General features: G+C 44.8%; 1 protein-coding gene and 1 pseudogene across 1 annotated transcript; both read left to right on the forward strand.

Moving 5' to 3' along the window:
- The first annotated feature begins 1,500 nt into the window (after nucleotides 1-1,500).
- On the forward strand, nucleotides 1,501-43,333 carry LOC143933646 (cell adhesion molecule CEACAM1-like). Its single transcript, XM_077456598.1, has 6 exons — nucleotides 1,501-1,610; nucleotides 6,577-6,867; nucleotides 15,541-15,783; nucleotides 23,067-23,372; nucleotides 37,512-37,631; nucleotides 42,489-43,333. Exons 1-5 carry the CDS (start codon nucleotides 1,559-1,561, stop codon nucleotides 37,628-37,630), a joined length of 1,011 nt encoding a protein of 336 aa, XP_077312724.1. The 5' UTR covers nucleotides 1,501-1,558; the 3' UTR covers nucleotide 37,631; nucleotides 42,489-43,333.
- Nucleotides 43,334-53,348: 10,015 nt separating this feature from the next.
- Nucleotides 53,349-53,834, forward strand: LOC143933121 (ATP synthase F(0) complex subunit g, mitochondrial pseudogene; annotated as a pseudogene).
- Nucleotides 53,835-60,220: the final 6,386 nt, after the last annotated feature.

A 60,220-nucleotide genomic window follows, 5' to 3' on the forward strand; every position in this document is an offset into this window, starting at 1 on the left:
GCTTCTAATATGCGTATCTTGAATGTATTTCATGTCTCCTTATTAAAACCTTTGGTGTGCAACCACTTTACCACCTTGGTGGCATGTCCTCACTCTGTACAGGTTGAGAACCATGAGGAGTATGACGTACAGTCCATTGTTGACTCCCGTAGGTTTCGTGGCCGCATACTGTACCTGGTGCATTGGAAAGGGTGCGGTCCGGAGGAACGCTCTTGGGTCTCATCCTCTGCCCCTCTCCTCCTCTGTGATTTGCCCTGAGGGGGAGGGGTCATTGAGGAGGGGGTACTGTCAGGGCTGGGCTCAGCCTTTCCTTTTCTGAGCTGGCCGCTCAGTTGTCGGCTAATTGCCAGCTCCTATCTCTCCATAGTGACTCACCTGTTATCCCTTCCTACTTAAGCCGTCCAGCCCAGATGATCTCTGCCTTCGCCTTGGTCAACATCACAGAGACTATCTCCTGCGTTCCTGTTTAAGACTTGCTTGGCTGACATTCCTTCTGGCTCCAGATCCTGTTTGCTGTTCCAATACGCTGATCTCTGGCTTCCTGACTTTCTGGCTTGTCTGAATATCCGTTCTGGTTACCGAACTTTGGCTATGTTTTGACTAAGTTTGTTCTATTTACTTTTATTATTAAAGAAGTGTGATTTAACTGTAATTCTGTTTCTGCCTGATTCATGTTTTCTGACAGAAATTTTTTATCAGTTAGCATTGTACCCAGCTATCTTTATGGACTACATAACACATACTAATTATGTTTTGAAGCTAAGAAGAGCACAAGATGTCCTGTAGTCCTAACATACTTCCAAGGGTGGCAACACTGCTTCTCCATAGACACACTACAGTGAGTGAACATTGTCACCCTAGGACAGACTGGTTATTTTGCCAAAAATATCTTATTTCCTCAAAAATGTGGAAACATCAGCAAGGAACAAGTTTTTATATCACTATGCAGGTTAAAGAGGAAGTAAACCCTGATGGGTTTACTTCCTCTTTCATTCCCTGCAAAGGCAAAGCATAATGGACTACTATGCATCGCATAGTAGCCCATTATGTGTCACTTACCTGACACAGGAGCCAGCGAAGTCGCCGCTGTCCCCTGTAGTCCGCCGCATCCATCTTGCTGGTGGCGTCTCGCAGCTCCCCCGCTGTCATTCGGCGAAGCCGCGATGACGTCACTCCCGCGCACGCGCACGGGAGTTGACACGCGCGGCAGCTCCATTCTTGGAAAAGCCGCGCTCAGTGCGCCTGCGCGCCGCTGTCTACGGCGCATGTGCCGTAGACAGCGGTGCCCGTTTTCGGGCTAATATCTCCTAAACCATATAGGTTTAGGAGATATTGCTTGGACCTAAAGGTAAGCCTTAATCTAGGCTTACCTGTAGGTCAAAGTGGTTTGTAAGGGTTTACAACCACTTTAAGTATACATCTTACATAAGAACAAATTTTTCAGAGATAAAAATTTACTTCATTGAGCAGGTTAATAAGTAAACAACAGAGATAACACAGCTATAATTAGTCAAAGTCTCAGGGTATCAGCACATAGAGAAGATCAAGAAAACTTGACATGGAACTCAACCCATTCTTCTGCATCTGCCTCCTTTTAATTGTGACATTAGGTGAGTAAATAAATACATACATCCATAAATCGAATTTGAAGACACAATGAAGGAGCAAGTGTAGCCATCTAATGATGGGAAGTTTGTTATTTGCAGGATTGCCAGGTAAAAATTTAATGAAAAAGCCTTTTTTTAAAAAGATTGTACAAACAACAAATCATGTGGCCACTTTAGCATGATTTAAGTTCTCTTGCCACTGGACTAATTTGGGCTTGTTAAAGTAAATTTATCGCACAGATTAATGACCCCATATAGGGTTAATTGCCGCATAATTTTTCAAAACATGAACATTCCTTTACTTTAATATACCCCCTGCCTCCTCTGAAGAAGAGCCACACAGCACACAATACATTAAGGATGTGGCTTTTAAATGTTCCTTCTTTCATTTGCCCCCTTCTTTTCTCTCTGGGACATTTCCATGGTTCATAGTCACTTTGTTGTCCCTGGGCTTTCAAACTCTTGTCTTTCCCTTTAGTGTTAGTATTGCTATTTAACTAGTGTAGAGTAGGGTGACCAGACATCCCCAGTTTTCAGGGACAGTCCCCGGATTGAGAACACTGTCCCCAAACCAAGTCTGTCCCCGGTTCTGTCCCCGGATTGAGAACACTGTCCCCGAACCAAGTCTGTCCCCGGTTCTGTCCCCGGATTGAGAACACTGTCCCCGAACCAAGTCTGTCCCCGGTTCTGTCCCCGGATTGAGAACACTGTCCCCGAACCAAGTCTGTCCCCGGTCCTGCCCCCGGATTGAGAACACTGTCCCCGAACCAAGTCTATCCCCGGTTCTGTCCCCGGATTGAGAACACTGTCCCCGAACCAAGTCTGTCCCCGGTTTTGTCCCCGGATTGCATTTGAACAGGGGCTCGGACAATTTCAAGGACAGTTAGTGCAGAATAATAAAAAAAAATCTGAATTACACCCCCCAACTCTGCCGCTCCTACTAGCTTGTGCCCCTTTCTGATGATCATGTGCTGGTCAGAGCGGAGAGAATATTTCTTCAGTTTCGGGTGCATCCCCGTTCCACTCCTGCTTGCATGTTCTTCTGCCTTGGCTCAAGTCCTGCCCAGCCACCTGCCCATCTCCTTGCCTTCCCTGGCCAAGTGATCTTCCTCCGCTCCCCACCCAGTAGTAGCCGGGGGCCCGGAGAGTAAGACTTGACAAGCTGTGTGACGGGCCAAGAGTCGCTAATTGCCGCCATTACTAGTAAAAATAAATATGTCCCTGGATTTCATTTAAAAAAATTGGTCACCTTACTGTAGAGATTATGATCATTTCTGCTATTTTGCTCTATATTCAGCACTTTATGGTGCACCAAGATAAATTGTGTATGAGCTATTTACCAACTATGAACTATTTTCTACTATGCTTTTTTCTGTGCACTCACTGGACACTTCATTAGATGCACCTATTCAATTGCTTGGTGACATAAATTGCTAATCAGCCAATCACATGGCAGCAACTCAATGCATTTAGGTATCTAGACATGGTGAAGATGATTTTCTGAAGTTCATACTGAGCATCAGAATGGGGGAGAAAGGGGATTTAGGTGACTTTGAACATGATATGCATGTTGGTGCCAAACGGGCTGGTCTGAGTATTAAAAAAACTGCTGATCCACTGGGATTGTTACGCACAACCATCTCTAGGGTCTACAGAGCATGGTTCCAAAAAACAGAAAATATCCAGGTAGAGGCAGTTGTGTGGATGAAAATGCCTTGTTGATGTCAGAGGTCAGAGTAGAATGGGCAGACTGGTTTGAGATGATAGAAAAGCAACAGTAACTCAAATAAACACTTGTTACAACCAAGGTATGCAGAATGCCATCTCAGAACGAACTACAATTCGCAAAGCGTCACCAAAATGTGTCAATAGGAGATTGAAAAAACCCGGCCTGGTTGGATGAGTCTCAATTTCAACTGCACCATTCAGATGGTAGGGTCAGAATTTGGCACAAACAATATGAAAGCATGGATCCATCTTGCCTTGCATCAATGGTTCAGGCTGGTGATGGTGTAATGGCGTCGGGGGGGATTTGTTCTTAGCACATTGGGCCCCTTAGTACCAATTGAGCATAATTTAAACGCCACGACCTACCTGAGTATTGTCCCTAACCATGTCTATCCCTTTATGACTACAGTGTACCCATCTTCTGATGGCTCCTTCCAGCAGGATAATGCACCATGTCACAAAGCTCCAATCATCTCACCACTGGTTCACGGTACTCCAATGGCCTCCACAGTCACCAGATCTCCCAGTGGCTCTCACTGCCTTCCCCTGCATCAGATAACCCCCTGGGAGAAGCGCTCCCCTGGGGGGTTACCTTGCGGGCACACTCCTGACTCCAGCATTCTGCATCCATAGAGGCCGAATGCAGGACTTGGCCCTGCCCCCCCCAGCATCTGCATCATTGTATTTGATTGACAGCAGCAGGAGCCAATGGCTGCGCTGCTATCAATCTATCCAATCAAGAGCCGAGAACCCCAGGCAGCGCGTGGGTCAAGTTCCAGGGCTCAGGTAAGTAAAACGGGGGGGGGGGGGGTGTCACTGCCAGGTGTTTTTTCACCTTAATGCATAGGCATACCTCCCAAAATTTTGAGATGGGAATGAGGGACACCTACTAACAAACATATGTAGGCATAGGACACGCCCCCTGCCACGCTCCTTAAAGGAGAATTAACAAAAGAAAAAGGTTAATTAAACCCACAAGGACTTTTTTTACCTCTACTATTCCTTTATATTGGCTTTTAAAATGTACAAATGCAGCAATTTAGAAATCAAATGAAAGGTTTAGCACTGGGAAACACTTTTTGAAAGATAAAAAGTGCATTTTATATACAACTATATGGATCAGAGCAAAATGAGGGACAAATGAGGAGGAAAGAGGGACAGAGAGACTTTGCTCCAAATCAGGGACAGTCCCTCGAAATCAGGGACAGTTGGGAGCTATGCATAGGATGCATTAAGGTGAGGAAACAAGAGGGTTTAAAACCCCTTAAGTGTGCTCCGGGGGGGAGTGAATGCACTAGAGGAAATGAGAGATCTGTGGTCCTGATTAGCAGGAACTTACGATCTCTGTCTTCATGTATGACAGAACAATGATCTGCCTTGTTTACATGTCTACGAACGATCGCGAGTTGCTGCCGGCCATCGCGGCTGCCGGGCCCGCTGATTGGCTCCTGCTGTGTCCAATCAGCTTCAGCAGCACACTTGTGCCCCAGAGCCAACAACAGGACAGTACAGGTACGTGATTTTGCACTTAAGGGCTGCCCTGCCACAGTAAATGTACATGGGGTGGTCCTTAAGTGGTTAAGAATTATTATTTAAATTGAGTTGGTTTAATTCAAGCCTTTTTACTAGTGATTTAAATCATGATTTTAATCAACTTGATTTAAATCAAATCCACCCTTGTCTGTGGCACCATTTTGCTAAATATATATGCCCCCAGCCGCAAGACACCCCATTGGGGACATTACCAGTTACCCTCAGACTCCATACAGGTCTAGTAGAAAGCAAAGCCAAGCCAATCCAGGCGAGAGCAATCCCAGACTTCAACATCATAATCCCAACTTTTTTATGGCATTCGTCCCCAGCCGTCAACTTGCCTCAGGGACTTACCAATTGACCACAGACCCCCAACTTATTAGCCCGTCAGTCTGGCCAGCTGCCAGACCACCCGGGAGGACTCCATACCTATGATGGGTCCTAACTTTTCCAAAACCTCATCTTGAACAGTATAAATTGTATAACAGCCGTCAAGGACCCTATCGCCACCTGCACTCATGTTCAACTAATAATTATCCCAAACCCTCCCTATTAAGGGCGGGCGGGCGGGAACGTTCCTCCTGACCTGCAACTCCAGACTGCTGACCTTCCTACACTCACGTGCCTTCACATCAACTCTACTCCACCCCCTCTTACTCCATCCTCCAATCAGGTAAGCCTTGTAACTTTCTTAACCCCTCGTACCATTCCCCTGCGTAAGCCTTGCACCCTGTCATGTATGTCCTATGCTTACGTTGCACTACAGCTACGTACATGTCTTATTCTACTTTCCCCAATACAAACAACTTATAGAAGGCACTAAAACTAGACGATACAATTAATTAAATAAATAAACAGCTCTGCACAACTGCTGCTATCACCTTTCTGCTGGATTTCGTGTTTAATTTATATTATAAAGAATGTAAAGTAAGCAGCTGGAACACACAAAGGTGCTCAAGGACACGAAAACTCCATGGCAGGCAGAAGCAGAACTTTATTATTTATGAATTATGACAGGGAACTACATAACTACAGTAACTGTTGGATACATATAAGAACCCATGGACTGACTTAGCCTACTATGCTGTAGTTTTACCATAATATCACTTTTAGGTGTGTTGACCCATTCAGGGCAGACTGACAACTCATGGGGCCCCCGGGCAATAGGAGATTATGGGGCCCCCCAGGCAATCAGAGATTATGGGGCCACACAGTATACACAAACATACACACACACAGTATACAATCACACAGTATACACAGACATGTTTCTATTGGCTGAGAAGGTACTGGAGAGGTGGGGCAGCTATAATTTTGGGATTTTTAGACCAAAACTATGTCGGTAAGGGACATTTCATAGACAGATGTAAAAAAAACACCGATTTTTACATACTGTCCCTGGTTTTACTGAGGTTGGCAACCCTGATGGGGCCCCCTAGTGGCTCGGGGCCCTCAAGCAATGCCCCAGCAGTCGAATGGTCAGTCCGCCCCTGAACCCATTCATTCACATTACTCTTTGGTCACTTTGGCCCTTATGTGGATCATTAGAATGGGCAGATCCAGCTGGTGCCCCTGTGTTGCAACTCCCGGTCTCTAAAACTAAAGGTAAAACCTTCTTGCAGACTTTGCTATATCACTGGGGACTATTCAGGGACTTGCTTTAAACATTATATTATTAACCTACTGAAACCTGTTTTTTGATTTGTAGCTCCGGCCTCTGCAACAGAACTGACCAGTAATGCAACAGGATGGATCTGGGAAGGTGAAGCGGTGTCTCTGTACTGTTCAGCCCAACTTACTGATGCCAGATTTATCTGGCGCGTGGATGGAGATTTATTACCCGGAGGTGATGAATACCATATTTTTGAAGACCCCTTGGGACCAAATACTACTCTGACCATCAGCCCTGTCTCCAGAAATCACATGGGATCCTATACCTGTTTTGCCTATAATTCAACGTTGAACGAGACCAGTAATGCCCTGAACTTGAGTGTGGCCAGTAAGTGATATCATGTTTATACTTCAATTGAATGGAACTACACTGCATCTGAGCACCACAAACCAAAAAAAACTATTGTTTCATTTTTAAAATTCAAAGCAAAATCACTAGAATGGGCGAACTTTCGTTGTTTGGGCATTCGGCCCCCCCGAACCGACTACAATGCATTGCGGTGCTGAACAGTGCATTGCAAGCCCTGATTGGCTGAAGCAGTGAAAGCTTCACCAATGAGGGCACAGAGGACTGTCAGAGTCATGATTGGACACTGTCATCATGACTTTATCCAATCATTTTTCATTTCCGCCCCACAGCATAAAAGTATTCTTTCAATGGCAGCCATTTTCAGCGTGATTTCAGTGTGAAGAGAGATAGAACAGGGCTTTTTTCAGTGCTATTAGTTAGTGTGCTATACTGTGTTATTTTGCTTCAATTGTCAGTGTAGAGCAGGCATGTCCAAAGTCTGGCTGGCCCACGGGCCAATCGCGGCCCACGGCCCAATCGCGGCCCACGGCCCGGTTTTGAACGGCCTGTCTGGTTATCTAAACATATATATCTTTTGTGGCCCCCGACGATCTCCCAGCACCTGGGCTACAAAAAATATATAATCTGGCTGCCTCGGAGGGAGGAGGTGGGACAAACGCCAGGCACACAGGAGGAGTATTTCCTGTTTACATGGCAGCCTCTGTAAGAGGAAGTCCCGTCTCTGGCTCTGCCATTGAACGACTGGTCTGTCCATCAAAGGAGGCGGGACTTTCACTTAAAGAGGCTGCTGTGTAAACAGAAGATTCTCCTGTAGGATATCTTTGGTGCTCGTCCTGCCCCCTCCATGTCCCCTCCAGGGCTACACTGATGGCAAATGGTGAGTGCATTTCTGGCAATGGTGGGGCTGTATTTCTTGCAATGGGGAGTGCATTCCTGGTTAATGGTGGGGCTGTATTTCTTGCAATGGTGAGTGCATTCTTGGCAATGGTCGGTGCTGCATTCCTGGCAATGGTGGGTTCTGCATTCCTGGCAATGATGTGTGCTGCATTGCTGGCGATGGTGAGTGCATTCCTGGCAATGGTGGGTGCTGCATTCCTAGAAATGGTGGGTTCTGCATTCCTGGCATTGGTGGTGCTGCATTCATGGCAATTGGGGGTCTGCAGATGGGCACTGACCCTTATTTTGCTTCACAGTTCTTTATTTAAAATTTGCATACCGTATATACTCGAGTATAGGTCGATCCAAATATAAGCCGAGGCCCCTAATTTACCACAAAAAAAATGGGAAAACTTATTGACTCGTGTATAAGCCGAGGGTGAGACATGCAGCAGCTACTGTTACAGCTTAAAAGAGTGGAAAAGAGGGTCAACAATGCCCATCTGCAGCTGCATACCTCCCTGTGTACCTCACTGTGTCCATCACTGTGTCCATCCCTGTGTCCATCCCTGTGTCCATCCCTGTGTCCATTGCAGCCTACCTGTGCCAATCTGCAGCCTCTTTGTCCTTCTGCAGCCTCTGTGTGCCATTTTGCACCGATCTGCATGTATAAAAAACATACGGCGGCCATGCCAGGTTTCAAAAGCCGCACCTCTCCTCCTCGTCTGTGACAGACGGCGGCAATTCCACTGTTCAAACGCCGCGCCTCTCTGTCTGTGATAGGCGGAACACTCAATTTCCCAGCAGTCAGTGTTCCGCCTATCACGGACATCCTCTCATCCTCGTCCATAGTATGAGGATGAGCGGATGTCCGTGATAGGCGGAACACTGACTGCTGGGAAATTGAGTGTTCCGCCTATCACAGACAGGGAGGAGTGGCTTTTGAATAGTGGAATGGCCGCCGTCTGTCTGCACGACATGCAGATCAGGTAGGCAGACGGCGGTGACTCGAGTATAAGCCGAGGGGGGCACTTTTAGCCCAAAAAAAGGGGCTGAAAATCTCGGCTTATACTCGAGTATATACGGTATATTTTTTTCCTGAAACGTCCCTCTTAAAGTGAAGGTGCATGTTATACGCCAATAAATATGGTATATTCAAATAATACGCCGAGCTCATCTCTTTACTCACACACAGCTCACAAAAGCAAGAGATTTCTTGTTGGGCAGTGTATTAGTGCTCGAACAAACAAACTTAGACCGAATTTTAATGGTTCAAAGAATGTCAGGCCCTCGCACATGTTCACTTCATCAGATCTGGCCCTCTTTGAAAAAAGTTTGGACACCCCTGCTGTAGAGCTTCCAAACTGCCAGACTTACATTATGTTGGTGCCCCCTGTGCCTGCTGGGAACTATGGAGTCCTACAAGGATCTCCTATAAATTCGTGTTAGTCTAGGGATAGTGTGAGTATAGTGAGGAGGACCATCATTCAGGATTGTATAGTGTGCAGCTAGAGTAGGGACAGCTCAGATAGTTTCACTGTAGTGTAGTGAGACCGTGTCAGTAATCTTGACATTAGTGTATAGTAGGGATGAGCTTCGTGTTCGAGTCGAACATACGCTCGACTCGAACATCGGCTGTTCGCCCGTTCGGCGAATTCCGAACGTTAAGGGCCGTTCGCGCCAAATTCGTGTGGCGCTCACGGCCCACAATGCACTGCGATGGCGCAGTGCATTGCTGGCTCATGATTGGCCAAGCATGCACTGTGACCCCGCATGCTTGGCCAATCACAACGCTGGTAGCGAGGAGAGCCATGATCCTGCCTGTGGCCAATCATAGCTCAGGCTGTGTAGTACACGCCCCACACTATATAAGGCCGCCAGCACGGCGGCCTTGTGTAGTGTGTTGGCGTCTGTAGCAGTTAGTGGGTGTTCTGTGTACCTTCAACACAGTATACACCGATCGTTATCGGACGATTTTTCATTCTTGCTCTTCTGTAATGGTTGTTGTCTGCGGGCCCTGACCGAAGTATACACCGCTATATTCACCTATATAGCTAGCGATATATCTATCTTTTATAATAGAGCTTTCAGTCAGCGTTAGGAGATTGTGTGTGCTGTCTGCGTGCTCTGAACCCAGTATACACCGCTATATCCACCTATATAGCTAACTATCTTGCTCGTTTTAAATAGAGCTTGCAGTCAGCGGTAGGAGATTGTGTGTGCTGTCTGCGTGCTCTGAATTACAAACAGATTCTACTTAACACAACAAACCTACACAGTCCCTGTCTTGTTTGCACCGCCTGTATACTGCTGTTCTGAGTATATAGGGCCTGGGGGCCACACGCATTTCCTTTTTTTAATATGGGTACGGGGTTCCCCTTAATATGTGTACAAGACCCAAATAGGCTGGTAATGGGCAGGGAGGGCTACCCATGCCATTTTTCTCAATGATTTTCAACCATATTGCAGGAACCAGATATAACATTAAAACCGCAAGCAGTTTTAAATGGTGTTATTTCCGTTAAATGTCATTTTGTGCAGGGACTGTTCTAAACACGGGAAACACGTGGCACTTCACAGGCATACTACAGACACCCCCCAGGCACCATATTTAAAGGAATATTTCACTTTTTTTTCACTTTAATAGTCATTAAAATCAGTGCTCCCGTCAAAACGGCCATTTTTAAAAACATTTTAGGCATTGACCCATGTCCCCTGGGGCAGGAGCCAGGTCCCCAAACCCTTTTTAGGACAGCATCTTGCATATTAGCCGTTAAAATTAGCACTTTTAATTTCGAACGTTTGAGTCCCATAGACTTCAATGGGGTTCTAACGTTCGTACGAATTTGGGGTCCGTTCGAAAGTTCTGATGCGAACCGAACCGGGGGGTGTTCGGCTCATCCCTAGTGTATAGCTAGAGTAGGGACAGTTCAGATAGCGTCAGTGTAGTGATGGTTGAACACCATCTATTTGATTGCGTTACTGCGAGTTTAACACCATTTACTTCTGTGTGCGTTACTACCAGTTTAACGCCATATGGTTTTGTGCTCATTATTGCAAGGTTAACGCCGTATAGTTTTGCGTGCGTTACTGCCAGTTTAATGACATATAAAGACAGGTAGACTAAGGGGACCCCCCAGGAACTATATTGGTCCCATTGACTTTAATGGGGTTAGTTATTCAGGTCCGAACTTTCGTGGTGTTCGAAATTTCTTGTGCGAAACAAACGGAGGTCCGTTCGGCCCATGCCTAAAACTCACCCATCCATGTCACCACTTATTTTGCTGAGAAATACCTTTGAATAACACCCCCTAGCATTTCTAGCTGCAGCCATCTTGCGTAAAGGCAGATGATTCATGCAGCATTTACTTCATGGGATCCATCTGCCCTTACCTCAGGCATGTAGGCTAGAGGGTGTGCTTAGTTGAAAAAACTCCTCCTCCTCTCTAGAAAACTTCTGGGATGTATGACATTGTTTGCCTAGGTGAAAAAACAGCAAGCAGCTGAAGAAATAAAAAAATTAAGTTTAAAATATTAAATATGATATACTTCCCTATCTATTTACTAATGCTAGCAGCATAGGAATTTAAAATACTCAATGTTAATTGAGAGAGTGAAGTTCTGCATTAAAAACAAAGAAATAATAGTTTTTTGCTTTTTTTTTAATAATAATAATAAAAAATATGTATATAGATAAATATGGACTGATTTAATAGTTCCATTTTGGACACCAACCTACTTTGCTGTTTGTCCACAGAACTCAATAGCTTAAGCCATTTTTGTAAATGATATGCCAATAGTAGAACGTACATGCATTTGCTATTTTTTTTTTTTTTCCTCCTCTGAGCTTCCATCTCAAACTCTACCCCAGCCAAACTGCCAGCCTTCCGTTATGTTGGTGCCCCCTGTGCCTGCTGGGAACTATGGAGTACTGCAAGGATCATCTATAATTCATGCTCCCATTTGGAACTGCAATGTTGCCTGAAGCCATTCCCAGCGCCAAAAACACCCAGGTAGTGTGAGAGGGACACAGAGCCAAAGCCACGTCTCTTTTCTACAGAGCTGATTGACAGTGGCTCCCAAGCGGAAGAGGAGGAGAGGAGAGGCGAGGTGTGGCTTTGACTTTTATATTGGCTGTCCTTCCTGGTCCCTGTACCATCTGTACCACATCTGTGATACCCTGGAACACCCAAAGGGGGCATGAACATCCAAAAGTCGCAAGTGGGCAGAAACAAAGTTGAAAAGTATTGCAAGGAGATCCCACTGATGAAGTATTCAAAACATACACTATAATATCAAAAGTATTGGGACACCTGCATTTACACGCACATGAACTTTAATGGAATCCCAGTCTTCATCCGTAGGGTTCAATATTGAGTTGGCCCACCCTTTCCGGCTATAACATCTTCAACTCTTCTGGGAAGGCCGTCCACAAGGTTTAGGAGTGTGTCTACGGAATGTTTGACCATTCTTCCAGAAGTAAAACTGATGTTTATCCCAAAGATGTTCTGTCGAGTTTAGGTCAGGACTCTGTGCAGGTCAGTCAAGTTCCTCCACCCCACACTCGCTCATCAATGTCTTTATGCACCTTCCTTTGTGCACTGGTGCGCAATCATGTTGGAACAGGAAGGGGCCGTCCCCAAACTTTTCCTACAAAGATGGGAGCATGAAATTGTCCAAAATGTCTTGGTATGCTGACGCCTTAAGTGTTCCCTTTACTGAAACTAAGAGACCAAGTCCAACCCCTGAAAAACAACCCCCCACCATTATCCCCCTCCACCAAATGATTTTGACCAGTGCACAAAAAAGGTCCATAAAGACATTGATGAGCGAGTTTGGGGTGGAGGAACTTGACTGGCCTGACCATAACCCAATAGAACACCTGTGCGATGAATTAGAGCGGAGACTGTGAGCCAGGCCTTCTCGTCCACACCAGTGCCTGACCTCACAAATGCGCTTCTGGAAGAATGATCAAACATTCCCATAGACACCCTCCTAAACCTTGTGGACGGCCTTCCCAGAAGAGTTGAAGCTGTTATAGCTGCAAAGGGTGGGCCAACTCATATATTGAACCCTACGCAAACATGGGAGTTCACCGCTCCAAAGTGATCACCTCTCCTAAGAACAGCTGTCTCCGCAATCAGGCAGGGCGCTGGCTCTGTTTGCAACAGAGATAATGGAAAAATAGAACGTTGGATAGCTGCAGTTCAAAAAAGTTCACCTTTATTAAAAAATGAATATTTTTTTTTCTTCTAACACGCTAGAGAATAAAATGGCGATCGTTGCAATACTTTTTGTCACACCGTATTTGCGCTGCGGTCTTACAAGCGCACTTTTTTTAAAAAAAATAAAATTTTGAAATAAAAAATAAGACAACAGTAAAGTTAGTAAAGTTAGTTTTTTTTTAATAATGTGAAAGTTGACGTCACGCTGAGTAAATTCATACGCAACATGTCATGCTTCCGCTCGTGGAATAGTGACAAACTTTTACCCTTAAAAAATCTCCATATGCAGCGTTTAAAAAAATTCTACAGGTTGCATGTTTTGAGTTATAGAGGCTAGAATTATTGCTCTCCCTCTACTGATCGTGACGATGCCTCACATGTTTGAACACCGTTTTCATATGCGGCCGCTACTCACGTGTGCGTTTGCTTCTGCGCGCGAGTTCGGTGGGACGGGGCGTGTTTTAAAAAAATGTTTTGATTTATTTTACCTTTTATTTTTTATTTTTACACTGTTCTTTAAAAAAAAATAATTGTGCCAGTTTTATTCCTATTACAAGGAATGTAAACACCCCTTGTAATAGAAAAAAAGCATGACAGGGCCTCTTACATATGAGATCTGGGGTCAAAAAGACCTCAGATCTCATATTTACACTAAAATGCAATAAAAAAAATGTCATTTGAAAAAAAACAAAAAAATTATTTTTAAGAGCTATGGGCGGAAGTGATGTTTTGATGTCGCCGTTTATTTTGGAGTATACACAAGAAGATTTGTATATATATGATTATTATGGACATTTTTGATGGTTTATTTTATTGTGCACTTTATTAATTAGATACACATTGTATATCATTAATTTGATATTTGATTTTTGTATTGTTTCCTTTGAGCCCTTCATATATATATTTTTGCATTGTTATTAGTCTTCTACTAATTTTAGGTGCAGCATTGGTATATAATCAACATATTGTTTTTTTGTATTGTTGTTCCGAGACCCAACACTTTCCCCCTCACATCTACAAACTATGGTCTACATACTGGAATTTTTTTTTAATATACTAGCAATGACGGCAATCAGCAACTTATAGTGGGACTGCGATATTGTGGAAGACAATCGGACACATAACTGACACTTTGTGGGAACCAGTGACACTAATACAGTGATCAGTGCTAACAATATGATCTGTCACCATACTAATGACACTGGCTGGGAAGGGGTTAACATCAGGGGTGATCAAAGGGTTAACTGTGTGCCTAGCCAGTGTTTTTGTGGTGCTTTCACTAAGGGAAGTAATGGATTTTATTCTCTGCTTTGCAGGGACACAAAATCCATCCCTTTCCCCCTTGTCATAAGTTATCGGAGCTCTACCTTGTTTATATGGGCAGAGCTCTGTTCTGTGTCTCTGCCCAACTATTGGTGGGTGCCAGCAGATATCCAGTGTCTGCCACCCATAGATTGGCTTCTGCTGTGAGTAGAAACCAACAGTAATCACAGCAGAAGCGGCCCCGCCGGGGGGAACGTGCGCACACGCCTGCTTGGCAAGAGTGTAGAATCACATTTATAATATATATTTATCAAAGAATAGAATTTATATATATACATGATTCTGCACAGGAGGGATGCCCTGTAGCAGTATATCTGCCATGGGGTGGTCCTTAACTGGTTAAAGTGATTATAAACCCTCACTTATACCCAGTAAAGTGACTGGCCTCAGGTGCTACACAGAGATAAAACAAATCCTCTTGCATATGTTGTACCTGTTTATCTGCGGCAATATTTCCCCTACATCCAATCAAAGTGCATCATTTACACAGGATCTCTCAGCTCTGAAAATCAGGGGGTGGAGAACTGACGTTATATCAGTGAGGAGAGCTCTGAGAGCTGATTGGAGGGGAGGGGCACACCCCCTTCACACAGCACACAGGAACAGAGCTGAGGCTGTCACTCACAGGTTGTGCGCTCCCCTTTCTCCCTTTTTCTTTTGTTGTCTGGAAAACTTGTCAAAAGTGACGCTTATAGCAGAGGACAAAGCAGCGGACTAAAATCACACTGAGTGCTCTGGATTGAGACAAGTATACACTATAGAGGGATGTGCTTTGCTCATATTTCATGTCTGAGGTTTACAATCACTTTAAGCCCCCGTACACACGGTCGGACATTCTGATCACCAAATCCATCTGATATTTTCCTACGGATTTTGTCCGAAACTGGTGTTGCATACACACGGTTGGACAAAGTTGTCGGAAAATCCGATTGTTCGGAACGTCATGACATTCGTTCATTAAGACGGGACTACGTTGAGGCTAGTAGCCAATAGCTTTAATCTCGTAATTTGATCTGAGCATGCGTGGCACTTTGTCCGATCGGAATTCTCTACAAGCGGTCGGAAAAAGTCCGATCGGATCCTGCTCTCAAATTTTTTCCATCGGATTTTCCGACAATATAATCCAATCGGACCTTTTCCTTTGGAATTTCCGACCGTGTGCACAGGGCATTAGACTGCGGCCTGTTTGTACAGCTTGAAAAGGCATGGTATAAGTCAGGATTCTTCTTTCTCTTTTCTAATCATTTTTTTTTCTTTTTTTTTACAGAACCCCCCAGTAATCCAAGTATTTATTGTAAGTCGGAAGCTTACACGGAGCAGATGTTATTAGGCTGCTCCTGGGTAGGAGGACAACCTTCAGCTGATGTTAAACTGTCATTTAATGGAACAGTCAAAGAGGGACAGGATGAAGTAAACTGGACTGTGTCTCTGGGTTATGAGGTCCAACAACCAGAGCTCATCTGTCAAGGAGATCAAGTGGGGAAGAAATCCGAGTGCAAGATAGTTTATGGTGAGATCATGGAATCAGCTTGGTGTATTTTCTCTATTTATTAGTCTAATCTTCATTCCTCCACTGAACGTGCCTTTTGCACTGTGTGTATATATATATATATATATATATATATATATATATATATATATATATATATATATATATATATATACATATACAGTGCCTTGCAAAAGTATTTGGCCCCCTTGAACTTTTCAACCTTTTGCCACATTTCAGGCTTCAAACATAAAGATATAACATTTTTATTTTTTGTGAAGAATCACCAACAAGTGGGACACAATTGTGAAGTGGAACGAAATCTATTGGATATTTTAAACTTTTTTAGCAAATAAAAAACTGAAAAGTGGTGCGTGCAAAATTATTCGGCCCCTTTACTTTCAGTGCAGCAAACTCACTCCAGAAGTTCAGCGAGAATCTCTGAATGATCCAATGTTGTCCTAAATGACTGATGGTGATAAATAGAATCCACCTGTGTGTAATCAAGTCTCTGTATAAATGCACCTGCTCTGTGATAGTCTCAGGGTCCTGTTGAAAGTGCAGAGAGCATCATGAAGACCAAGGAACACACCAGGCAAGTCCGTAATACTGTCGTGGAGAAGTTTAAAGCCGGATTTGGATACAAAAAGATTTCCCAAGCTTTAAACATCCCAAGGAGCACTGTGCAAGTGATCATTTTGAAATGGAAGGAGTATCAGACCACTGCAAATCTACCAAGACCTGGCCGTCCCTCTAAACTTTCAGCTCAGACAAGGAGAAGACTGATCAGAGATGCAGCCAAGAGGCCCATGATCACTCTGGATGAACTGCAGAGAACTACAGCTGAGGTGGGAGAGTCTGTCCATAGGACAACAATCAGTCGTACACTGCACAAATCTGGCCTTTATGGAAGAGTGGCAAGAAGAAAGCCATTTCTCAAAGATATCCATAAAAAGTCTCGTCTAAAGTTTGCCACAAGCCACCTGGGAGACACACCAAACATGTGGAAGAAGGTGCTCTGGTCAGATGAAACTAAAATCCAACTTTTTGCCCACAATGCAAAACTATATGTTTGGCGTAAAAGCAACACAGCTCATCACCCTCAACACACCATCCCCACTGTCAAACATGGTGGTGGCAGCATCATGGTTTGGGCCTGCTTTTCTTCAGCAGGGACAGGGAAGATGGTTAAAATTGAGGGGAAGATGGATGCAGCCAAATACAGGACCATACTGGATGAAAACCTGTTGGAGTCTGCAAAAGACCTGAAACTGGGACGGAGATCTATCTTCCAACAAGACAATGATCCCAAACATACAGCAAAATCTACAAAGGAATGGTTCACAAATAAACGTATCCAGGTGTTAGAATGGCCAAGTCAAAGTCCAGACCTAAATCCAATCGAGAATCTGTGGAAAGAGCTGAAAACTGCTGTTCACAAACGCTCTCCATCCAACCTCACTGAGCTCGAGCTCAGAATGGGCAAGAATTTCAGTCTCTCGATGTGCAAAACTGATAGAGACATACCCCAAGCAACTTGCAGCTGTAACCGCAGCAAAAGGTGGCTCTACAAAGGGGGCCGAATAATTTTGCACGCCCCACTTTTCATTTTTTTATTAGTTAAAAAAAGTTTCAAAAATCCAATAGATTTCGTTCCACTTCGCAATTGTGTCCCACTTGTTGGTGATTCTTCACAAAAAATAAAAATGTTATATCTTTATGTTTGAAGCCTGAAATGTGGCAAAAGGTTGAAAAGTTCAAGGGGGCCGAATACTTTCGCAAGGCACTGTATATATATATATATGTACATTCCCTCACTATGGATCCATACCAAACTACTAGCAGGCAAGGCAACAGTTTTTCATGTTGTTCAGGTCTTTGCCCAATCGGTGTTTGTACACCTAGAACCGAACTGTCTCTCTTTCATAGTTGACACCCTCAGCTGTGGAGTATCTTGTGTGGGTATGGTGATACTAAAGCTTGCCCGTCAACTAGAGTAGAAGCCATAACACAGTTGGCTACTGATAGGTGGGTTGGGCCAACCATCTTGTATGGTGTCTTGCCAGTTTAACAGGGGGCCAAGGGGCAGAGAGGGGCTTTTTACGTCAGGACAGCACAGATAAGTCTCTCTCCAGTAAAAAAAATAAAACTTCCTCTGGCCCCATTTGTTCAGTAGGGGGCTTAGGACAGATACAAGAGTATTTCATGATTTTCAAGTGCAGGCAAAGAAATTCTTTTTCCATGGTTCCCGACAATTAAATTAAAGGTCCACATTAGAAGGCAGTATAGCAGAGGCTGATGTTGTTCAGGGAGTCATACTGATGCCTTCTGACTCTTTTTTGGTTTTTTTTTTTTCCTCTCTTTTTCTAATTGTCCATTGGCAATTTTACACTGTGGGATCACATCACAACTGCAAGAATAAAGAATAAAGAAAGAACAATAAAGAAATATACTGTTTAAAACAAACAATTGGTGTATAGGGCAACTTCCTATAAACCCTATACTGGGGCAATAACTACAGAGAATCACGCCACTCTAAGCCCTTGTACACACGGTCGGACATTCCGACAACAAAATCCGTCGGATTTTGTCTGACGGATTTTGGCCGAAACTTGTGTTGCATACGCACGGTCGGACAAAGTTGTCGGAAAATCTGATCGTTCAGAACATGACAACGTTATTTCGTTACGACAGGGCTACGTTCAGGCTAGTAGCCAATAGCTTTGGTCTAGGAACTTGATCTGAGAATGCGTGGCACTTTGTCCAATCGGAATTCTCTACACACAATCGGACAAAGTCCGATTGGATCATGTTGTCAGAAATTTTTATAGCTTTTTTAAAACTTTGTCCGTCGGATATTCCGACGGAAACAGTCCAATGGAGCCCACACACAGTCGGATTATCCGACAACACGGTCCGATCGGACATTTTCCATTGGAATGTCTGACCGTGTGTACAAGGGCTAACAGACAGTGCCAACTGCAAAATGGCACCTAAGCCTACTATGATGGACACATTGGGTCCGCAAAATAAATTGCCATTCTCTATCTATCCTGGGCCTGCTAACTGAAATCAGTGTTTGAATACTCTACCACAAGGATGTGCTGCACTACGTCTTTGAAGGCCTTCTTAGAACCATCCACATTGAGGATGTGTACCACCAGTGGTTCAGATAGTGAGGACTCCTTCTACAGCAACGTCCACCCATCAAACATGGGAAGAGGATTTTCAGAAGGATATGCTGGAGTATCGTTCCCTGCATCTTGAGGGCTAAAGGGACCAGGACATGGAGCAAGAGTAAAGGCGTAGAAAGTCAGTGGGTAATGGATCCATATACAAGTGTTAATCCAGTGTGAAAACAGGTGAAAGACTATACAACAAAAATCCAATGTGTTTCTGGAGCCAAGCATTGTCCATTCATTAGGACCTAAAAGGAATGGAACAGTGTACGTAGACTTGTTAGTGAATGAATAGTGTATTATAGAGAGACACACATATATCTACAGTATCTCACAAAAGTGAGTACACCCCTCCCATTTTTGTAAATATTTTATTATATTTTTTCATGTGACAACACTGAAGAAATGACACTTTGCTACAATGTAAAGTAGTGAGTGTACAGCTTGTATAACAGTGTAAATTTGCTGTCCCCTCAAAATAACTCAACACACAGCCATTAATGTCTAAACCACTGGCAACAAAAGTGGGTACACCCCTAAGTGAAAATGTCAAAATTAGGCCCAGTTAGCCATTTTCCCTCCCCAGTGTCATGTGACTTGTTAGTGTTACAAGGTCTCAGGTGTGAATGGGAAGCAGATGTGTTAAATTTGGTGTTATCGCTCTCACTCTCTCATACTGGTCAATCCAGGTTCAACATGGCACCTCATGACAAAGAACTCTCTGAGGATCTGAAAAAAAGAATTGTTGCCCGACATAAAGATGGCCTAGGCTATAAGAAGATTGCCAAGACCCTGAAACTGAGCCGCAGCACGGTGGCCAACACCATACACAGTGGTTTAACAGGACAGGTTCTACTCAGAACAGGCCTCCCCATGATCGACCAAAGAAGTTGAGTGCACATGCTCAGTGTCATATACAACGATTGTCTTTGGGAAATAGATGTATAAGTGCTGCCAGCATTGCTGCAGAGGTTGAAGGGGTGGGGGTCAGCCTGTTAGTGCTCAGACTATACGCCCCACACTGCATCAAATTGGTCTACATGGCTGTGGTCCCAGAAAGAAGCCTCTTCTAAAGATGATGCACAAGAAAGCCCGAAAACTGTTTGCTGAAGAAAAGCAGACTAAGCACATGGATTACTGGAACCATGTCCTGTGTTCTGATGAGACCAATGCCGCGTACACACGGGCGGACTGTATGGCGTACTTAGTCCGTCGAAACACATTTCAGCGGACAATCCGCTCGTGTGTGGGCTTCAGCGGACTTTTTCAGCGTGCAGTCTGGCGTACTAAGTATTTCGGATTTTTCGAAATTCTGTCGGTCGTACTTTGGTTTCAGCGGACAATCCGCTCGTCAGTAGGCTAGTTCGACGGACTAAGAATGGCGCATGCTCAGAAAGGATTTACACGGCGGAAGGTTGCATTGCTGTGTATTCGACTTCCTATTTCTAGTCACGTCGTACGTGCTGTACACGTCATCGCGCAAGCTTTCGACGGACTGTTTGTGCATCCGTGTGTGGTCAAGTCCGTTCAGTCGAAAGTATGACGGACTGTCCGTCGGATTGTATGACGGACTAAGTAGGCCATACAGTCCGCCCGTGTGTACGCGGCACAAGATAAACTTATTTGATTCAGATGGTGTCAAGTGTGTGTGGCGGCAACCAGGTGAGGAGTACAAAGAGAAGTGTGTCTTGCCTACAGTCAAGCATGGTGGTGGGAGTGTCATGGTCTGGGGCTGCATGAGTTCTGCCAGGCCTCGGGAGCTACAGTTCACTGAAGGAAACATGAATACCAACATGTACTGTGACATACTGAAGCAGAGCATGAACCCCTCCCCTCGAAAACTGGGTCGCAGGGCAGTATTCCAACATAATAACGACCCCAAACATACGTCCAAGACAACCATTGCCTTTCTAAAGAAGCTGAGGATAAAGGTGATGGACTGGCCAAGCATGTCTCCAGACCTAAACCCTGTTGAGCATCTGTGGAGCATCCTCAAACGGAGGGTGGAGGAGCACAAGGTCTCTAACATCCACCAGCTCTGTGATGTTATCACGGAGGACTGGAAGAGGACTCCAGTGGCATCCTGTGAACTCCATGCCCAAGATGGTTAAGGCAGTGCTGGAAAATAATGGTGGCCAAACAAAATATTGACAATTTGGGTCCAATCTGGGCATTTTCACTTTGGGGTGTACTCACTTTTATTGCCAGCGGTTTAGACATTAATGGCTGTGTGTTGAGTTATTTTTAGGGGACGGCAAATTTACACTGTTATACAAGCTGTACACTCACTACTTTACATTGTAGCAAAGTGTCATTTCTTCAGTGTTGTCACATGAAAAGATAGAATAAAATATTTACAAAATGTGACGGGTGTACTTACTGACTTCTTCCGAGGGCGTGGTCAGTTTGTGACGAAACGTCAGGGACGTGGCCTACCGGATGTGACGCTTGCGCCTCAAGACGATCCTTTCAACTTGCTGGACATCCAGGAAATCATCCACCATTATACACAGCGGATGTCTCGGGTCCTTCCGGCGGTCGGAAAGTCTAAAAGGCCCAGTGCATTTATATTCTTGCTCTTAAAGTTATAAGTTTTGGTACGCAGAACTGGATGTGTGGGGGGTTTTATTGATATTAATAAAGTAAACGGGATTACATTATGTGGATGCCCCTTTGTGTTTTGTATATATCGTGAACCCATCCCATGCTTTGCTGACATCTGGTGGAGAAAATTGGAAACAACAGGGAGAAAGTGGAAAAAACGAAGATCTTTATTTGCGTGTATTTTAATTGGCTCTGGTGAGTGTATTCCCATTGGGGGGAGCTTCGTTGGTGATTTTTGGTGGAAGCTTCAGACAAAAACAGCAAGGATCTTTTCACTTAAAATTACTTTTTCATTTTTCCTCTGTATTCTGAGACTTTATGGGACTCTATTTTTATATGTTTGAAATATGACATTGGAAGGTACATAATGTTTTGATGGACAAAATTAAGCGCTGCTGCAATATTTTACAGTCATTTATTTTATATATGATCTCTTATTTATTGCCTTTTATTTAATGTCTTTTAAAAAAAATATAGTAGCTGCTTACAGATCTCCATAACTTTTTGCACTTTAGGAAAATTTTCATCCATAAGGCGCAGAGTGGTGTTGTCTTGGAGGGCGCAGTACATACACCAAATTTTTGATATATGGGATGTAATGTATGTCATGCTTTTTACCAGGTATGTCAATCAGACCCCTTTCACACTGGGGCGTTTTTCAGGTGTTTTTCCGGCGCTTTAGCATTAAAAAAAAGCGCCTGTAAAGCGCTTGAAAGAAGCCTCATCTGCAGTCCCAATGTGAAAGCCTAAGTGCTTTAAGAGCCCTTTCACAATGTCAGCGCCCGAAAAACGCTCGTAAAGCGCCGCTTAAACTAGCAGCGCTTTACGAGCGTTTTTCGAGCGTTATTGGGGCGTTTTTAACCCCTGCTAGTGGCAAAATAAAGGGGTTAAAAGCGCCCACAAAACGCTGCTGCCAATAGCGTTTTTCAGGCATTTTACAGGCGCTTCCCATTGATTTCAATGGGAAGGGGCGCTTTAGGAGCGTTGTATTCACCGCTCCAAAGGCGCTGCAAAGAAGCTGCTTGCAGGACTTTTTTTGACGCCCTGCCAGCGCAGCGCCTCGGTGTGAAAGCACTCGGGCTTTTACATTGGGATTGCAGTTGCAGCTTCTTTCAGGCACTTTTTTTAACGCTAAAGCACCTGAAAAACGCCCCAGTGTGAAAGGAATCTCGGTGTGAAAGCACTCGGGCTTTTACATTGGGATTGCAGATGCTTTTTTTAACGCTAAAGAGCATGAAAAACGCCTGAAAAATGCCCCAGTGTGAAAGGGGTCTCAGTGAATGGATGCTTGCTGCTCTCCCTCCCCTCTACAAATGTAACCTGGGAAACAAGGGGCAGAGGGGCCACTATTAGGGAGGCATGGAAGCGATCCAGCATCTTTACAGCTTTCTCTGACATTACATTAGCTGAATATTATGTGCAGCCTTTTGGCGATGTTGGGGGGGCCACACTTGAGACTCCTATATCAAGTATGTTGACCACCACTGAATTGAAGCATCTCTTCCAATGTCTTCCCATTAGAACGTCCACTGTCTTCAAGTCACGACAACAATGCAGTAACTTCAGTGACGGAAGGAGAAAATGCAACACTGATCGTGACCTTAAATACTCCAAACTCCCTCCAGCCTACATTCAGCTGGTTCCATCTTAATCCAGACCCAGTTGCTATCACAAGTGGTGGAAAATTTAAAGTAGAATCCGATAACTCTCAGTCCTCACTTCTCATCTCCAATGTGGCTCAGAGTGAGAAAGGGACGTACGAATGCCGAGCCAGGAATATCATTGGAAGCACAACCTTCAAGCTTAATCTCGAAGTCAAATCACAAGGTAAGAAAATATATACATAGCTGTAGGATTCGGTAGAGATTTTTGCAAAAGAAAAAGCATACATAGATGGACAGCTCTGTCACTAAAGCTGGCCAAACATGTTACAAACTAGCTGTACTTTCTCAGTTTGATCTACCAACAACTATGTAGGGCCAGGTACTTTTGAACAAAATACAACCTGGATTGGAAGAACTTAGCCCTTGTACACACGATCGGAGAATCCGTCGGAATGTGTCCTATCGGACCATGTTGTCGGATAATCCGACTGTGTGTGGTATGCATCGGACTGATTCCGTCGGAATATCTGTCGGACCCAATTTTCCAACATGTTGGAAATATTTTCCGACCAACTGTTTCAATCGGACATACTCCGATCATGTGTAGAGAATTTTGATCGGACCAAGTGCCACGCAATGCTCAGATCAAATTCCTACATCAAAGCTATTGGCTACTAGTCCCATCGTAACGAAATTACGCCATCACGTTCTGAATGATCGGATTTTTCGACAACTTAGTCCGACCATGTGTATGCAACAGTTTCGGACAAGATCCGACAGGCAAAATCCGACGGACAAAATCCGACGGATTTGGTTGGCAGAATGTCCGACCGTGTGTACAGGGGCTAAGAGTGGCTGTACTATCAGATTGTAATATATACGGCCAGTTTAAGAGGGGATGATGTTAGATATTCTCTGACTTGTAAACTGTTGGAGCTAGTCATTACTTGGGTCACTGGCTGCAGGTTTAGATAAGATACACGTAGTAAATGGACTATTCTTCTTTTTATGAAGAAGGAAGGAAATAATTGGTAGCCAATGAAAAAGATTTTCCAGAACATTTTGTTTGCATATCCAAAGGTCTAGCTCAGGGGTCTCCAAACTTTCAAAACATAGGGCCAGTTTACTGTTCTTCAGACTTTAGAGGGGCCAGACTGTGGCCATTGGGTAGAAAATGTCCCAGCATCAGTTGGAGTAAGCAATGCAGCTTCTTGGGTGTCAGTGAGAGGAATGTTGCCCCATCGTTTGTGTCATTAAGTGGAATTGTGCCCCATTGTTGGTATCATTGGGTCCCATTCTTGGTGTCATTGGGAGGAACTGTGCTCCATGTGGGTGCCATGAGAGGAATTTTGCCCCATCATTGGTGTCAATGCGCCCTATTGTTGGTGTCATTGGGAGGAACTGTGCCCCATCTTTGGCATCATTGGTAGGAAATGTGCTCCTTTGTTGGTGTCATTGGGAGGAATTGTGCCCCTTCATTGGTGTCAATGAATGAAATAGTTCCCGAGGGCTGGATAAAAGCAAGCAAAGGGCTAAATTTGGCCCCCATGCCACCATTTAGAAACCACTGATCTAGCCCATCATTCTTTTTACCTGTTATCGTTTCTCTGCACCATCAAGTGTTGTACTTTCTTAAACTTTTCCAATAAAAGTATTGTAAAGAAAAGTAGAAAAATGTCTTCAAGCGATAGACAGGTGCACAACCAAAAAAGTTTTTCATTATGGATGGATTTGTTAAAGAGGGATTCCACCTAAAAAAAAAATATTAAAAGCCAGCAGCTATAAATACTACAGCTGCTGACTTTTAATAAATGGACACTCACCTGTCCCGGGTTCCAGCGATGCCGGCAGCCGAGGCCGATCGATCGCTCGGCTCTCGGCTGCTGCAGTCACCATTCTAGGTGAGGGAATCAGGAAGTGAAGCGAATCGGCTTCAGTTCCCGGTTCCCTACTGCGCATGCGCGAGTCGCGCAGCGCAATAGGAATTCTCCGCGCTGTCACTGGGACCCGTGTGTGTCCCAGCAGACAGCGCGGCAGGGCAGGAAATGACATAGACTCCCACAGGAGTCTATGCCCGGAAGTGGGTGTAAATACCTGTCTTTGACAGGTATCATCACCCCCCTCCCCCCTGTAAGGTGCCACCGGAGGGGGGGAGGGTTCCGATCAGCGGAAGTTCCACTTTAGGGTGGAACCCCGCTTTAAGTTCAACATTTAATTTAGTTACATTTGTTATGTTAGAATGATTTGTTTTTGTAATTTGTTTCAATTTAGTTTCATTTTTTGCATCCCATTCAAATTAAAACCAGTAACGCAAAATGCACAATGAGCTAGTATGCACTAGCTCATTATGAAATACTTACCTTAGAGCGAGGTAGGTGATCTCGGTCCACGCCGAGGGAGTTGTCATTTTCCCCTGGCGTGTCTTCCGGGTATCGCTGCTCCAGGGCTGTGAGTGGCATGCACGCGGGAGACTTCTTTCCCGGAAGGCCCGGCTTCTGCTGGACCTTTCAGCCGGGAAATTCAGAGCGCATGCGCCCCTGAAGTCAGCGGCTGCATGCAAGGAGAATATCTCCTAAACTGTTCGACTCGAACATCGGGCTCATCCCTATTTTTAAACAAAAAAAAAAAAACTTTAGTATCACTTTAAGAAAATACATTGTGGTAATGGATTGGATATGTTTTGTGTACAATAGATTCCTATTTTATATTTGGTACAATTTAATCTACAGTCGATCTGTTCCACTGCATTTAAAGGCAGCTCGCCTTCTCATCATCAAGTAATGTAATCTATAAAAAATAAAGGTGGCAGTTTCATTAGGTAAGTTAGTGCAAGAGCATAAAACGTGCAGTAATAGTAGCCCTAACCCATGCCAAGTCATTACGTTATTTTTTTTTAGTAGATATAGAGTAGTGGAAGGTAATTTCAAGTTGATTAACATGAGTAAGAATTACTTTAATTTATATATCATAGCTGGTTCTTGCCACATGTACATATTTTCCCAAAAACAGAGTGTTTTTTGGTGGTTATACAAGCCATGTCAGTTAACATTGTCCTCTCCTCTATGGCCAAAGGGGAACAAAGATTTTAGTAAACATTAGTAGTGGAATCGATCAAAAACAGTTCCAAAAAAATCTACAGCGCATGTTAAAATGTAACCCCGCAACCCCTCTAAACAAAAAAACAGGGGCACTTATGGAATCCACAACTATTCCTCATAATGACCCTAAATCAGCCCTCAACCCTTGTAAACAGGGTCGGACATTCTGACAACCAAATCCGTTGGATTTTGTCAGACGGATTTTGTCCGAAACTGTTGCATACACACGGTCGGACAAAGTTGTCAGAAAATCCGATTGTACATAACGTGATGACATTATTTAGTTACGACGGGACTACGTTCACGCTAGTAGCCAATAGCTTTGGTCTAGGAATTTGATCTGAGCATGCGTGGCACTTTGTCCATCGGAGTAGGCTACACATGATCGGAGTATGTCCGATCGGAGCATTTTGTCGGAAAATTTTACGGACAAGTTGGAAAACTTGGTCCGTCAGATACTCCAACGGAAACAGTCCGATGGAGACCACACGCAGTTGGATTATCCGACAAAACGGTCCGATAGGACACATCCGTCGGAATCTCAGACCGTGTGTACAAGGGCTTATAGCCATCAGATTGGGAGCGCCATGCTTTATCTCCTCTATCTCAACTGTGAAGGCATCTATTAAACTGTGGTCAGAGTTTTCCTTTCCCTTCTACAATAGGTCATTATGTAAACTACCTGTCAATAACGCGCCTTCAGATTGCAGCTATAATAAGAGGACTGTAATGGTCACTGTGCCTTCAAACACAATCATGTAAGAACGTAAATCACATTGGTCAACAAATGTGGTTGGGCTTGTGTGCCTGGGAGGCCGACAATCTCCCCAAGAAAATGAACCTGTTATCGGTTTTAAACGTTTAAAATACAAGGTCCTACCAATGCGCACTCATGATGTCTGCTATTACCTTTAAAGAAGTTCATCCCGGAAATATTCTACAGATACTAAACAACCAAATAACACATGTACCTTAAAGAATTCAGAGTAGAGCACCAGAGGCGGCTCTCTAATTAGGCAAATAAGGCGGTTGCCTAAGGCCTCGCACTCACAGGGGCCTCGTGACAGCCTGATTGAAGAGCCGCCTCTGCTGACAACAATGCCGCTGTGGCATTAAGCTCAGACCAGCAACGGTTTAACATTGCCTGTGAGATAGAGAGCACTGACACCAGCACTGAGAGAGAGCACTGACACCAGCACTGAGAGAGAGCACTGACACCAGCACCAAGAGAACTGACACCAGCATTTTAAAGCTCTTAATATATGTAATTTATACAATTTTTTTTTATCGCTTGAATTATTTTGAATTATTTTTCCCATTATGGGAATGAGTGGGGCCTCATGTCTAGGTTTTGCCTGAGGCCTCAAAAAGCCTAGAGCCGCCTCTGTAGAGCACCATATTTGACTTATGGTTGTCCAGCAATCAGCACCGGAAACTGCCAGCCATTTACCAACTAAACCAGGGATATGCAATTAGTGGACCTCCAGCTGTTGCAGAACTACAAGTTCCATGAGGCCTAGCAAAACTGACAGCCACAAGCATGACACCCAGAGGCAGAGGCATAATGGGTCCGCTAATATCATATACCTGAACTAAACCATACAACTCATTTGTTACATAGTTTAATGTTCACAGAGAAATTCTAGGGTACGTTTCCACTTTAACAGAAAAAAATCACCCATTTTTGCTGCCTGTTTTAAACTAGTTTAACTGTGTTAATAGTAGTTTGACTTCCCTTAATCTTAGGGCTAACCTTTGCCTGCTTCTGTGAACCTGTCCAATGGAAGTGACTCGATAACTCTCACTAACTAGGTCAATAGCAGTCTTTTTTTCTAGGGCTTTACTTCTCCAACCTCATGACTAAGCCCCAACAAAGTGGAACAAGTATCAGAAAGGTCCACAGAGGAGTTTTTTGTTTTGGGGCACAACACCTTTTTCAAGTGCAGCTCTTACGCCAAAGGAGCCGCTGGATGTATTGGGTTCCTTGGTCATATACTCTGCAAATAACATTACGCACTCTGATACACCAGGTTGGCTGAGGAATATTTATTGCAAATGTATACTCAGTACCCGAATGGTAAAAGAAATATGAAAAACAAAATCCATCTGATTTTTTCAGAAATTGGTGTTGCATACACACGGTCGGACAAAGTTGTCGGAAAATCCGATAGTTCGGAACGCGATGACGTTATTTAGTTACAACGGGACTACGTTCAGGCTAGTAGCCAATAGCTTTGTTGTAGGAATTTGATCTGAGCATGCGTGGAACTTTGTCCGATCATGTTGTCGGAAAATTTTTATATCCAGCTCTCAAACTTTGTTGGCCGGACATTGCGACGGAAAAAGTCAGATGAAGCCCACACACGGTCGGATTATCCGACAAGACGGTCCGATCGGACATTTTCCGTCGGAATGTCCGACCGTGTGTACAAGGGCTAACAGTTCGGTAGTATGCAATGTAGTAGAAAAAAAGACTGCGCTAGAATTTAAATTATCCCTAAAAAGAAGCTGCAACACAAAGTGGAATACACACAAATAAAAACTAAATATGGTTGCGCTCTAATGTGCTAGTGAACCTAAACCTTATAAATGTAATAATAAGTAATGAATTAATGATAAATCAAAGACTATGAGATAATTAACTCTGTGGGTAATTCTGTGACGGTAAATAAAAGTTCCAATCAGAAATTCTTTTGCAAGAGGCGAGTCATTGACAAAAAATGAATCAGCATGTGAACAGTTCAACACAATTCATGTGACTTTTTGCTTGACAGACACGGTGAATCCACCACCGTAAGGAATGTGCGCTTACCAGGTGCACAGACAAGAAACACCAAACCAGGGCCTTTTCCTCAATGATGTTCCGACACCAATACAGTCACCGCAACCAGGGGGGGGGCGTCTGATCCGGAACGTAGCTGGACGAATCCTCCACTTTAGGCTTGTGCACAACTCAGTAGATGATGGCACAAACGTAGCTCAGAAAAAAATGCAAAGAGTAGCCATAGGTAAAACCTGCAAGTTTTTTTACTTAACATTAAAAAACACAAACACCTGCAAGGCGTATAGATAAAAAAACTGGTTACAAATATGTGGTCGGCTGGCTGCAGTACACACACCCGTGCTAACAAACAATGGGACGTATCATGCGGTGACGTCAGCACGTCGCTCCTCCCTACGCTCTTCATCACAGGCTTCACATCGTCTTGGGGCACAAGCGGTGTACTGACGCACCTCTTAATATAGTAATCACACCCAACCAAGCCTCATTCTGAATTGTGGGTGGCTGGATATGGAGCGCCATTTTAGATAAGGGGAAAAAACTGAAAATGGTGCCAGAAGTACTTCACACCTTAAACCTTAAAGAATTTAGAACTATGGCACCAATATGCCTATAAACCTCTCGTCTGAGTGGCCAAGCTATACCCACATAGCAAAACCGCTGTGTCACAGTGGCTTACCTAGGAGGACAGCATTGTAGTAATGGCTCTTAACCAGAGACAAAACTAAAAACTAAAAATTTGTCTATACTGGCACTAATCAGTAGCCAGCTCAGACGTTGAACCAACACTCATAAAAATAAAAAATTTTTTAAAAAATACTCTAACAAATTCTAATAAATTTCTATTCATTGATTAATAGCAAGCAAAGACACTTATTGCATGAGGAACAGGTACCACATTGCTAAACTGGTACCTGTAATGCACGCATACAAGTATTAAATGGGCCCTAAGAACAATAATGGACAAATGGTCTCTATCGGTCACTCATGTATTAGGTAAATGAGTCCCATACACCAATACAAGAGATAAAAACCAGCTGATCGATTGACAAACTGGACATAATCATTCAGTTATAATGGAATAATCTGACCTGTCCATCTAAGGAGGAAAACAAAGCCATTTATATTAACCACCATAGATAGATTAAAATCAAATAATGGTCAAATCACATTGAGTGAAGAACAGGACCTGCACCACACCCCCTACAGATTATTGCTCACGTAATACCTATAGTGATCGTGTAGACCATGAATTATTATATTACAGATCGGCCGATGTCCATGAGATTGGTCAGCCTGGCACGAAGACATGGTACACAAGATACGATGAAAACCACATATATACTGTAACTATGACATTCATATAGACAGGCATGTACTGGCCATTGGGACTACAGGGAGTTTCTCGGTGGGCCGATGGCTCAGTGGGCCGGTGACAAAGTAATGGCTGCACGGCTTACCCTCAACTTCACGCAGTGATGTGAGAAAGATGAGAAAAATACAGAGGAGAATAAGTGAAATAATAAACGAGGTTAGTGAGGACTCCTTATGTTATGCTACTTATGTTTTTTTTGCACAATTACGTATAGTTTTATATACTGTTTTTGTGCTTGTTTGCAAAATTAAAGTGGACTGGTCTGGATGAAGTCCAGGGCCAAATTTTTGTCCCAGTCCAGCCGTGCATATAGACCATGATTTCATATACACAGATCGGCCAATATCCGCAAAAATCAGTCAACCCAGTACAAAACCCGGCCCATAAGTCATAATGAAAACCACATATATATCTGTCCCATCGGTGGGTGTGACATATCTGGATGAATAACACACCCCCGATGGGTAAAAGTTAATAAATATCCTCCACATCAGTGATGGCAAAATCGCTATAACTCACATCATGCTAAGACATATTAAAACATATCAAGCATGACACCAAATCCTGCTCTCACATTTTTTCCGTCGGAATTTCCGACGGAAAAAGTCCGATAGAGCCCACACACGATCGCATTTTCCGACAACATAATCCGATCGGACCTTTTCTGTCTGAATTTCCGACCCTGTGTACAGGGCATAACAGTTCAGTAGTATGTAATGTAGTAGAAAAAAAGACTGCGCTGGAAATTAAATTATCCCTAAAAAAAAATAAGCTGCAACACAAACTGGAATACACACAAATACAATTAAAAACGAAATATGGTTGCGCTCTAACTAATGCCGCGTACACACGGGCGGACTGTATGGCGTACTTAGTCCGTCGAAACACATTTCAGTGGACAGTCCGCTCGTGTGTGGGCTTCAGCGGACTTTTTCAGCGTGCAGTCTGGCGTACTAAGTATTTCGGATTTTTCGAAATTCTGTCCGTCGTACTTTGGTTTCAGCGGACAATCCGCTCGTCAGTAGGCTAGTTCGACGGACTAAGAATGGCGCATGCTCAGAAAGGATTTACACGGCGGAAGGTTGCTTTGCTGTGTATTGGACTTCCTATTTCTAGTCCCGTCGTACACGTCATTGCGCAAGCTTTCGACGGACTGTTTGGGTATCCGTGTGTGGTCAAGTCCGTTCAGTCGAAAGTATGACGGACTGTCCGTCGGATTGTATGACGGACTAAGTACGTCATACAGTCCGCTCGTGTGTACGCGGCATAATGTGCAAGTGAACCTTAACCTTATAAACGTAATAATAAGTAAGGAATTAATGATAAATCAAAAACAGTCCCAACTATGAGATAATTAACTCTGTGAGTAATTCTGTGACGGTAAATCAAAGTTTCGATCAGAAATTATTTTACAAGAGGTGAGTCATTGACAAAAAAATGAATCGGCATGTGAACAGTTCAAAACAATCCATGTGACTTTTTGCTTGATGGACACTGTGAATCCACCACCGTAAGGAATGTGCGCTTACCAGCTGCACAGACAAGAAATGCCCATGGCTAACACCCACCCAGGGCCTTTTCCTCAATGATGTTCCGACACCAACACAGTCACCACAACCAGGGGGGGGGGGCGTCTGATCCGGAACGTAGCTGGATGAATCCTCCACTTCAGGCTTGTACAAAACTCGGTAGATGATGGCACAAACGTAGCTCAGAAAAAAATGCAAAGAGTAGCCATAGGTAAAACCTGCAAGGTTTTTTATTTAACATATTTATATTTTAATATTTAACATATTTGCAAGGCGTATAGATAAAAAAACTGGTTAAAAATATGTGGTCGGCTGGCTGCAGTACACACACACCCCTGCTAACAAACAATGGGATGTATCACACGGTAACATCAGCACGTCGCTCCTCCCTATGCGATTCGTCACAGGTTTGACATCGTCTTGGGGCACAAGCAGTGTACTGACGCACCCTATTAATATAGTAAACACACCCAATCAAGCCTCGTTTTGAGTCTTGGGTGGCTGGATATGGAGCGCCATTTTAGATTAGGGAAAAAAAGGCAAATGGTGCCAGAAGTACTTCACACCTTAAACATAAAGAATCTGAACTATGGCACCAATATGCCTATAAACCTCTCATCTGAGTGGCCAGGCTATACACATAGCAAAACTGCTGTGTCACAGCGGCTTACCTAGGGGGACAGCATTGTAGTAATGGCTCTTAACCGGAGACAAAGCTAAAAATTAAAAATTTGTCTATACCGGCACTAATCAGTAGCCAGCTCAGACGTTGAACCAACACTCCTAAAAATAAAAACATATGTAAAAAATACTCTAAAAACAATCTAACAAATTATAATACATTTTTATTCATTGATTAATAGCAAGCAAAGACACTTATTGTATGCCGAACAGGTACCACATTGCTAAACCGGTATCTGTAATGCACCCTAAGAATAAGGATGAGCCGAACACTCCCCCCGGTTCGGTTCGCACCAGAACCTGCGAACAGACCTAAACTTTGTGTGAACTTTAGAACCCTATTAATGTCTATGGGACTCGAATGTTCAAAATCTAAAGTGCTAATTTTAAAGGCTAATATGCAAGTTACTGTCCTAAAAAGTGTTTGGGGACCCGGGTCCTGCCCCATGGGACATGTATCAAGGCAAACAAAGTTTTAAAAACGCCCGTTTTTTAGGGAGCAGTGATTTTAATAATGAATAAAGTGAAACAATAAAAGTGTAATATTCCTTTAAATTTCGTACCTGGGGAGTGTCTATAGTATGCCTGTGAAGGGGCGCATGTTTCCCGTGCTTAGAACTGTCCCTGCACAGAGTGTAATTTCTGCAGGAAAAAAAGTCATTTAAAATCACGCGGCTATAATGAATTGTCGGCTCCCGTAATACAGAGAACACTCATTGAAAGTCACTGATAAAAAAAAAAAGTGGGGGTTCCCCCAAATTCAAATACCAGGCCCTTCAGGTCTGGTATGGATTTTAAGGGGAACCCTGCGTCAAATTTAAAAAAAAAAATGACATGGGGTTCCCCCTAAAAATCCATACCAGACCCTTTATCCGAGCACGCAACCTGGCAGGCCGCAGGAAAAGAGGGTCTTTTCAGGGTCTGATCGAATGACAAACTGGACATAATCATTCAGTTATAACGGAGTAATCCGACCTGTCCATCTAAGGTGGAAAACAAAGCCGTTTATATTAACCACCACAGATAGATTAACAGATTATTGTTCACGTAATACCTATAGTGATCGTGTAGACCATGAATTAATATAAACAGATCAGCCGATATCCACGAGATCGGTCAGCCCGGCACGAAGACATGGACCACAAGATACGATGAAAACCGCATATATAACTATGGCATTCATATAGACCATGATTTCATATACACGGATCGGCCGATATCCGCAAGATCGATCAACCCGGTACAAAACCCGGCCCATAAGTTATAATGAAAACCACATATATATCTGTCCCATCGGTGGGTGTGACATATCTGGATGAATAACACACCCCCGACGGGTAAAAGATAATAATGTTTATTGTTTTATATTTTTAGCGCAACATTTTTCACTGATCTTTTGCACCAAATTTTTGTCACATTCTTATGTAGCAGCTGTTAATTTTTCTTCACTAATCGAGTTAGCAGTAATATCCCCAATCCACATTTTCCATTTCTGTGTACATAGACAGGTGGAGGAGCTGGGGAGGAGGCGAGGCGCTGCTCTACATATGCAGCTCATCTGAGGTCTGCCATTATTACACACACACTATAGAGGATACTTGCGCAGGGGGGCTGATATAAATGAACACTTTCAGTGATTTGAGTATGGGGGAGAGGGTACTGCATGTGCTAGGAGGCACTTTGGGTGTAGGGAGGACTTCTGCTGGGGGGCAGATTTTCCTAAAACGCTCCCTAGCACATGCAAAGCCCTCTCCCCTACACCCAAATCATGCAAGTGTTCATTTATATCAGCTCCCCCGCTGCGCAAGTATACTCTATCCCCTGATTCAAAGAGATGCTGTCCAGGGGACAATCATGCCATCCGGGACCGTGAGCACCCAGTTAGAGATGCAGGTCAATCACCCCAGGTGATCACACTAATGCCCCCCCTGCCAGGCAAGTAAGACAGGTGACGGAACTTTTTCCAGCACTGGCTCCAGGACTCAGGGCCGACTCACGCGATGAATCGCACAGCATCACACTGTGCGTTCCTGTGTGATTCACGTGTTTTCCAGGTGCAGTACAATTTCAGCCCATTTATTTGAAATTGTGCTGGACCACACCAAGCGTTATAAGATGCGCAGGAACTTGATTGCATGGTTCTACTGTACCATACCATCCAATGCAGGTAAAGGCTTTTGCATTTGGGAACTGCGTTTGTGGCGTTGTTAAGTTAACATTGACACCCATTGCAACTTGAGTGCATTTTGAATGTGGTGTGAGAAACCCACATGGAATGCTGGTTTCCAGGGCTCCCGAAGTGTGGGGGGGGGGGCTGTGTAATGGAAAGGGGTCCAGAGGTATGGGGACTGTGTAATGTGAAGGGGTCCATAGGTATGGGGACTGTGTAATGTGAAGGGGTCCAGAGATGTGGGGGCTGTGTAATGAGAAAGGGTCCAGAGGTATGAAGCTGTGTAATGTAAAGGGGTCCAGAGGTATGGGGGCTGATAATGTGAAGGGGTCCTGAGATGTGGGGGCTGTGTAATGTGAAAGGGTCCAGAGGTATGAAGCTGTGTATTGTAAAGGGGTCCAGAGGTATGGGGGCTGATAATGTGAAGGGGTCCAGAGATGTGGGGGCTGTGTAATGTGAAAGGGTCCAGAGGTATGAAGCTGTGTAATGTAAAGGGGTCCAGAGGTATGGGGGCTGATAATGTGAAGGGGTCCAGAGATGTGGGGGCTGTGTAGATTAAAGGGGTTCAAAGGTTTGGGGCTGTGTATTGTGAAGGGATCCAGAGGTATGGGGGCTGTGTAATGTAAAGGGGTCCAGAGATGTGGGGGCTGTGTATTGTGAAGGGATCCAGAGGTATGGGGCTGTTTAATTTAAAGGGGTCCAAAGGTGTGGGGGCTGTGTAATGTGAAGGGGTCCAGAGGTACAAGGACTGTGTAATATAAAGGGGGTCTTCCTACATGTTAACTTAAAACAGGGTAAGGGTGTGATGCGCTAATTTACAACCATAAATAAAAACAATGATAAATAAATAGGATAGCCCTACTAATAGCAACAAATACAGTGCAACTATATTCACAAATGAAAAAAAATGTAAAAGAAATTTTTTTGAAAGTGCAACCGTGCATTAATGAATCAAAAGGTGACTGTGTGCATAATACTCGTAAGGTTTGCTGCAATAAATCACAAAGTGACTGTGTGCATAATACTCATATGATTTGCTGCACACACCAAAATGCATAAGCAAAAAACAGTGTAAAAATAATTAAATATGTACAGAAAATGGAGCAAATGGTGACAAATGATAACGTGAACAGTAAAACAAATCTGAATCCAAGTGACAGCAGTGAATCACACTAAAGTGTCCCATACATGATCAGATAGTGCAATTCGGTAAACACACTAAATTAAAGTGCAACGTGCTGAGCCAACAATCCTTCAGTGATAATCCATGCAAGTGATGCTAATGCTATGCAATTACCTCACCGCTGTAAGGTAAACAGCGAAAATAATTCAGGGCACTCAGGTAACAAGGGCTGATCACGGGGATGGCTGTGCAGCAGGCTCTTGGAGACTTCTCCAACTTCCTCATATGTGGTGAATGGTAGGTAAGCTCAGAGGGATGAACCAAAGAGAACCGCCATAGTGTAGTATTTCAAACGTATATAATTTATTAAGAATATAAAAACTACTCACAAAAGAAGTTGGGAAATACACAGTGACAAACAACAGCAGACCGGATATGAACGTCACTTCCGGGTTCCTACGCGTTACGTCGTCAAGACTTCAACTGTTACCCGCAGTTATACATGCAGTCCTATAGATTTCTATTAGGTTGTGCGTTTTTACTGTATTTTCTAAAAGTGCACCAAAAGTACCACATTCTGCATCTTTGGTGCACTTTCAGAAAACAAGAAAATAATATTTTTTTGGGGAGGGTGACATCATGTTTTTCTGCACAGGTGACACTAGCCCTAATGGCGCCACTGGCAGTAGCACATAGTAAGTGTGTTGCTGCCAGGTACATGTATTTCTGTCCGCCACCCGGTGACAATCCTCGGGTCAGTCAGCACTGTTTTTGCAGAGGAGGAGGAGGGGCCTGGGCGCCTGGGGGAGCAGATGGAGGAGGATTCTTCCAGGTTCTGGGCCGCTGCGCACGGAGGCACTACACAACTGATGTCACTTGATGCCGACATCAGCAAATTGACGTGCGGTTTTCTGCTTGCCCACCAGGGGGCAGATATAGGATCCGCCCCGGGTGCCAAATGCTCTAGGTATGTCCCTAATTAACAACAATGTAACTGATAACACTGCAGCACAGTCAATCAACAGCACAGAAAGTAACCAGCTGACAAGATTTGAGGGATTTCGAATGCCTTGTACACACGGTCGGACATTCCGACAACAAAATCCGTCTGATTTTTTCGGATGGATTTTGTCCTAAACTGGTGTTGCATACACACGGTCGGACAGAGTTGTCGGAAAATCCAATTGCTCGGAACGTGACGACGTTCGTTCGTTATGACAGGACTACATTGAGGCTAGTAGCCAATAGCTTTGGTCTCGTAATTTGATCTGAGCATGCGTGGCACGATCGGAATTCTTTACAAACGATCGGAAAAAGTCTGATCTGATTTTTTTTTGTCTGCAAATTTGAGATCCTGCTCTAAAATTTTTTCTGTCAGAATTTCCACCGGAAAAAGTCTGACATGATCGAATTTTCCGACAATATAATCCGATCGGACCTTTTCCGTCGGAATTTCCAACTGTGTGTACAAGGCATTCGACTTATTACAGAGATAAAACACATTCAACTTTAACAGACCAAGAGGGACCAAATAAAAAAAATGAATTGGTAAGGAAGTTTTAGATACCCTTTAATAATTATTTTTTACACATCTATTTCCATAGAATCCCCAGGTTCAAGCGGACTGAGCGGAGGAGCGATAGCCGGCATTGTGATCGGTGTTCTAGCTGGAGTGGCCCTTGTCGGGGTCGGTGGGTTCTTTCTTGTAAAGAAAGTGTTCTAATGTAAGTATACACTGGTCTGATGTGTTGGAAGCATACTGTATGTCTTGATCAGCGCCGGACCTAAAATGGGACCCAATGGGACCATTGGTCCCGGGCGGCAGGTTCTGAGGGGCGGCACATTGACGCCCAGAAAGACAGTGGTTGAATGGCCCGGTGCCACTGCTGTTACATGTAATGGCAGAGCACAGCTGGCCACCCGCCCATCCTCTCTGCTGCTCCCCTTCCCATTGTTCCTGACAAGAGAAAGTGAGGGATCGATATAAGTGCAGCTGAAACTAAGAGAAAGTAAGTGCCAGCGCCACTAATCCCATCTTCACCACACCTGCCTGTGTCTAACCCCCCCTACCACCCCTGCCTGTGTCTAACCTCCCACCACCCCTGCCTGTGTATAACCCCCCTACCACCCCTGCCTGTGTTTAACCCCCTACCACCCCTGCCTGTGTCTAACCCCCCACCACCCCTGCCTGTGTCTAACCCCCCACCACCCCTGCCTGTGTCTAACCCCCCACCACCACTGCCTGTGTATAACCCCCCTACCACCCCTGCCTGTGTCTAACCCCCTACCACCCCTGCCTGTGTCTAACCCCCCATCATCCCTGCCTGTGTCTAACCCCCCAACCACCCCTGCCTGTGTATAACCCCACTACCACCCCTGCCTGTGTCCAACCCCTTACCACCCCTACTTGTGTCTAACCCCTCCATACCACCCCTGCCTGTGTCTAACCCCCTCCCCTCACCACCGCCACCATCTCCTCTGTCTGAACCCCACCATCACTGTCGCATGTAAATCTGACTTCCTGATAAATTTAATGTATGATTTAATTGTCATGATATAAAATAATTAATGTGGGGGCCTTTTGGTGGGCTTGATTTTATTTTTATTTTTTTGGGGGGGGGCGGGGGGCAGCATTTTATTCCTGGACCCAGGAAGCACAATGCCTTGGGCCAGCCCTGGTCTTGATGTACACTGTTCCTACAAACCTTGAAATAAACCTACAGGAAAGGAAATGTTCATTTACAGACAGTGAAGGGATATTCAAGATAATACATGATGGTAGAAGATAAAAAATGATAGGGGAAGGCTATAGAGCAGGGATATGTAATTAGCGGACCTCCAGCTGTTGCAAAACTACAAGTCCCATCATGCCTCTGTCTCTGGGTGTCATGCTTGTGGCTTTTAGTGTCTTGCTAGGCCTCATGGGACTTGTAGTTTTGCAACAGCTGGAGGTCCGCTAAATGCATATCCCTGCTATAGAGGGTAGTAATACAAGGATACAAGTTGACAATGGTAAATGAGAACAAATATATATATATAAATAGAGGGTGGATGATTATATAAAATACTATAGGATAGCAAATAACAGATGATGGTGCTGGATGAGGTTTAAGGATTACATGGTCCCAGTTAACCCCCTGAACTATACTTTTTGTCTGCATTATCAGCAAAGTCTATACCCACCACAGAAGGTGACTTTCTTTAAAGCATAATTACAGCAAAGAGCTAGGTATGGTTGAGATTCCGTTCATCCAGTTTTGTGATCTGGGATGTGGCAGATATAACAGTTCAGATATACTGTATGTATTATAACTGAGTATGGAGCTTTCTGACTATATTTCGAAAGTTGAACTAAACTAAAGCTGAACTCTGGGCACAAAGGCTTTCAGTTAAACATACGCAATATTGTCAAAAGTAATGGGACACCTGCTTTACATGCACATGAACTTTAATGGCATCCCTGTCTTAGTCCGTAGGGTTCACTATTGGGAAAGCGATCCAAAAGGTTTTGGAGTGTGTCTATGGGAATGTTTGGCCATTCGTCCAGCGCATTTGTGAGTTCAGCCACTGATGCTGGACTAGAAGGCCTGGCTCGCAGTCTCCACACAAATTCATCCCAAAGTTGTTCTATCGAATTGAGGCAAGCCGGTCAAGTTCCTCCACCCCAAATTCGCTCATCCATGTCTTTATTGACCTTGCTTTGTGCACTGGTAGATAGTCATGTTGGAACAGGAAGGGGCCATCCCCAAACTGTTCCCACAAAGTTGGGAGCATGAAATTGTCCAAAATGTCACTGGAACTAACGGGCCAAGGCCAACACCTGAAAAACAACCCCACACCATAATCTCCCCTCCACCAAATGACCTCACAAATGTGCTTCTGAAAGAATGGTCAAGCATAGCCATAAACACACTCATAAACCTTGTGGACGGCCTTCCCAGAAGAGTTGAAGCTGTTATAGCTGCAAAGGGTGGGCCAACTCACTATTGAACCCTACGGACTAAGACCGGGATGTCAATAAAGTTCATGTGCGTGTAAAGTCGGGTGTCCCATTACTTTTGGCGAAATAGAGTATTCCTCAATAGCCACGCTGTCACCAGAAAAGATAAAGCCATTAGCTTAAGCCATTTCAACTTCACTCCTGTTCCTGTGAAAACTCCAAAACTTTGCATCGCCCATACCTTTCTGTACAGGAATCATTTTCACCAGAACCAATAGAGAGGGTTACTCAGTGGGGACATCCAAAACATAAGCATTTCCTACCCTAACTAAAAAAAAAGATATGACTGTAGATACAGTGCCTTGAAAAAGTATTCCTAACCCTTGAAATTTTCCACAGTTTTTCATGTTTCAACCAAAAACATTAATGTTGTTTATTGGGATTTTATGTGCTAGACCAACACAAAGTAGTACATAATTGTGGAAGGAAAATGATAAATGTTTTTCCAATCTTTTTACAAATAAATATGTGAAAAGTGTGGCGTGCATTTGTATTCAGCCCCCTTTACTCTGATACCCACTAATTAGTAGAACCAATTGCCTTCCTAAGTTACCAAATTAGTAAATAGAGTTCACCTGTGTGTAATTTAATCTCAGTATAAATACAGCTCTTCTGTGAAGCCCTCAGAGGTTTGTTAGAGAACCTTAGTAAACAAATAGCATTATGAAGGCCAAGGAACACACCAGACAGGTCAAGGATAAAGTTGTGGAGAAGTTTAAAGCAGGATTGGGTTATAAAAAAATATTCCAAGCTTTGAACATGTCACAGAGCTCTGTTCAATCCATCATCAGAAAATGGAAAGAGTATGGCACAACTGCAAACCTACCAAGACATGGCCGTCCACCTAAACTGACCGGCCGGGCAAGGAGAACATTCATCAGAGAAGCAGCCAAGAGGTCCATGGTAACTCTGGAGGAGCTGCAGAGATCCACAGCTCAGGTGGGAGAATCAACTACAGAGACAACTATAAGGCCGCGTACACACGCGCGGACTGTTGGCCCAACTTTGTCCGTCCAACAGTTTGAGCGAACAGTCCGCTCAAACTTAGCATGGACGGACATGGCCACACACGACGGACGAACAGTTTGCTGAAACCGTGCGCGATGACGTGAACGGCACGTACGACGGGACGAAAAATACGACGTCCTATACACTGCAATGCAACCTTCCGACGTGGAAATCCTTTCTGAGCATGCGCGAGACTTAGTTGGCCGAACAAGCCTACACACGAGCGAACAGTCCGCTGAAACCTTGTTTCAGCGGACAGTTTTTCGGAATTTCCGTAAGACCTTGTTCGGCCAACTGTCCGCTGAAACTGTCCGCTGAAGCCCCACACACGAGCGGACTGTCCGCCCAAACACTGTTCAGCGGACAAGGTTGGGCGAACAGTCCGCGCGTGTGTACGCGGCCTTAGTCGTCTCTCCACAATTCTGGCCTTTATGGAAGAGTGGCAAGAAGAAAGCCATTGTTAAAAGAAAGCCATAAGATGTTCCATTTGCAGTTTGTGAGAAGCCATGCGGGGGACACAGCAAACATGTGGAAGAGGGTGCTCTGGTCAGAGGAGACCAAAATTGAACGTTTTGGTCTAAAAGCTAAATTCTTTGAAAAAATCATTGATGCGTCACTTACTAAACGCCACCGAGGCCTGTACTGTATATCGCTTCACTGGAAGCAAGAGTTCCCACCGACCATTGCATGTTGGCTGCGGAAGGTGGAAGAAATGAATAAAGCCCCATACACACTATCAGATTATCTGCTGAGTTTTTCCTTCAGATTTACCAAAACCATATAATATGAGGACAAACCTTAGGAGTTTCAATGTGTATGCAGTCAGGCAGGCCCTTCTACTACATGGTTTTGGTAAATCTGAAGGAAAAACTCAACAGATAATCTGATAGTGTGTATGGGGCTTAAGATGGAGGACTTGGTCCTCACCGCACAGCACAACCGTGAGAAATACTCAGAAACCTGGACTATCTGGAACATTTTTATTTACTCAGAAGAAGGAACATCTCTCCTGGGGTCATAGTTTACCAACAGACATCTACATAATTCTGGAACACGGATCGTTCACCTACACCCACCCTCGCTCTGCATGTCGTCGTCGTCGTCCCCCCCGTTCCCCCTTTCTCCCCCCCCCCCTCCCTTTTCCACTTCTATCTCTTTCTATCACTATTCTTTTCCTCCCTCCCTTCCGTTAACTGTGCATTTTGAGGAAAAAGTGAAAAAGTAGGGAAGAAGTCCTGTTGCCTTTGGACACGCGTGAAAAACTGTAATACATCAACCCATATGTTGTACGCTAACTACACCATTGTACTACAATGTTCGGATGTATAATGTTTACTGTACTCTGACACACTGAACAAAGTGTCTGTAACATATACTGCATCTTCAGATTGTTTGTTATGTTGGGATGTCTCCCATTGTTGGTGCTTAATAAAAACTTATATTTGAAAAAAAAAAAAAAAATATATATATATATATATATATATATATATATATATATATATATATAATGCATAAATACAATTCAAAGTGTAATTCATAAAGTAATGAACAAACATTTTCTCTATTTTTTCAGAGATCAGCACTGACAACCATCATTGGTCCAAACTACGGCCTACACAGAAATGTGATATTTTACCAGCGCTCCTTGGAGAACTGGACACAAAACAGATATCTAGTTGTCTTTTTCAAACAATAATGCATATTACCACCAGTTTTATGTAATGGTAGCAATGTGCTGTACCTATAGCAACCAATGATTTTTCATCATTCCTCTGCTCTAAACCTGATTGGTAGGTATAAAGCCCTGTACACACAAGCGGACTTTTGAACATCCAAAGTCCGACGGAATGATTCCGTCAGACTATTCGATCGTGTGTGGGCTGCAACAGACTTTTGATTCGCAAAAGTCTGACGGACTTTAGAATATGGAACATGCTTCAAATTTTTCCGACGGAACTCCGCCGGACCCGGTCCCTCCGAAAAATTCGCTCGTGTGTATGCTATTCCGACGGACTAAAACCGACGCTAGGGCAGCTATTGGCTACTGGCTATGAACTTCCTTATTCGAGTCCAGTCGTACGTCATCACGTTCGAATCCGTCGGAGTTTAGTGTGATTGTGTGTGGCCAAGTCCGCTCAGTCGAAAAGTCCGTCAGAACTCTGTCGGAACTCCGGCAGAACTCCTTCGGATGTCTGTCGGACTTAAGTCCTCTCGTGTGTACGGGGCTTAAGTCTCTGCACTTTGTTTTTTTCCCCCTTAAATAATTCTATAGAACCGCAATGGAGGCCACAGGTGGTGCAGATTTTACAACAGATGGCACAGCAACATTGTAACACCATAGAGAGTGGGATTACTGTACTCCTGATGTAAGTGACTATTTATCTACTTGTTCAATAAAGAACATTACTATCCATTTTACTTTGGACTCACTGGGGTTTATATGTGGACTAACATGTTGAGTTGTAGCCCACACCAAGATAATGGTGGCTCATCCATTGCACTTTTTCTGTGTATGTCTGGGAACTTTTCATACATTGCATGGAACAAAAGTTCACTTTTTCCACATTTTTTTTATGTTACAGCCTTATCCCAAAATGGATTAAATTCATTATTTTTCTAAAAATTCTAAAACAAAAATCCCACAATGACAACATGAAAGAACTTTGTTCAAAATCTTTGCAAATGAAAAAAAAAAAGAAAAAATAATCACATGTACATAAGTATTCACAGCCTTTGCCATGACAATGAAAATTGAGCTCAGTTGCATCCTGTTTCCACTGATCATCCTTGAGATGTTTCTACAACTTGATTGGAGTCCACCTGTGGTAAATTCAGTTGATTGGACATGATTTGGAAAGGCACACACCTGTCTGTATAAGGTCCCATAGTTAACAGTGCATGTCAGAGCACAAGCCAAGCCATGAAGTCCAAGGAATTGTCTGTATTGTCTGTGGTCCAAGGAATTGTCTGTATTGTCTGTGGTCCAAGGAATTGTCTGTAGACCTCCAAGACAGGATTGCATGGAGTCACAGATCTGAGGAAGGGTAGAGAAAAATGTCTGCAGTATTAAAGGTCTCATCATTTGTAAATGGAAGAAGTTTGGAACCACCAGGACTCTTCCTAGAGTGGGCCGTTTGGCCAAACTGAGCAATTGGGGGAGAAGGGCCTTAGTCGGGGAGGTAACCAAGAACCCGATGGCCACTCTGACAGAGCTTCAGCATTTTTCTGTGGAGAGAGGAGAACCTTCTAACTACCTCTGCAGAACTCCACCGATCAGGCCCCTATGCTACAGTGGCCAGACGGAAGCCACTCCTCAATAAAAGACACATGACAGCCTGCCTGGAGTTTGCCAAAAGGCACCTGAATTGACCTGAAAGACCACGAGAAACAAAATTTGCTTGTCTGATGAAACAAAGATTGAATTCTTTGGCCTGGATGGCAAGTGTCTTGTCTGGAGGAAACCAGGCATCGCTCATCACCTGGCCAATACCATCCCTGCAGTGAAGCATGGTGGTGGCAGGATCATGCTGTAGGGATATTTTTCAGCAGCAGGAACTGGGAGACTAGTCAGGATCAAGGTAAAGATGAATGCAGCAATATACAGACACATCCTTGATGAAAACCTGCTCCAGAGTGCTCTGGACCTAGACTGGGGCAAAGGTTCCTCTTCCAACAGGACAACGACCCTAAGCACACAGCCAAGATAACAAAGGCATGCCTACAGACTAAGTCTGGCCAGAGCCCAGACTTGAACATGATTAAACATCTCTGGAGAGATCTGAAAATGGCTGTGTACCAACGCTCCCGATCCAACCTGATGGAGCTTGAGAGGTTCTGCAAAGAATGGGAGAAACCTGCTCAAAAATAAATCTACCAAGCTTGTAGCATCATACTCAGAAAGGCTAGAGTCTGCAATTGGTGCCAAATGTGCTTCAACAACTTATTGAGCAAAGGCTGTGAATACTTACGTAGTGTACATGGGATTTTTTTTGATTTTTTTAATACATTTACAAAGATTTCAAAGAAACTTCTTTCACATTGTTATTATGGGGTATTGTTTGTGACCTACCCAGAGGGGTACCAGGCTAATCTTAAAGTGAGTAGGCAGGTTTTGAAATGTGTGTGTAGTTAGCTGTCTCAAAGTAATGTCAATGTTCCCATTGCACACTTTCCTGAATGAGGCTTTAGGAGAAGCGGATGCTGAAGCAACAACCAACTGGAACTGGAGACATCATAGATCAAATGCACATATTTGCCAGCACACCACGGATAGCGCCCAAATGAGCAGCTGCTGCAGCATGGCCAACGTTGAGTTCCACTTGGTGGGCATGTAACAGATTAGGCGGTTCTTGGGCAGGTTAAATTCCTTTTGGAGGTCAACCAGCCGAGCACTGGCATTATATGACCAGCGGAAATGCACAGAGACTTTCCTGGCCTGCCTCTGGACATGCTGTAAGCCCGGGTACCTGCCCAAGAACCGCTGCACCTCCAAGTTAAGGACATGAGCCAAACAGGGCACATGGGTCAGTTGCCCCTGTTTGAGGGCGGAGAGGAGGTTGGTGCCTTTATCGCCAACCACCATTCCTGGCTTAACCTGGCATGGCGTCAACTACCTCTCAGCCTGCCCCTGCAAAGCTGACAGAATCTCTGCCCCAGTGTGGCTCCTGTCCCCCAAGAACACCTGCGCAAGCCCCGCATGGCATACTTGTGTAGCCCCTTGAACGCCTACGGAGCACCGCTGGTTCCGAGGACAAAGCACAGGAAGAGGCCATGGAGGAAGAAGAAGAGGAGGGGTGGAGGAGAGAGGTGTGTCAGAATCACCAGTATTTTGGGGGCATGGTGGCGGAACAACCTTCAACACGAGGCCACGAGGCTAGCGAGGCCAAGACATTGTCTTCCACATGCCGGTAGAGAGCCGGAATCGCCTTCCGCGCAAAAAAGTGGTGTTTGGGAACCTGCTACTGAGGAACCGCACATTCCACAAACTCACAGAAGGGGCAGAGTCTACCAACTGAAAAGGCAGCAGTTGAAGTGATAGCAATTTAGCCAAGCTAGCATTCAACTGCTGGGCATGTGGATGGCTGGGAGTGAGCTTCTTTCGGTGGTGCAGCAGCTGGGGCAGTGAAATGTGCCTGGTATCCTGGTAATCTGACGTCGGTGTACAGATAGCAGATTGCCCGCAAGTACTTGGCTGTGACACACCTAATTCTACATCATCATTCCTCTCAGTGCAGGTTTCAGAGAGGACTGAAAGTATAGTGGGGTTGGAGATCCCAGCTGATGAGGAGCAAGGAGAGGTCTGCTTTGTTCTTTGGTGTGGGTCTTTTAGGTACGCTTGCCAACAAACTGAATGGCAGGTCAACATATGTCTGGTCAAGCATGTGGTGCCCAAGTGGCTGATGTTTTGGAAACGCGAGATGCGCTAGAGACATATGTTGCAAATAGCAGCGGTGCGATCTGATGCACTCGTCTCAAAAAGGCCCACACCAAAGAACTTTTGAAATAATGAGCAGAGACAGCAGAGCCATGTGGTGTGATGCAGTCGGTGTGCTGCCCGTAGCCTCCTGGCGGTATTCCCGAGTCTGGTTCGGGGTGAGATTTAATTACCATAAGCGGTATTCCCAAGCCAGACTCGGGATCGCATCGCTGGATCCATGTAAGGGTTACTTACCTTGTCCCCTGGATCCAGCAATGTCTCCACGCTGTCATCAGCGAGCCGCCGTGTCTCGCTCGATCTGTGACAGTGCCGAGCTCCGTTCCCTGCGAGCATTGCGACGCACGGAGACGGAGTTCGGAGCCAAATTCAAAAAAAGTTAAAAACACAGTATAGATACAGTATACTGTAATCTTACAGATTACAGTACTGTATCAAATAATTACACATCCCCTTTGTCCCTAGTGGTTTCTCCAGTGTCCTGCATGCAGTTTTATATTTTAAATACTGTTCTTTATGCCTGGAAACTGGAGATTGTCCATAGCAACCAAAAAATGTCCGTTTACATCAAAAGTGGTTATACTGTAGACCAGCTAGAAAACAGTGATAATAAATTATAATCACTCGCAGAATTGAGCGATAGTAATTTGTCTGGAAATTCGTCATCAACCACTAAAACTAATGACAGTGACAATTCTGCAACTCAGCATATTTCAGTGTTTTTAATTTGATTACATTATTGAATCATTTTTAATATTATTATTTGTTATAATTATTTATAGTTATTTATTTTATTATATTTATCTCTCTCTCTCTATATATATATATATACAGTATATATATATACAAACTTCTTTTTGTTTATTGTGTGTATCTCACATTAAGTTGCAGCAGGAACTGTTTATTAATTCTGTTTAATTTTAAATTAAGTATTTTTCACTAATATGATATTTTTGAGAGATCAGTAGACAGCGCTGTATTACCATGGTTTTATAAAGCTTTAGGTGCACACCGTGCAAAGGACACTAAAACAAAATACTGCAGCTCTCTGCCTGTATTTAGGTAAAGCTTTAGGTGCACACTGTGCAACACTGTGCAAAGGACACAATACACTGACAGCCCGTTCACACCTGAACGTTTTGTAGCCCTACGCCTGAAGCTACAAAACGCTGGAGGGGAAAAAATCCATTATTCTCAATGGAGATGGTTCACATCTCCACTCCATGTTGCCTGAAGCCCTACGCCTGAAGCTCAAACAAGTTCCGGACCCTTTTTTGTCGCGCGAATTGGGCTGATTTGGGCGTTTTCATTCCCATAGAAACTAATGGAAACGCTCGATTCGAGCGTTTAGCGCGACAACGAGCGTTTCTACAGGCGTTTTGACGCTGTATCTGCTCAAGAAAAAATAAGCAGATGAAAAATATTTTTCCTATTGGCTGAAAAAAAACACCGAAGTTAAAAAACGCTCGTTGTCGCGCGTTGTAGTGTGACAAAACGCTCGTTGTCGCGCGACAAAATGCCGGTAAAAACGTTCAATCACGCTACGCTCAGGTGTGAATGCAGCCTGAGTGGAAATAGTGCAGCTCCCTGCCTGTCAGTATATTATGAAGAGAATAACAGGAACGGATCTAGCTAAACTGAATACAGTGTATAAATATATATACACACAACACACCTGGGGTACATATATATCCTCTACACACTGTAATGCCGCGTACACACGATCAAACAAGCGGGTGGAAAAGTCCGGCAAACTCAAGTCCGCCGGACAATCCCCCCGTGTGTAGCCTCCGGCATACTTTTTTGACCTGAAAGTACGGCGGACTTAGAAAGTAGTTTCGCACTCCAATCTTCCCGCCGTACTCGCATTTCGGCGGACAATCCGGCCGTGTGTGTGCCAGTCCGCCGTACTTTTGAAATGAACGGACTTTTCCCGCCCGTAGAAAAGTCCGCTCATTTCGAGTGGGTCTCCAGGTAGGCAGGGCCCGCGAAGGAGACGTCGCTGGCCCCGCCACCTGGTATGGACTTAAAGGGGAACCCCAACCCCTGAAAAAAAACGGCGTGGGGGTCCCCCCAGGTCCACATCAGACCCTTGTCCGAGCGCGCTACCCGGCCAGCCAGGAAAGGGAAGACGAGCGAGCGCCCCGCCTCCTGAGCCGTACCAGGCTGCGTGCCCTCAACATGGGGGGTGCCTTGGGGTAGGGGGGGCGCGCGGGGGGGGGGGTACCCCAAAGCACCTTGTCACCATGTTGATGAGGACAAGGGCCTCTTCCCGACAACCCTGGCCGTTGTAGCTCTTTTGCTAGCGTAGGAGTCCGGCTTTCTTCCTCGCCGCGGCCTCTTCTTCCGACTTCGGGGGTCTTGTCCCCCCTGTTCGGTTCTTCTGCCGGGCCACCGCGCCTTCTTATAGCTCTTTTACAGGCGGTGGCCCGGTCTTCTGTTGCCGCCGCCTTCTGTTCTGTTCTGTTCTTCTCTTCTTCTTCTTCTTCAGATGTTGCCTCGTCGAGTCCTCCGCTCACAATGGCTCTGACCAGGCACGCGGTCGCCGCGTGCCCGGTCAGAGCCATTGTGAGCGGAGGACTCGACGAGGCAACATCTGAAGAAGAAGAAGAAGAGAAGAAAAGAACCGAACAGAACAGAAGGCGGCGGCGACAGCGGCGACAGAAGACCGGGCCACCGCCTGTAAAAGAGCTATAAGAAGGCGCGGTGGCCTAGCAGAAGAACCGAAGAGGGGGGACAAGACCCCCGAAGTCGGAAGAAGAGGCCATGGCGAGGAAGAAAGCCGGACTTATTAAAGGGGGCTCCCGGATTCCGATAAGTCCCTCGCCCGCAGACCCCGACAACCAACAGCCAGGGTTGTCGGGAAGAGGCCCTTGTCCTCATCAACATGGGGACAAGGTGCTTTGGGGTGGGGGGGCCGCGCGGCCCCCCCTTCCCCAAGGCACCCCCCATGTTGAGGGCACGCGGCCTGGTACGGCTCAGGAGGGGGGGCGCTCGCTCATCCCCCCTTTCCTGGCCGGCCGGGTAGCGTGCTCGGACAAGGGTCTGATGTGGACCTGGGGGGACCCCCATGCCGATTTTTTTCGGCGTTGGGATTCCCCTTTAAGTCCATACCAAGTGGCGGGGCCAGCGACGCCTCCTTCGCGGGCCCCGCCTACCTGGAGACGCGCTCGAAATGAGCGGACTTTCCTCCGCGTGTGTGGGCGAGTCCGTTCATTTCAAAAGTAGGGCTGATAGTACGGCGGACTTAGTACGCTGTATTAGTCCGCTGAAAAAGTGCCGTGTGTGGGCAAGTAGCCCGTTCGGAAAGTCCGATGCACAGTCTGGTGGGAAGTCCACCAGACTAAGTCCGTCGGACAGACGGCTACGTGTGTACGTGGCTTAACTGAAGCTAACTGACTCGCCTGCCTATTCTATCTAACTTAAATCAAATGACACTGTCTCTCTGTCTAGCTCTCTCCGCCACCGCAACACACTAAACAAGGTCGCCACGCAGGTGGCCTTATATAGTGTGGAGCGTGTACTAAACCCTCTGAGACATAATTGGCCAAAGCCACCCTGGCTTTGGGCAATAACGGCTCTCCATTTTTTCTGCACTGTGACTGCCCAAAGCTTGTGGGTCATAGTGCATGCTTGGCCAATCAGCAGCCAACAATGCACTGCGATGCCGCAGTGAATTATGGGCTGTGACACTCAAATTTGGTGCAAACAGCCCATAACATTCTGAACGGGCGAACAGACGATGTTCGAGTCGAACATGGGTTCGATTTGAACATGATGCTCATCCCTAGTCTTCAGGCAATGGATTGCTTCTGTGGGAGGGGCCTTGATCTCCCTCTGATGTCAGTCGGGGAGATCACGTGGCCGCTCGTCTCCTCTGCAGTATCGTAGCTATAAAGTGGCCGTGAGTCACGTGACCGGCCCGAAGACAGCTCAAATTTCGTATTTAGAATGCTCGTTTTTGAAAACTACTGACATAATGGGCCGGAGACAGACACAGAGGGAGATGACAGGCAGGAAGGAGGGGGTGAGAGGGAAGAGAGGAGAGCTGAGAGGACAGATACGTATGACAGAGGGACGTACTCTGACCACGGTGATCAGGGCGGCGCAGAGAGGGCATACAGGAAGTGGTGGCAGGTTCAGGGTTTTTTTTTTACAGTTTAGAGGGGGGCAGATTACACAGCACAAGCGCTGTGCTGTGTAATCTGCTTGACATTTGTAAGACTTAAGCCCATTGAAATGTATATCCATAACCTTCCACCCATGACAGGCACCCCCCCTCCAAACCCGATCCCCACCTTTAACAAACAACGGACAAGGTATGGAGTAAATGGCCATCCGGCCTTAATGTATTAACAAAATAGATACTTTAATAAAATACCATAAATAACTTTAAATAACTGTAAACATTCCCAGCCTTTAAACGGGCCATGGGTACTAGCATAACAACATACTGGTCACTGCGAATGACTTCCAACTTTTTGACCTCCAGACGGAATTCCCTGTCTCGGAGGCTATACCCAAGCCATCGCAATGACCTGCCCCTTTTTAACCCTTCTAGGTTAACCCCTCGTAACCTGGAAGTACATTAACCACCCCCATCCCATGGATGGGTACAACAGTCTTTTATACCTCTTCCTCACCTTTCCTACTCAGAAGCCCCAAGCACCGCCTGCAGACCACCTGGGTAACCCCAACCTGACAGACCCCAATAGAACCAGAGAGGGTGGGTGGGAATCGCTTCCTCCTCCGCTCTCCGAGTGAAATCATGGTATGCCGCTATCGCTTACCATGCCGTAGCTCCGCCCCCCAGCTCCGCTTCCCCCCTGCTCTTAAAGCGGCCCGAGGCTCATCTTAAAACGGCGACAGGGCTGTCCATGCACCTGTCATGCCTTCCCTGCACTGACCCCCGCCCCCCTTTGGGGTATATGGCTGCAGGACTCTCTTTAAGGGACCAGGATTTGTCCGATTTTGAACGGCTCTTTGTGGAGCAGGTTCACATATCTCCTTTGCAGCTCTGCAAATTTGCACAGGAGCCCTGTATCTTTTGACTTGTTTTAGGTCTGAATTCAACCCAAAATTTGGGCTGAAATCAGACCTGAAATAGTGAATGTGGACGCACCAGTCCCCTGCTGTGAGCTACAGTGGTGTGAAAAAGTGTTTACCCCCTTCCTCATTTCCTGTTCCTTTGCATGTTTGTCACACTTAAGTGTTTCGGAACATCAAACCAATTTAAACAATAGTCAAGGACAACACAAGTAAACACAAAATGCAATTTGTAAATGAAGGTGTTTATTATTAAAGGTGAAAAAAAATCCAAACCATCATGGCCCTGTGTGAAAAAGTGATTGCCCCCCTTGTTAAAACATACTATAACTGTGGTTGTCCACACCTGAGTTCAATTTCTCTAGCCACACCCAGGCCTGATTATTGCCACACCTGTTCACAATCAAGGCATCACTTAAATAGGAGCTGCTTGACACAGTAAGGTCCACCAGAAGATCCTTAAAAGCTACACATCATGCCGAGATCCAAAGAAATTCAGGAACAATTGAGAAAGAAAGTAATTGAGATCTATCAGTCTGGAAAGGGTTATAAAGCCATTTCCAAAGCTTTGGGAATCCAGCGAACCACAGTGAGAGCCATTATCCACAAATGGCGAAGACATGGAACAGTGGTGAACCTTCCCAGGAGTGGCCGGCCACCCAAAATTACCCCAAGAGCGCAGCGACGACTCATCCAAGAGGTCACAAAAGACCCCACAACAACGTCCAAGGAACTGCAGGCCTCACTTGCCTCAGTTAAGGTCAGCGTTCATGCCTCCACCATCAGGAAAAGACTGGGCAAAAATGGCCTGCATGGCAGAGTTCCAAGGAGAAAACCACTGCTGAGCAAAAAGAACATCAAAGCTCGTCTCAATTTCTCCACAACACATCTTGATGATCCCCAAGACTTTTGGGACAACATTCTGTGGACCGATGAGACAAAAGTGGAACTCTTTGGAAGGTGTGTGTCCAAGTATATCTGGCGTAGAAGGAACACTGCATTTCATAAAAAGAACATTATACCAACAGTAAAATATGGTGGTGGTAGTGTGATGGTCTGGGGCTGTTTTGCTGCTTCAGGACCTGGAAGACTTGCCGTGATAAAAGGAACTATGAATTCTGCTGTCTACCAAGAGATCCTGAAGGAGAATGTCCGACCATCTGTTTGTGTACTCAAGCTGAAACGAACTTGGGTTCTGCAGCAGGACAATGATCCTAAACACACCAGCAAGTCCACCACCGAATGGCTGAAGAAAAACAAAATGAAGACTTTGGAGTGGTCTAGCCAAAGTCCTGACCTGAATCCTATTGAGATGTTGTGGTATGACCTTAAAAAGGCCGTTCATGCTCGAAAACCCTCTAATGTAACTGAATTAGGACAATTCTGCAAAAATGAGTGGGCCAAAATTCCTCCAGGACGCTGTAAAAAAAGCCTCATTGCATGTTATCGCATACGCTTGGTTGCAGTTGTTGCTGCTAAGGGTGGCCCAACCAGTTATTAGGTTTAGGGGGCAATCACTTTTTCACACAGGGCCATGATGGTTTGGATTTTTTTTCACCTTTAATAATAAACACCTTCATTTACAAATTGCATTTTGTGTTTACTTGTGTTGTCCTTGACTATTGTTTAAATTGGTTTGATGTTCCGAAACACTTAAGTGTGACAAACATGCAAAGGAACAGGAAATGAGGAAGGGGGCAAACACTTTTTCACACCACTGTACATGCGAAGATAGTGTGAACCCAGCCTAAAGTGAGATTTGGTGATGTCACTACTGTACTGCTCAATGTTCTCCTTGCTGGACAGGAAACTGTACCTGAGGACCTGCTGCGCAAGAATCTCCCTGCCTTTGCTTCTGCTTCATCCATTATGTAGATCTTTGCTTTTTCCAACTCTGCTGCTGATGCTTCTTAATCATGAGCCTACAAGTTAGTGTGCAAAAAAGTATAGCATATAAAAGTAAAATCAGTTCCTGTGCTCTGCTGGGAGGTCGCTCTTTGCTTGTGGGACGTTAGGCCTTAATTTCGCTCCAGCATGGCTCAGGCGGCTCAGAAACTCGTCCAGGCAGTGACCACTAAAGGCCCTCAGCTTGTGAGCGCTGCAGTCAGTTACTCACGGCCACGTCTTGCGACTTTCTGGTACTATGCTCGCATGGAACTGACTCCTCCGAGTCCTGCAGAGATTCCAAAAGCCATCAACAGCATAAAAGGATTGGTACAGTCGTTCCAGAGGGGCCGCCTGTCTGAGCTTACTATCGGGGAGGCTATCAGAAATGGCCTGGTTGCGACTGAGGTTCTATTTTGGTTCTCTATTGGAGAATGCATTGGAAAAGGTGGCCTGATTGGATCCAATGTCTGAAGCCTTCTGTTTGTACAGTTCTAAATCATTTCATTCTTTTTGTGAAATCATAGACTCAGTAAATTAAAATGAAAATTTAAGTACAAAAAAAAAAAAAGTAAAATCAGGAAGAAGACATTGGTGGTGAACCTAGGCCCTTTTAGCAGTACAACACTTGTATGAAAACAACAGTTCTACAACTGTTAAGAAATGTGGCGCAACCCTGGACAGGTATCCCAAAATAATGTACACTATATTATTAAAAGTATTAGGACGCCTGCCTTAACATGCACATAACCTTTAATGGTACCCTAGTCTTAGTCCGTAGGGTTCAATATTGAGTTGGCCCACCCTTTGCAGCTATAACAGCTTCAACTCTTCTGGGAAGGCCGTCCACAAGGTTTAGGAGTGTGTCTATGGGAATGTTTGACCATTCTTCCAGAAACACATTTGTGAGGTCGGCACTGATGTTGGACGAGAAGACCTGGCTCGCAGTCTTTGCTCTAATTCATTCCAAAGGTGTTGAGGTCAGGACTCTGTGCAGGCTATTCAAGTTCCTTCACCCCAAACTTGCTCATCCATGTCTTTATGGGCCTTGCTTTGTGCACTGGTCCAAATCATGTGGTAGAGGGTTTGCTTTTCAGGGGTTGAGCTTGGCCCCTTAGGTCCAGTGTAGGGAACTCTTATGCCCTGTACACACAATAGCATTTTCCAACAACAAATGTTGGATGTGAGCTGGTTGTCAGAAAGTCCGTCTGTGTGTATGCTCCATAGAACATTTGTTGTCGGAATTTCCGCCAACAAATGTTTGAGAGCAGGAAATTCAGATCATGTGTACACGCATGCTCGGAATCAAGCAGAAGAGCCACACTTGGTATTGAACTTCCTTTTTCTCGGCTCGTCGTACGTGTTGTATGTCACCGCGTTCTTGATGTTTGGAATTTCACATGTGACCGTGTGTATGCAAGACAAGTTTGAGACAATATTCTTCGGGAAAAAAAACACGGTTTTGTTGTTGGAAAATCCTATTGTGTGTACAGGGCATTAAAGAGGAAGTAAACCCTGATGAGTTTACTTCCTCTTTGATTCCCTGGAAAGGCAAAGCATAATGGACTACTATGCATTGCATAGTAGCCCATTATGTGTCACTTACCTGACACAGGAGCCAGCGAAGTCACCGCTGTCCCCTGTAGTCCACCACATCCATCTTCTCGGTGGAGTCTTCTGCTCCGCCGCTGTCATTCGGCGAAGCCACGATGACGTCACTCCCGCACATGCGCACGGGAGCCACCACTCGCAGCATATCGCCGTTGACCGCGGCGCGCTCGGTGCGCCTGCGCGCCACAGTCTACGGCGCATGCGCCGTAGACAGCGGTGCCTGTCTTTCGGCAAACATCTCCTAAACCGTGTAGGTTTAGGAGATATTTCTTGGACCTACAGGTAAGCCTTAATCTAGGCTTATCTGTAGGTCAAAGTTGGTTGTAACGATTTACAACCACTTTAAGGTGTCAGCATACCAAAACATTTTGGACAATTTCATGCTCTCAATATTGTGGGAACAGTTTGGGGATGGCCCCTTCCTGTTCCAATATAACGTACAACACTACGACGAGCCAAGAAAATGAAGTTCAATGCTTCCGAGCATGTGTCGAATTGTTTCCGAGCATGCGTAGGAATTTTGCGCTTCGGAATTTGTACATGCTCTCAATATTTTGCTGGCCGAAATCCTGCCAGCAAAAGTCCTATGGAGCATACACACGGTCGCATTTTTGGACCAAAAGCTCTCATCGGTCTTTTGCTGGCCGAATTTCCGATTGTGTGTATGGGGCATTAGACTAAGGCCGCGTACACACGCGGGGACTGTTCGCTCAACTTTGTTCGTCAAACAGTTTGACAAACAGTCCGCTCAAAATTAGCATGAGCGGACTTGACTACACACGACGAACGAACAGTCCGCTGAAACCGTGCGCGATGACGTATACGGCACGTACGACGGGTCGAAAAATTCGACGTCCAATACACTGCAATGCAACCTTCCGACGTGGCAATCCTTTCTGAGCATGCGCGAGACTTAGTTTGACGAACAAGCCTACACACGAGGGGACTGTCCGCTCAAACCAAGTTTCGGCGGACAGTTTTTCGGAAATTTCGAAAAACTTGGTTCAGCAGACTGTTCGCTGAAACAGTCCGCTGAAAGCCCACACACGAGCGGACTGTCCGCTGAAACACTGTTCAGCGGACAAAGTTGAGCGAACAGTCCCCGCGTGTGTACGCGGCCTTAGACTGGGATGCTATTAAAGTTCATGTGCATGTAAAGGCAGGTGCCCCAATACTTTTGAGAAAATAGTATACAGAACATGCTCGGAAAACTGTAGTCACTGCTCCATCTTCCTTCCAGGTAGTCTAAAAAAAACAATGTTATTTACTAAGAGCTGTGTCAGGGAAAGTCCCCCACTGCTTCACTTTAACCTTTAGTTAGCTACAGTGGTGTGAAAAAGTGTTTGCCCCCTTCCTCATTTCCTGTTCCTTTGCATGTTTGTCACACTTAAGTGTTTCGGAACATCAAACCAATTTAAACAATAGTCAAGGACAACACAAGTAAACACAAAATGCAATTTGTAAATGAAGGTGTTTATTATTAAAGGTGAAAAAAAATCCAAACCATCATGGCCCTGTGTGAAAAAGTGATTGCCCCCTAAACCTAATAACTGGTTGGGCCACCCTTAGCAGCAACAACTGCAACCAAGCGTTTGCAATAACGTGCAATGAGGCTTTTACAGCGTCCTGGAGGAATTTTGGCCCACTCATCTTTGCAGAATTGTCCTAATTCAGTTACATTAGAGGGTTTTCGAGCATGAACGGCCTTTTTAAGGTCATACCACAACATCTCAATAGGATTCAGGTCAGGACTTTGGCTAGGCCACTCCAAAGTCTTCATTTTGTTTTTCTTCAGCCATTCGGTGGTGGACTTGCTGGTGTGTTTAGGATCATTGTCCTGCTGCAGAACCCAAGTTGGTTTCAGCTTGAGTACACCAACAGATGGTCGGACATTCTCCTTCAGGATCTCTTGGTAGACAGCAGAATTCATAGTTCCTTTTATCACGGCAAGTCTTCCAGGTTCTGAAGCAGCAAAACAGCCCCAGACCATCACACTACCACCACCATATTTTACTGTTGGTATAATGTTCTTTTTATGAAATGCAGTGTTCCTTCTACGCCAGATATACTTGGACACACACCTTCCAAAGAGTTCCACTTTTGTCTCATCGGTCCACAGAATGTTGTCCCAAAAGTCTTGGGGATCATCAAGATGTGTTGTGGAGAAATTGAGACGAGCTTTGATGTTCTTTTTGCTCAGCAGTGGTTTTCTCCTTGGAACTCTGCCATGCAGGCCATTTTTGCCCAGTCTTTTCCTGATGGTGGAGGCATGAACGCTGACCTTAACTGAGGCAAGTGAGGCCTGCAGTTCCTTGGACGTTGTTGTGGGGTCTTTTGTGACCTCTTGGATGAGTCGTCGCTGCGCTCTTGGGGTAATTTTGGGCGGCCGGCCACTCCTGGGAAGGTTCCCCACTGTTCCATGTCTTCGCCATTTGTGGAAAATGGCTCTCACTGTGGTTCGCTGGATTCCCAAAGCTTTGGAAATGGCTTTATAACCCTTTCCAGACTGATAGATCTCAATTACTTTCTTTCTCAATTGTTCCTGAATTTCTTTGGGTCTCGGCATGATGTGTAGCTTTTAAGGATCTTCTGGTGGACCTTACTGTGTCAAGCAGCTCCTATTTAAGTGATGCCTTGATTGTGAACAGGTGTGGCAATAATCAGGCCTGGGTGTGGCTAGAGAAATTGAACTCAGGTGTGGACAACCACAGTTATAGTATGTTTTAACAAGGGGGGCAATCACTTTTTCACACAGGGCCATGATGGTTTGGATTTTTTTTCACCTTTAATAATAAACCCCTTCATTTACAAATTGCATTTTGTGTTTACTTGTGTTGTCCTTGACTATTGTTTAAATTGGTTTGATGTTCCGAAACACTTAAGTGTGACAAACATGCAAAGGAACAGGAAATGAGGAAGGGGGCAAACACTTTTTCACACCACTGTATCTTCTCTCTATCATTGCTACCAAGAAGTCTGTCAGTCGGCACACAACCAGTGGCAGCCCGTGCATTAAGGGCACACGGGTGCCGCCCCCTCTCTCCTGCCACCCCCTCTATCACCAATAGATAGATTCAGCTATTGCATGAATTGTACATTGGTTCCTTAGATACTTCGATACCTTCATAATGACCTAATTGTGATTTCAGGGACCAGTTTTATCTTTTTCTACCCTAACCCTAACTAACTAATCTCTTCCTACCCTTCCCTAACTCCTGTGGGAACATATGTTCCTACATTTTTTGCGTGATCACCCGAGCAGCGTTCCCTGCACCGGTACATATGAATGAGGGGCACTGTGCTAATGCCCTTTTAGGGGGAAGGGTCACGACACCCTGCATTCGCTATTACATCCTCTATCTATAAAGTCCTCTAAAGTCAGTATGAAAACTTTCTGATTAGGATAAGACTGATGACATCTTGTGCTGGGATAGAGGTACTGCAGGGGAAAACTGTCTGAGCTGCTTTTTTTTATTATTTTTAACACATGGGGATAATTTATACAAAAAAAGGTGGAAAAAACTGTCTGGAATTGGGTTTTAAATGAAACCCTTGCTCTGTCCATAGAGGGCACAGTAACAGGTTCACTTTAATTATCTGTTTCCCAGCAGCACATTTCCTTTGCTTTCCAAAGACAAGTCACGTTGGTGTTTACTAAAACTGGAACATGCAAAATCTAGTGCAGCTCTGCATAGAAACCAATCAGCTTCCAGGTTCTTTTGTTAAATCCTACTGTAATTGAACAAGCTGAAGTTAGAAGCTGATTGACTATCATGCAGAGCTTCACCAGTCTTTTCACTCTTCAGTTTGAGTACAGTGCATCTGGAAAGTATTCACAGTGCTTCACTTTTTCCACATTTTTTATGTTACAGCCTTATTCCAAAGGGGATTACATTCATTATTTTTTTCAAAATTTTGCAAACAATGCCCCATAATGACAACTTGAATGTTTTTTTGAAAATCTTTGCAAATGTATTAAAAAACAAAAACAAAAAAAAAAAATCACATGTACATAAGTTACATAGTTACATAGTTAGTAAGATTGAATAAAGACACCAGTCCATCCAGTTCAACCTGAGTGAGTGTCTACAATTGTCCCTATCCCTGTACATTGTACACTCACATTGGTCCCCACCATAAGTAATCACAGCCTTTGCTTAAAGCGGTAGTAAACCCGCAATTTTTTTTTTTTTTTTTTTAAACCTGCAAAGCAAAAGGCATAATGAGCTAGTATGCACCGCATACTAGCTCATTATGAAATACTTACCTTAGAACGAGGCCCCGACATCTGACCCGATCCACGCCGAGGGAGCCGACATGCTCCCTCGGCGTCTCTTCCGGGTATCGCGGCTCCGGCGCTGTGAGTGGCCGGAGCCGCGATATCGTCACTCCCGCGCATGCGCGCGGGAGATTTCAGTCCGGCCGCACGAGCGCTGCCGGATTTTCACGGAGAGAACCCCCTTGTGCGCATGCGCCGCTGCAGTCAGCGGCGCATACCGAGGGGAATATCTCCTAAACCGTACAGGTTTAGGAGATATTTTTTTTACCTACAGGTAAGCCTTATTATAGGCTTTCCTGTAGGTAAAAGTAAAAAATGTGGGTATACAACCACTTTAATACTTTGTTGAAGCACCTTTGGCACCAATTACAGGCTCCAGTCTTTTTGAGTATGATGCTACAAGCTTGGCACACCTATTTTTGAGCAGTTTCTCCCATTCTTCTTTGCAGGACCTCTCAAGCTCCATCAGGTTGGATGGGGAGCGTCAGTGCACAGCCATTTCCAGATCTCTCCAGAGATGTTCAATCGGGTTCCAGTCTGGGCTCTGACTGGGTCACTCAGGGACATTCACAGAGTTGTCCCGTAGCCACTCCTTTGTTATCTTGGCTGTGTTCGTAGGGTCGTTGTCCTGTTGGAAGATGAACCTTCACCCCAGTCTGATGTCCATAGGTCTCTTCATCTTTGCCTCGATCCTGACTAGCCTTCTAGTTCCTGGGCACACACTAATCACCCCAAGCGCATTGGCATTATCGCTCTGTGTGCAGGCAGAGAGATGGCGAATATATCCCTCTGATCAGTTCTGCCATTCATGAAGTGCTACTTTACTTCTCTTTCACTGTACCGTCTCTACAATAAGAGTGTGTGTGTTTGTATGTATGTATATAACACAACACACACACACACACACATACCCACACACACATACACACGCACACATACACACACACGCACACACACACATGTGTGTTTGATCTTTGGGGTGTGCACCCTAATGCAATAGGCTACACACACCTATGTTGGTGATTCACCGGTACTTAGGTGGCAGCAATCT

The sequence above is a fragment of the Lithobates pipiens genome, unplaced genomic scaffold (assembly GCF_037356315.1).
Source record: "Lithobates pipiens isolate NorthernLeopardFrog02 unplaced genomic scaffold, aLitPip1_a1.2 Scaffold_27, whole genome shotgun sequence".
Classification (NCBI taxonomy): Eukaryota; Metazoa; Chordata; class Amphibia; order Anura; family Ranidae; genus Lithobates; species Lithobates pipiens.

Excerpts from the sequence above, each read along its gene's own strand:
- LOC143933646 (XM_077456598.1), top strand. The coding sequence starts at position 1,559 with ATGGAACTCAACCCATTCTTCTGCATCTGCCTCCTTTTAATTGTGACA. Across the intron at positions 6,868-15,540 it reads CCTGAACTTGAGTGTGGCCA|AACCCCCCAGTAATCCAAGT; the intron begins GTAAGTGATATC and ends TTTTTTTTACAG. Across the intron at positions 15,784-23,066 it reads CGAGTGCAAGATAGTTTATG|AACGTCCACTGTCTTCAAGT; the intron begins GTGAGATCATGG and ends TCTTCCCATTAG.